This window comes from Phyllostomus discolor, chromosome 1 (genome assembly GCF_004126475.2).
Source record: "Phyllostomus discolor isolate MPI-MPIP mPhyDis1 chromosome 1, mPhyDis1.pri.v3, whole genome shotgun sequence".
Lineage (NCBI taxonomy): Eukaryota > Metazoa > Chordata > Mammalia > Chiroptera > Phyllostomidae > Phyllostomus > Phyllostomus discolor.
In genome coordinates this window covers 28,250,385-28,322,473 of record NC_040903.2, presented here as the reverse complement: position 1 = coordinate 28,322,473, position 72,089 = coordinate 28,250,385, and the positions used below count along the sequence as shown (strand labels likewise).

Sequence of the window (72,089 nt, the reverse complement as noted above, 5' to 3'; positions counted from 1 at the left end):
TTTTAATTGTTGTTGCAGTACAATTTTCTATCTTTTACTCCCATCCCAACCTACCCACCCAGCCCTTCCCTCCTCTGTCTCATTTCCACCCACCCCTAGGTTTTATCCATGTGTCCTTTACACTTCTTCCTGTAAACCCTTCCCTTTTTCCCCTGAAATTCCCCTGAAATTCCCTCTCCTCTCCCCTCTGGTTACTGTCAGATTGTTCTCTATTTCAGTGTCTTTGGTTACATTTTGATTGTTTCTTTGTTTTGTTCTTTAGGTTCCTGTTAAAGGTGAGATCATATGGTATTTGTTTTTTACAGCCTGGCTTATTTCGCTTAGCATAATGCTTTCCAGTTGCATCCACGCTGTCGCAAAGGGTTGGAGCTCCTTCTTTCTTTCTTTCTGCTGCATAGAATTCCATTGTGTAAATGTACCTTAGTTTTTTGATCGATTCATTTACTGATGGGCTTGTAGGTTGTTTCCAACATTTGACTATTGTAAATTGTGCTGCTATGAACATTGGGGTGCATAGGTTCTTTTGGATTGGTGTTTCAGGGTTCTTAGGATATCATCCTAGCAGTGGGATTGCTGGGTCAAAAGCCAGATTCATTTTTAGTTTTTTGAGGAACTCACTCTTTAATGAAGCAGTGCACTCTATGATCAAATATAGTTGTTACTCTTCCAAAAATGTTTTTTTTTCCCATGGCTTTTTGTTTTTCTGGATTTCATGAAAGAGGTTTTGTTAACAATTCTATGTATTTTATTGTTTAAAATAGTACTTGACACATATAAATGACAGAAAGAGCAACTAAACCTGATTGAGTTTTGACTTATTTCCATATTATAAGTTTTTCCAAAATAAAATTGGAAATACCCAAAGTCTGACAAACTCTGCCACATTTGTTACTACTCAAACAACCATGCTAGATGGGTTTGTGAGTATGGATTTCTCAAAGCTTAATATAAATCCTAAATAATAAGTGTAAATGTGCCTCTTTTTGCTTCTACCTTTTAATTTGAGAGCATATCTGTATACTTATAGGCTACTTGGTGAATTATCCCTATTAATTGCCGCATTAAGAAAATTATTTAACTCTTTATACATTCTACTACTAATGCATTTCATATATATCAAGATTTTCTTATAGTCTGTTATTTGTTTTTTACTTCGTTTGAAGTTTAACAGTTTTAGAAATACTTATATCCTTATTTTACAAAGATTTCCTATTTCAGAATATGAAATAGCCTAACCTATTCCAATTGTACTACACATTATTAGTGTCAACAATTGTCTTTATATGGACCCTACCTACACATTTATAAGTTTCATTCCTACATTTTTCATAAGTTTATGGCTTTATAAAATTACATTTACCTAGGTTAAATAGGAAAGCTATCAACATATATCATTGTTATTTGTCTGGCTAATTTTTAAAGTATATTTTATTGATTATGTTTACAGTTGTCCTATTTCCTTCTCCCCTTTTTCTCCCTCTACCCTGGACCCTCCCTCCCTTCAATGTCCCTCCCTCCTTAGTTCATATCTGAGGGTCGTACATGTAAGTTCTTTGGCTTCTCCATTTCCTGTACTATTCTTAATTCCCCCTGTCCATTTTATACCTACAATTATGCTTCTTATTCTCTGTACCTTTTCCCTTATTCTCCTCTATCCCCATCCTCACTCATAGCCCTCCACATGATCTCAATTTCTGAGATTCTGTTCTTATTCTAGTTGTTTGCTTAGTTTGTTTTTGTTTTTATTTTTTAGGTTCAGTTGTTGATAGTTGTGAGTTTGTTGTCATTTTCCCGTTCATAGTTTTGATCTTTTTCTTAGATAAGTCAATTTAACATTTTATATAAGGGTGTGGTGATGATGAACTCCTTTAACCTTAGGTTATCTAAGAAGCACTTTATCTGCCTTTCCTTTCTAAATGATAGCTTTGCTGGATAGAGGCAACTTAGATGTAGGTCCTTGCTATTCATCACTTTGAATACTTCTTGCCAGTTCCTTTTTGCCTATAAGGTTTCTTTTGAGATATCAGCTGATTAAGTATCTATTATGTGCAATACAATTTCAAGTCTCTGAAGACAAAACAATCCTTACTTTAAAGGAGTTTATATATTTGTTAATATGATGCATTTAGTGACAGTTATAATTCCTCTTTTGCAACAGATAGAATAATGTAAATATGGGTTTCTTATACTTTTGCTGTGAATTTTAAACTATTCTAAAAAAGCTAATAAAAATATTTCTAGTATAGTTTTGAATAATAAAATCATTCTTGTGTAGTCCTTGACCATAATTGAAAACAGTATGGAATTTCTTAAAAAAAAAAACTAGAAAAATTAGTTTTTGTTTGTTTTGGCTGCCAAAAAATTAGTGACATGGGCGTGAATCCAACATTCTGAAGAGGAATTACTAATTCCTGGATGTAACTGCAGCCCAACGTGCTTGTTGAGCTAGTAATTAGAAGTGGTGACTTTCTGATCCTTCAATCCTGACTATGGCAGAAGTTTAGGGAGTCAGCCCCAGAGAGCCTCGGTTTGAGCCTGTTCCTAAATTCTTTTTTATTTAACATCTTTCACAATCTTTAAAAATCTTCTTGTGGAACAGCACCTTCTACAAGTTAAGCACTCAAGAATCTTACAGTGTTATTAATTGGATTGCTGTCTTCTGCTTACTAAATAAATAGCCTCCATCAAAACCAAAAACATGTGTGGCTTAATCTTTTACAGCAATGTTCTCTTGGTGAATATGTAAACACAAAATATATAAAACATAGTCAAAATGAGTGTATGTATTATTTATTTATTTGTTTATTTATTGTTTCATTACAGTTGGCCCATGTCTTCTCCCATTGCTATCCCCTGCACTGTCCCCCCCAGCTCCCTCAGTCAGTCCCCACCCTGTTGTCCATTACCATGGGTCCTTTATACACGTTCCTTGATTAGACTCTTCCCCTTTGTTCCCCCTTTATCACCTTTCTCCCTTTCCTCTGGTCACTGTCAGTTTGTTCTTTATTTCCATGTCTCTGATTCTGTCTTGCTCAGTTTTTGGTTTTGTTCATTAGGTTCTACTTATAGGTGAGATCATATGGTATTTGTCTTTCACCACCTGGCTTATTTCACTCAGCATTGTACTCTCCAGTTCTACCCATGCTGTCATGAAGGGTAGGAGTTCCTTCTTCCTCTCTGCTGCATAGTATTCCATTGTGTAAATGTACCACAGTTTTTTGATCCATTCATTTACTCATGGGCACTTAGGCTGTTTCTAGGACTTCATGATTGTAAATAACGTTGCTATGAACATTGGAGTGCATAGGTTCTTTTGAATTGGTATTTCAGAAGTATTTTTAATTCACAGTATAAACTATAAAACTTATGTTAATTATACATTGTATATATGAAATATATAACAGATATGTTATTCTATTTCCTTGCCAGTGAATAACTTCAGAAGAATGTTTATCTTCTTTTCATAAAAGTTAAACTATGAAGCCTGTCTGGAAAAAGTCCAGCCATTGTTAATATAATGAGAAGAGTTTGTGTGACATCAATGTAACCTAGTAGTTAAAGAGAGCACTGGAATGTACATGAGTGAACAATGATGACTTCACTGTACTAGTCAGTAGGGGCAGAAGATGCCAAGTAGAGCAATGATTCTATGCATTAGGCTTGAACTTTCCTCCACAGAAACTATTCAGATGGTTCAGAAGGCCATAGCTGTGGGCAACTGGTGATTGGCAGCTTCATCACTATCACACCTGCTCATGCATCATGTCTCATGGAGTTTTTTGGCAAAAAATCAAATCACCCAGGTGATTCAGTGCCCTTACAGCCCACATTTGGCACCCTGAGAGCTCTGGCTTTTCCCAAAACTAAAATCACTTTTATAAGGGAAGAGATTTCAGACCTTCAGTGAGATTCAGGAAAATACACTGGGGCAACTGATGGTGATTGGAACTATGTGAAGGTCCCATTGTGCCTACTTTGAAGGCGATTGAGGTGTCATTGTCCTATGTACAATGTTTCTTGTGTCCTGTATCTTCTTTAATAAATGTCTCTGTTTTTCATAGTACATGGATGGATACTTTCTGGACAGACCTTGAATATTTTTAGAGAGAAACTAAATATGCATGGTCACATAGAAGCCAATATTACAAAGATATTATCAAATAAAACACAACCTATACTGTTTTACAATAATAATGAAGCTGATACAACAATTTAAAAATCATTTTTCATTAATATTTTAAAGATGATTTTAACAGAAAATGTTTACTATACAACTGCAAACTCATTAATGCATGAGTATAACAATAATTTAATTAGGTTAAGAAAATTTTCTTTACAAATCAGCTGAAGAGTGAAATACAGAATTCAAATAAACCACCCTTGGGAAATAATCCTAAATACAGAATTAACTTTCTTGTTTAACTTATTTCTTTAGTACTGCAACTAGGTTAAACATTAAAAAGAGGTATGGCCTCTGCTGCCTATTCCTGTAGTCACGCCCACCTCAACTCTGGTGGTTAAAGGCTGACACCTGGTCTCTGCCATCCTGGGATGTTTGCATGCCCACAGACATCCACCCAGAATCCCTAGAAGCTCCTTATCTTTCTTGAATTTGGGGAATCCATTTTGATGGCAGCATTTCCCACAGTCTTCCAGACTTACAGGTGCAAGCCTCCCTGGGGGTCTTCCAGGCTGCGGGGCTTCCTGATGAGTGCATTAAGGTTAAGAGAGTGCACTTGGGTCAATTTGGAGACATAGATTGGAGCTGTTGAATAGAACAGATCCATGCTAATATCCATTTCTTCCTAAAACTTCAGGTACCTACTTTTCAGTATCACAGGTATTTTTCGTTATTTGTTATGATGGGTAAACATTTAATTAACCATTAAAGCAAATACTCTTAGCTCCTTGATTAAACATATGGAATTCAGAATCTTTGTTTAGTATATATACTCATTTTAACACATTTTGATAATAAAGCATTATAATCCTTATATTGTAATCCAACATACTTAGAATTCATTCCAGTTTTAAAAATCCCCATATGTCTGTCAATAAAAACAACTCTTGGTGCACATGGCTCTTCCTCATTCAGTTAAGAGGAGACCAGAAGATTATAAATGGTTTTCCAGTATTTACAAATAGTTCTTGCATTCTTCTTTGGCCTAAGATCTACAGTAAGACAAATGGGGATGGAAAAATGCAAATAGGAGGGTCTCTCTCTTTCTCTGGACTTTAATGGCCACAGGAACTATATTATCCATCAGCTGTTAGTCAAACCCACATAAATAGACACACTGTAGGTTATAAACTGGATGAGTATGGAGTTACATCCTGGGTAGGAGCCATTCAAACATGTCCCAGGGGAGCTACTATTTCAACAACACTCCTGCTAGCAAGGCATTTTAAAATAAAATATATTAGACTATATATGAGGCAAACGAGTAATTGATGTAATAAAGCCTCATCAAGACCTTTAGTGTTTTTATGAAATGTCAGGCTTTGATAAATCTTCAAGTGCTATACCTCGTTCCTGTAAATGTCTCATATCCTAAGCAGGACTATATTCCTTTGAAACATGGCTGCTTAAGGGTCATTTTTTAAAAATTCTTTCCCACCTTTGACATTTTTATGGGATAGCCCTTTAAGATAAAATATGAAAGGTCTTCAGGACAATAATGGTCTAGTATGTAGTCACTGAAATATCAGTGTTGTTTAACCCGAGAGGAGAAAGTTGTCTTTGGCAGAAACATGAACAATTTCCTTTAAAGCAGAAATTATGACTCATCTGTTATCCAAAAGACAACATCATATAGCAACTCATAACATGGGCTTTGAAATGAAACCTGATTACCTAGACTGAAATCTCAGCTCTGCCACTTACTTGCTGTGTGACCAAGGAACGTTACTAAATCTTTGTTCTTTAGTTTCCTCATCTGTAAAGTAAAGGATTATAATAGTAACTGCCCCACGGGATTGTTATAGTTTTTTAATAAGTGAAGATATTTAAGTCAATTAAGATATTTAATGTTTAGAAAACTGTGTACTATATAATTGTCAGTTCTTGATATTTCATATCTCTTTGCCATGCCTTCTTTAATTATTATCATTTTGATCATCAAAGAATAATAACGTTAAAATCAATAATTAATATTTCTACATCATTTAATAGTTTACAAAGAGTTATACTAAGGCTATTTCATTTGCTATTCATGCCCATTTGGGTAGAAATAATTGTCATCTCCATTTTGTTATTGAGAAATTTGAGGTTCAGACAAATGTTTTGGTTTGCCAAAGACCACAAAAATAATTACTGTAGAAAGGATTTAAATTTATGTTGCTTGTGTCTACATTCTTCCTTTTCCAAGTTAATTACATGATTCATAAGCTTACAAGCATTTACCCACCTAATTTCAAATTCTTGCCAACTACTGAAGGCTATCATGTGGTAAGCATTTTTATATTATCTAATAATATTACTTCAACTCAGCAACTTTTATATTATATCCTGTAGTTTTATTGATAATAAATGTAAGCTTACAGAAATGAAGGATAATGCTTAAAGTTATAGAGATAGTAAATGTAGGAATATTTTAGTTCATTCCTTTATTCATTCAACACATGGTTATGATAGGACAGTATACCAGACATTGGGTATCATATAGAAAAAGAAAAAAGATAAATCTCCCCTTACCAAGGACTCACAGTCTAGATAAGAGACAAAAATTAAACAAATTTAAAAAAATGTGTTCAAGAATGAAAATATATATAATTTATATTATAGAAAGGTCAATAGAATACAAGTTTCTTTTTTATTATGATCTATCTTTAGCATATAGAAGAGTATTCCACTGACCCTGAAACCCCAGTGGTCAGTGACTATTTCTTGAATTAAACAAATGAGTGAAGTGCAAAATATAGTACTTGTCAGACAGGAAAAAACAATACTGAGTGCTATTAAGTGACGTAATCAAGTACTTAACTGGATCAGGGGAATTGGGGCTTCTTTGAGGATGTGCCGGCAAAGCTGAGACTAAAAGGGGACATGCAAGTAGCCAGATCAAAGGTGAAGGGTGAGCTCTGGCTGGTGTAGCTCAGTGGGTTGAGTGTGGGCTGCGAACCAAAGCATTGCAGGTTTGATTTCCAGTCAGGGCACATGCCTAGGTTGTGGGCCAGGTCCCCAATGGGGACCACATGAGAAGCAACTACACATTGACGTTTCTCTCTCTCTCTTTCTCCCTCCCATCCTGTCTCAAAATAAATAAATAAAATATTTTTTAAAATTTTTTTAAAAAGGTGAAGGGTGAGACAGAGTGATCCAGGCACAGGGAAACCATCTGAAAACCTGCACCAGTGAGTCACAGCCATGAAAGAACTGAACGAAGGTTGTTTTGGTTGAAATACATCTAGGGAAAGAAGGAGCTGAAAGGTGGAGCAGGGCTGAGGGTGGGATAGGGGTCAGAAGCTGGAGCATGTCAAAGGCCATGATAATGTTACATTTTTGTCCTAAATAAATAGAAAATCATGGAATAGCTTAAGAAAACATAATCAGATTTCCACTTTTAAAAAGACCATTGTGATATTCATATAAAGATTATATTAGAGGTAGGCAGCATTGGAATTGAAAGGTGTTATAGTACTCCAAGTAAGAATTGATGGCTGTTTTGATTAATTGGCAGTAGAGATAGAAAGTTGGATAATGATAATAACAATAGTATCGTTTAATAGTGTTAACTAATTAATTTACTATGAGTGAGGACTGTGCTAAGAGCTTTATATAAATCAACTAATTTAATTTCCAACAACCATATGGGAATTAAGGCATTGCAAAGTAAGCTTCTTATCCTCACACTGTTATTAGTAAAGCATCCTGATGTTGGACCCAGACTATCTTATTTATGAGTCTATGGTCACTGAAATCTATTTACACTGGATACACTGGAGATAAGATTTGAAAATATTGAAAAGAGTTCATGATAGATTAGGTAACACATACATTTAGTAAAATTCTAAGGTTCTGGTTTGACTAGCTGGCTGTATTTTATATATAAATATATGAAGCTCAAGAGAAAATCCTGAACTGTCACTATTATTTCAGGGACTATATTTAAGTTTTTAAGACAGTATATATAGCTTGGGAAATAGATGAAGTTGTACAATATGAAAGCATGATATAAAAAGAAAAGAAGTAGAATTGATATTTGAGGAACATCAAAATGTTGGAGCCAGGTAGAACAAGCTTGAAAAGAAGCCTAAAATGAGTTTGGTAAAGATGCATGAGAAAATCCAGGAAAGCATGGTATCATAACCTTCAGGAATGTTTTGAGAAAGAGGGGATGGTCTGCTGGGTGAAATGCAGATGAGAGATCATGAAAACTATGAGAAATTTCTACTGGATTTGGCAACGTGGAGACATTGGTATTATGGCAGCACAAGTCAGACCACAAAGTCTGATGGGTGATTGGATGGTAAACAAATAGGTAGGGATGGCTATTAATCTATTAATAGGAATGAATGATAGGCATGGAAAACAGAGGGGGTAAGATGGTTAATAAAGTATATATGTATATTTTACTGTTATACATGAGTACAATTGCATGTTGGTGGAAAAATCAGCTAGAAAGGAAAATATAGACGATATAAGAAAGAGTGGGAGTAACAAATGGCAAAAAGTCAGATTCATAAATTGTAATACAGAAACAAACAAACAAACAAAAAGAATGGACTTAAGGTTAGAAGCTAGAGATCAATCCACTGCTACCTGGTACCAAGGCCCAGCTTCTGTCTCCCTCTCTTGGCTACACTCTAGAGGCCAAGTACAAGGTTAACGAGGCTGAATTGATGAGAAAGAACGAGGGTGACCCAGCAGTCTTGAAATCTCTGTGTTCTGGACCTTTCTTCTGTTTAAAGTAAATAATAATTTGATGGCATAAACCAAAGTGCCTATGTTTGTTAATTTTGATTATGGCAACCTGAAAATAGGACAAATAATTAATTTTCCTGGTCTGATGGGAAGGAATAAGTCAAGCAACAAGATCTAGATTTTGTCTATTTAGAGATAGGCACTTGAGACCTATGTTGTTGAAAGAGATCCTTTAATAGCTACAGAAATATATAAAATGATTAAATCCATTCATGTGTTTATTTATTCAATTATACAGTGAATACTAATATATTCTACAGATATTTATGGAGTGACCATTAGTTGATAGAAACTGCTTTGGACAAAAGGGGTGATGGATACAAATGAAATCCCTGCTTTTATGATATGTTCTAGGAAGAGAAAGGTATTAGTCAAATATACACATAATATTAAATACGCACATACTATAATAATATTAAAGATATAATATACATATACTATAACATATCTACATACATATACACAAATGTATGTATATCTATATCTATATATATTAGGTCTAATAAGCACTATAAATCTTTAATATATAAAATTTAAAAACACAGAACTGAGAGTTTGAGTAGAAATACAGGTAGTTTCAAAAAATGAGGGTATGTTCTATAATGTAAATATGAAGTGGTAGTTTTAAGTGGATAGAGAACTATATGCATCTATAATTTGGAACCATTAAGAATAATGGCTGGTGACACATAATGAACACAATAAATTATTATTATAAGACAGACTATATCACAACCAGCATGCAGTGAGCAATCAATAAAAGTTTTTTGGGGAACAAAATAAAGTTACCTAAATTTAATCAGGAAGAGAGAAGAGAGTGAAGTAGATGAAGAAGCGGTAAGGGTCTGCTAAGCTGAGGGAGCAGCAGGGCAAGACAATGCAGCATTACAGTGAGTGCTGAGTTTAGGAACCTGCAGTTGTTGGTTTGACTGAAGTATAGAGTTTGCTGCCTTAGGAAGAGAAGAGCACTGGGAGAATGAGAACACGACTCAAACATCCTCTTGCTCTGAGGTCAACATGATCAGGATAATGTTGAGGGGGGCTGAGAACACCAGTGTCTCCTAATCCCCTCCATCCTCCTATGAGACTGTACATTCTAGAAGTATTATTCTGCTTCAGGTACTGTACTAAGGGTTAGAGTGAATACATTATATTTGAAACATCCTCTGAATGAGTTCATAACAATGACAAGTAACATTTTTTGAGTAATTTCTGTTACACACATCTGTTTTAAATGGTCTTCATGTATTAATCTGGTTAATTCTTAAGACAACTCTAGAAACTATAATTCTCATCCTTTTTATACATCAAGACACTGAGGAACAAAGTGGTAAATCTTTTCATTATTATGTTTCTAATGCCAGGCATATTGTCTGACACCACATGTTCTTAGTTAATATTCTGAATGCGTAAGTTAACAATGGACTGATGAATCATGTCAAAATCCACCTTCGCTGGGGCCAAGGCAGGGCATTCACAATCAGGTTGCTGTCTCACTGGTCATTGTATGAGATGAGTATTACACAATAGTTCTGAAACTTTCTGAGACATGATAATTGGCAGAAATTCTTGTTAAAAATTCTAATTTGTTAGATCTGGAGAGAAGTCCACGACTTTGAATTTTAAAAGGGTACCCCTAGCATTTTATTCTAAGGTGACACCTGGGCAAATTTTGAAGAGAAAAAAAGAATAGTGCAGTACACTATGAGTGGATAATCATTACAGCTAGATATAAAATTGGTGGATAATGGTTATGGCTCAGCCTGTCAAAGAATGGAGGAGGTTAACAGTGAGTTCAATGACAATATAAGGAAATCCTTAGCTACATTAAAATCTGGCTACCCATTTAATGCAAGGCTTTCCAACCTTGGTACTATTGACGGTTTGAACCCTATAATTCTTTCTTGTGGAACAGCTGTCACTTGCATTTGATAATCTGGACTGCCCCCACTAGATGCCAGTAGATTAGCCCACCCCCCAAAGTGTGACAACTAAAAGTATCTTTTGATATTGATACATGTTGTCAAATTGCCTGTAATTGGAATCCACTGCCACAATGAAACAGAAGGAGCTTTCTCCAGGTCCTTCTTGGTAAGCAACTTTTGGCCTTCTAAAGCTGGACAGTGTAAAACACCAGAATTCTTTTCCTATGAGCGTTCCTCTTTGAGACGTTATGGTTTGTTTGGTGTGCACAGACTACCTACTTAGCTTTTTTGCAGAACTCATATGGCATCCTTTTTCCCCAACCCCCACAGAGCTGGTTTATTAACTCAAATGAGACAGGCTGTCAAGGTCAAGACATGTATGATATACCAAATCATCATTCCTTCTTCAGGTTCCTGAGGGCTTAGATCCCTTTCGCACCATTTACAAGGAATTATAATTAACTATGATGGCAGAATAAGATCAGTTTCCCAGGAGACATATATTATAAAAAGGAAGAGAAATATCAAAGAGGGAGACATAAAAATAGTCTAATAAAAGGGCTTGGAAGGAAGGAATGAAATAAATTGGAAAATAGTCCACAAAATTGGCAAAAAAACCCTAGATTTTCAAAAAAGCAGGGATTTTTCCAGTCCAAAAATTACTCCAGCTCTTTATCATTTACAACAACAGTTTTTAACTGGTGTGCCATGAATGTTTTTTAAAACATGTAATACTTGACTATTTAGGCAGGAGCACTGACTTTTTTTCTCTTAGGCTGTCAAAATAAAAAATGACAATAGCCAACACAACAATAGCCACCTGGTGTGAACGACTCAAAACGTCTATCTATTTTTTGTCAGATCAGCAAAAATATATTTTTGATGTGCCACACAATTTAGTAATTAATTTATGTGTTGTGAGATGAAAAGATTCAATGTTACTGGTTTACAAAAATAAACAGGCAACATGGAACTATCCAAGGTGATATATCTTTCGCCTTTCCTTTCCATCAGTCCCCCTTAACCGTTTTCAGTATCTTTCAGTTACATATGAAAACAATAAGGGTAAAATCTTAGTATTTTTGGTGTGAGAACCATCAGCTACTATTGTATAACACTGTACAGAATCATATTCCCCATAATATATGAAAAAATCTTACCTAACTTTATCAAAATGCAAAGAGTAACTAGATAAGTATTTACTATTCGCTTCATACTTCTAGTGAATTAATTCCTAGTTCACTGGCTAATCAGATCAGTGAATTAATGTGTCCATCCAATGAAACAGTTAAATAGTTATCCAAAGCACATTCTCAATTGAAACAGAAAATATTAGAAAAGAAACTATCCAGATTTATATTGACATCAACTTTTAACTAAATTTATTCACCTCAAAATCAATTATAATGGACCTTTATTGTTATATAAATTATTTGGAATTAGCTACCTTGACTAATATGCTTTGTGGAAGAGAATAATGCTACCTAATTAACGTTTAGTAGAAGAATAACAAGGAGGTCAATACCTATTTTCAGAGGAGACTAAAAAAGATGGAGAATCAATCAAAGAGCGGGAAGAAAAGCCCAACATTGCACCATCTGTTATTCTGGGCAAGAAAATACCTGTAACCTTGTTACCACCGTCCAGTCCCTGTAAGCGATTTCAGAAGGTAGGAGAGCAACAGTTACCTTACCTTCTTGCACAAACACTATTACTTCTGCCTTGAACAGTCTGCAGGGAGACAAATGCTCTCAAGTTAACTATGTGGTAAATTGCAGTTCACCCTTGAATCTGGCCCATTGCACGTGGTTGCGGGAGATTAATGAGAACCCCGAAGACCCCAACCCTAGGCGTCATTGGTGGGAAGCAGGGATTTGGGAAGGCATAAAGGTAGAAGATGGCTCGGCAGAGCTAGCCTGTTTCCACCACCATCACTGTCTTCGCCTGCACAGTTGTTCAAGCTGCCAGAGGCTTTCTGGTTGCCATGGCAACTGTTGAGCTCTGCTGTAAACTCAAAGCAGAGCTTCCGAAGTTAGGTACCAAACACTGGAGCTCAACAAATGCACAGGCAACTGGGGAGGGAGAGCAGAACAGGAATTACCAGTGTGCTAAGTCTACAACTCCTATGGCTCATAAGGCATTTTTCAAATTGGATTTTTATTGTTTTGTGAAATGAGATAGTTCTTGCCTGGCATTATTCTTTAGTATCATCTTCTGGTACTCGGAGAGAGGAGACTGCAAATCATCTCACCCATAAAGACAGGGAAAGGGAGTTCGGAAACCCGATTATAGGAATGCACGGAGCACGCCCAATTCATTCATTCGGTTATATATTCACCATCTATCTTCTAAGAACCATTTTTCCCGGCGTTGTGCCAGGTTCCGGGGCTGCAAAGAGAAATGAGACACCTCCTCACACTCAAAACGAATGATAATTAACAAAAATTAACAGAACCTTCGTGAGCCTGGGGAAAACCAATTAGGTACTGCAATCTTCCCACGAGTCTCTGAAGACGAATTCAGAATCCAAACGCGGGAGAGGAAGGAGACAGTGGCCTCCAAATAAAGTCGGGCAGGAGGGGAGGCCAGGAGAAAGAGGGAGACCTCTTTTCCCTGGGGAAGGAATCTGTCAAGGCCACTCAAACGTTTCCCAGAGGCTGCAAGGGAGAAGACGTTTGTTTTTCTTTGGGAAAGACGGAGAGCCCTTTTCCCTACTGGGCTTGATTTCTAGTAGGGGGAGACCCGCCCCTTGGGGCCATTGATTGGCCCGTATGTTTTCTCCGAGAATTTATGCCAGCATCCTCCCGGTCCGATTGGCTCCCCTGATCAATTCCGCGGGGAGTCGCATCCCACCTGGGCGGGAGGTGTATCGCCTTCCCACACTCTCTGATACTCACACACCGGGCTGCGGCTGCGGCTGAGGTGGGAGGAAAAGTCCTGGCTTGGAGACTTGAGCAGTAAAAGCGATCCCGATGGGTCCTCGGAAAGCTTTTCTCTTCTCCCCTTTTCTCCTGTGGAGTCAAAGTAGAGGGGTGCGGCTGATGTTCTTGTTACTCACCCTGCACCTGGGAAACTGGTGAGTGAATGCACGGACTTGAAACTACTCTTTGGTATCTGCCCCCTCCCCTTTATTTCTCTTTCCTTCAAAACTCATTCTAAGTTAAGCAATTTACATTTTCCCAGGTTCACCTGTGATATTTTACCATCATCTTCTTTACTGATTAAGTTTACCCATTTTCAGATAGGAAGCAATGAACCTATGTGTGAAGCATGGAGGTTATTCCGGTTGTTTTTGACTTGAAACACAGTCAAAACTAGTCCAGGCTCAGTTACTGAGAAAGAAGAGTAGAAACGGTTTTGATACTAAATTTAGTAAATGAATGTCATTGATGAACTTCCTGATGATTCTTCATTTTAAAGAAAAAGTTATTTTAGAAACTAACAAGTTTCATAGCATGGTATGTATGATGCTTTTCTAATGCTAATGTTGTTGTTTTCCTTACCCCTCCCCCTTCTTCTTCTTTTTTTTTTTTTTTGCTATTCTGGAAAAAAAAGTTTCACATCAAAAAAATTATAAATATAGCTAAAATCCATCAGGATCATATGTTATATTTATGTTAAAAATAACAATGTGTATTTTATTAAGCCAAATTTCAGTGATTTTTATTTTCATTGGCTGTCTACAATAAAATAAAAATTGATAAAAATTGTATGGTGGTATAAATATTGTCCTGGCTCTGTGTGTGTGCATATTTGTGTGTGTAAGAAAGAGAGAGAGAGAGAGAGGTAACCAATCTCAAGCCTCTAACTCCAAACCCCCAATTTAACAGGAATAAGACTTGGCCTGCTTGGGTTGTAGTGCCTTTCAACAAAACTTTTAAATCACGTTAAAAAAATAAGTTGCTTAGGTATGCATCTGGCTATAGGAGTTGCTGAAGAACAAAGTTAAAATATGTTAATTAAGACATAGACACTGTAAAGGTCTTGGACATACTACTAATATTGTATAATGTGTTTTATTAAATATACATTTAAAATTATTTTATTGTATGATGTGTTTCTGCTTAGAATTCAAGAGTAAAAGGCAACTGCTATGCAGATGGAAGCATACCTTTATAACTACTTGCATCATTGTAAAAATGAGTTATTATTATGATTCATTTTAGTATATATCGAGTGAATATTTTTGTCAATACCAGCAGATAAAACAACTATATTTTCTCTTGGAAAATGGAGAGTGGAGTGAAGTTTGCTAAGTAATATTAGAAATGACAGAAAATGTTTGACACCTAATGCTTTTTTAAGTATTACAGTTTTAGTTTATTTACCTTTTTTCTATAGAAACTTAAATGTTCTATAGAAACAAACATACTACCTGGTTAATTATATATAAATTGTGTCATAATGACTTATATTATATATAAGTTGTGTCATAATGGCTTATTTCTTTGACTATATTATGGAAAAATTATAGGACAAATTTTGAAAAAAATATGTATCGGTGTTCTCATGCATTTTCATAATATTAGAAATGAATCAGTGCTCTCATAAATAAAAGCAGATTTACCCAGTGGTTTTCTGAAATAACCTGTATTCTCTTTTATTATTATAAATGTAAGTTTCCTCTGCAAGCTAATAGACAAGCTGCTTACTAAAGGGCACAGAGAGTTGTTTCGTTTTAAACAGTATCTTTTGTTTTTGACAATACTTACATTATGATTGTCACAACTGGTTCCAGAAAGCTCTTCAAGCTGCTCAGAAATTAAAAAGTTGTGTGTTGTGGTAGACAGAGGAGGGTTCTGGGAGTCTGAAGATGATTTTATGTGTCAAGAGTCCTAACCCCTGGAGAGTTTCTTTATCATGGAAATTAAAGACAGTAGTAGGTCATTAATGAGTGCTTCAACTTTTCACATGCAGTATGTCCAAGATCTGAACTGAAACAGCAAATAACTCAACAATTGTTTCAGTGACTTTTCTTAGTAGTTTTCAAGAGGGAAGTTCTAATTGGAAATTCCATGTACATTCTGTAGCATTTGTATGAAGAAGTGAGACAGAGGAGGTGTGCAGTTCAAATCGATAAGTATTCATTTTATCACAGTGCTGTAGATCATCTGCATTGTTCTAGACAGTGGATAAAGACCTAAACAATAAAGCTATATATTGTAATTACAATGAACTCTTAGGTCCTCAATTATGAGAATGCGTATCTTTACTTTTTAAAGGTAGTTACAGTATGTTGGTGAACTTTTCTTTTTTTAATATTTAGTGGAGATGATTGATGTAAACATATAAATCAGCTACATTTATACTTCTTTCTTCCCTCCTTCTTCTTTTGAGGAACCTTTCCAAAACTAACTGTAGATGGTTCTGTTTATAAGAATTGTGTTGTCTTATGCTGGTTTCTAAAGTAAATCATCAAAGTCATCTATTTTGAGATTTATCAAATTGGAAACTCTTATTTCTTACATCTCAGCAGAGGCAAGAGCTTGTTTCCTCATTAGTTTCCATCAAGAGCACAAAGGAGAGACAGAGTATTGATTTTTACGTTGCTGGACTATGAAGACTGATCTCATTGTTATAACTCAAGCTGTAGTCATGGCTTCTGTGTTTCACTCTCCTCAAGGCTCTATGGCATCTTGACAAGTTACTTCAAATCTCTTAAGCTTGATTTGACTTATTTGTAATGTTGGGGAAAAAATGAATTGTAATCAATTTTTTTTAAAGAGTTGAAAATTGTTTTGGTATTTTAGCTGTTCTAAAAAAGTGATTTATGATAAGTTTTGGCTAAGAAGATATATTTTGAAAGAGATCAAGAAAAATCATTTGTTTTGATTTTTAAAAACAATATTATGAATTGGTAATTACAACATTCAATTGTCCAAATAAAAATATCCAAATACACTTGTTTTATAAAGTATATAATTTAAAGTAATTTCAGTAATATATTTTGTTGAGGCAGTTGTGAATGAATGGTTTTTATTTTAGTCATCTAGACTTTTTCTTAATTTTCTAATATATACTGATGATTACCATGCAAACTTGAGGGCAAAATAGCTAAATGTGATGCTCCATGATAATTAAATATTGAAAAAAAACTGAGAGAAAATGATTTTAAAGGTAAAATTCAAATGCTATAATTCACAAATCCCTTGTGTATATAGTCTTTTAGGTATACCTGTATTAAAATTTTATAATTTACTTTGAGGAACATGCTTTTGACTAAGCAATGAAAGAAAATGTTTGACATTTAATTCAAACATTAAGTAGACTAATTTAATATTGTATATTTATATAAAGATGGTTGAAATGTGGCTAAGAAAATAGCAGTAAAGATATAGTCCCAAAGGAGAGGAGACATAACAGGGTACAAAACTGAACAAATTACTCAATATTATCAAAATATGATAAATCACTGCTGCAGGGTAATGGGGACAAGTGAGTACAAATTGAATATATTGACCTCAGGAGATAATTCACATATATGAATGGTACCAGTAGAGAATCCCAGACTTTATAATCAGTTGTAAATTCTGGTTTCAGCTCTACCATTTCCTACCAGGCTGATTTCAGGAAAGTTTTTGAGGCAGAGAGTTCTTATTTGTGAAAAATAAAAATAATATGTATCTTTCCATATTATTTCAAGATCAAGATAAAACATTTATGGAAAAAATATAGCACTGAAACTTATAGCTTAAAAGACATAATAACAGATAGTCTGTGGAATTACATTGACTCTAGCATTATTTATCCTCTTTACAGTGGTTTTAAGTGCAGTAAAGCAAAATCATTGGATTCTTGTGCATTAATATCTGTTGGATTTGAATAATCCAATTGATTATTCTTTTACAACAAACATTTATTCAGTGCCTTCAAATGCTAGGTTTGTGGTGTTGAATGGTCTAGGTGTGACTACTATATACATGGAGCTTCACTCACTGCAAAGACCTAAACTTATGGTAATCAAAATAAAGCATCTTATAGTTAAAATAAGGACATATATCTTTAGGACCTCAAAGATAAACAGGAGAATCTAAAGCTTTAAGGATAGGGGAGCTGATGGAATAGATCCCAGTCAAGGAAAGAGAAGTATAGAGTATTGAGATTTCTCACAGCACTACCAGAAGACTATGGGCAAAATGTTTCCCAAATTCTAAAATCAAATGTCCAGCCTAGAAGTTACACCTAGCAAATTTACCAAGCAACTATAATGGGAGAATAAAACTTAAATACTATTATTCTCCCCATGTTACAACTGGGAAGACTGGAGCATCATGATTTTTAGGAACTTACTAAAGATCATCTTGCTGAATCCAACACCCAAATCCATAGTTCTAGGCCCAGAGTGTGCATTCTAAACCTCCACACCTGTGAGGTTACAAGTATAAGCCAGACTAAATAACATGACTATGGGTGAAGGAAACAACAAGCAAGGGAGGAGAGACAGAAGAGACAGGGAGGGGAGGGGAGTGCAATTGATAGAAGGACAGTAAGTGTAAAAATCTATTGTGTATCTTTCACATAATTTGAAATATCATGTACAGTACAATAATTGTTTTGGTAAAAACTAACAAACTGGCATACTTGATCTCTAAAAATCACCATAAGATAAAGCGTTAAAAGGAAGAATTTTGGGATTTAAGTATGTTTTATTGAGGAATCAAATGGCTATTTATTTTTAAGGATACTATATAAAATCATAGTTGAATTTGTTATGTCCACATAAAAGAGATGAACCAGAACCAATTAGCAAAAACTATGTGAAGGGATTTTTCTTTTAATACAAATGCTCTGTAACAAAATGAAGGATGCCTTATCACCAGGCTTATTCAAGCAGAAGCTTGTTCTTGTACTCTGCAGGATGCAAATGACAATACATGGTATTTTCCTACTTTTAAATACCCCAGAATCTAATTCTGTTAGTACTCAACTAGTTTATCCAGCTGAAGCCCCATGTTTCAGGAAATACAGTTATTAATTCATTCAGTAAACATTTATTGAGCATCAGCATTCATTTGGTGGCTACTATGTGTTAAGTAGACATCTGAGACCTGGAGAAATAGTGGTAAGCAAGGTGAAATGCTTGCTGTGATAGTGTCTGTGCAGTGTGTATAAAACATACATGACAGTGTATCCACTAGATGCACAGGACAAAGGGTGCAGGGTCCCTGCTCCCACTGAACATAAACTCTAGAAGTTGTGTTTATTAGTATAAACAAGACAATAATATGACATAATTTCTACCCAGAATTCTCCATGAGTTATAGTAGAGATACCGAGGAGGCAACTCTGGGAAAAGTTTGAGTATTCTCAGCTTTCTTGGGGTAAGTTTGGGTCAATGTCAGTGAAGAATAAAGAGATGAAGAGGTACCACTGCTGTTACATGGCCCGAGGCATGGTCTCACAATTTGGTAGGCCTTTTGAAAACAATATACCTCTGTCTTCTCGGAGATCCTTTACTCTGGTCATCTAACATGTGACATTAAAACGGTAACATACTATTAAAGGCTAAAGAATTACATTTAATGGTGAGCTTCTAGACTTTAGGGATCCTTTCCTCCCAGATACAATGTATTTAAAGATTTAACACTTCTTATTTTTAGACAAATATATTAAGTAACAAATACATGAGTAACAGAGTAGTAGAGACTGGTCTAAGCAGTAGATACATAGAAGTAAGGTTAACGTGGACCATGCATTCCAATTTGTAGCTGGATGAGCAGATAAGAAAGCTTATGATTGGAATATAATGGGTATTCAAAACAATGGAGTAATTTTGAAGGTGTAATTGGCTCTATTAATCAATTTATCTGTTGGGCAGTATCCCATCTAGTAACTAGAAAGTTACTCTGAAGGGTTGTACAAAATGGAAGATTTTTGTAGAAAGAAGGGTGGGGCTAGGGAGCTATTAACACAAGAAAAGAGGGTATTTTTTTTTATTGTTGTTGAAGCACTGTTTTCTGCCTTTTCTCCCCACCCTAGCCCAGCACATATGATCTCACCTTTAACAGGAACCTAATCAACAAAACAAACAAACAAGCAAAATATAACCGAAGATACTGAAATTGAGAATAGGCTGACAGTGACCAGAGGGGAGAGGGGAAGGAATTTCAGGGGAAAAGGGTGAAGGGTTTGCAGGAACAATTATAAAGAAAAGAGTATTATTTGTAGACCAAGGCATTTTTTTGTGTGTGGTGCGGGGAACACAGGGGGTTTTATCCTGTAGATTGCCTCTACTTTCTGGCGGGGATGGTAAGGGGCCACTTGGCAGATTGCCTCATTGGTATTGACTAGAAAATGCAGACTGGTTGATTAAGATTAGATTTCAGGAAAAGGTTGAAATAGCATTAGTCTAGGGATTATACTAGGTTTGATAAAATGGGCTTTAACACAATGATGCCATTTCGAGCCTGTGGTTTTCTCTTTAATGTGGGTGAATATAAATATTTTAATATTGGTGTGATCAGGATATGATTTGGTTCTCCAAATAGCTTCAAGTCTTCCGGAATCAAGGGCTCTGGCCAAAGACTTAAATCTTTGGGCACATTTCTAGAGCCATTACTTATGTCTGCACAATTTGTAAATTGCTTGCATACAAGGGCATCATTCACATATCAGTCATCCTAGATGTACATAATTATCAGAATACCTTTCCAACATATATAATAGAATGTCTTGAGTAAGAATTACTTGTTCCATAAAATAGCCGTATTGACTGGCACAAAGTCGCTCTTTTGCTGGATTACATTTGTGTTACTCAGGCATGTGTTCTACAGACTAACTTGTTGCCCTGTGCAGGTGGTTAATGAATGTGTGTTTGTTTCTACCATATTCTTAATAACAATTCTTTTTATTGTTGTTCTTTTATAGTTGTCCCAATTTTGCCCCCTTCCTCTCCCCTGCCCCGCCCCCACAGTCAATCCCTGCCCTCTTGTCCATGTCTGTGGGTCATTTACACTGGTTCTTAACTAGTCCCTTCCTTTTCTTTCCTCTTTTACCCCCTCTACAACCCCTCCCCAGTCCCTGTCAGTCTGTTCCTTGTTTCTAAGCCTCTGATACTATTTTGCTCATTTGTTTGTTTTGTTCATTAGGTTCCTATTATAGGTGAGATCTTATGGTATTTGTATTTTGATTTTATTTTTTTATGCTGTTACAGTTGTTGTTGTATTTTCTTCCTTTCCTCACCTCTATCCAGCCCCACCCTTACCCCTCCCAAAGCCAATCCCCATATTATTGTCTGTGTCCATGACTTGTGCAAAATGTTCTTTGGTTAAACCTTTCACCATCTTTCATCATGCTCTCTGTATGCTCCTTGAAGCCATGCAATATTTTATCATTGGCACCTAGTCCAGAGCCTGACAAATAACGGGTGTACAAGAAAAAAAAAAACTAAACCCTGAATAAGTGAATACATGGAAATAATATGAAAGCTCATCTTGCTATTTACAGTTAAAATTACAGAAATGAAAAAAGTCTAAAGTAATCAGCTGAGGTGCAATGTGATCACCATCCTGGTACAGGCACACACTGAACAGATTGGAAACCCATTGTAGAGAACTGCCTCTTACTTTTTCTGGCTTGGCTGTCTTTTCCCTCCTCAATTTCCAGGTGTTTCTCTCTGTGTGTTCACTGATGGGTCCCCTTTTCACTTGTGTCAATGAATTATTCACCAAATTGAATGAACTAATACTTTACTCCTCTAAAACTCTAAAAGTTGAAATTGGTAACTCTGTTATGTGTCACTTTTTCCACTTATTTTACTCTCCTACCAAGCTTTACAAATAATAAAAAGATTCCAAGCTGAAACCCTAGAAAGAAGTTTTCATAAAAAGGAATTCAGCAACGATAATATAAAGGCAAAAAGAAAATAACAGGATTTGTGTTTTTTTCTTAAATTTCTTATTTTACTTTTATTTTCTCCTACTTCTGGGTCTAAAATCAGCTATTATACTTACTCTTTGAAGGCTAGTATTTATAGGGTTTGACATTAGGGTATATTCTACTGAGAAACAATGTAACAGGTATGTTCCTTTCCTGGAACTTGTCACTTATCTACTATGCTTATAGAAACTGATGTGCATTAATAAACACAATTTACCTCGTCGTGAACAACAGATTACTGATAAGAACCGGCTTTGGAGTTTCATCTGCTTTCTCCGAGCAGATTAATGGAGGAGTCTTCCCCAGCTGTCAGAACCAGGACATTCATTGTTACCTTTATATTAACTATAATCAGGGTATCTATATAATAATTTATCACCCAAATTAAGTCACTTGGCCAGTGAAGGAGGGTGCCATTAACATTTGCTCCAGGAAAACAGGTGTAAACCAGTCCATCCTTGGTAAAACTCGATGAATGTTTACCCTATGTATAAAAAATAGTTTATATGCATTGGTTGACTTACTATGTGTCTGGTGCAAACACAGGGCTCCTCCAGAGAGCTGGCGACTGGGCTGGCAGTCAGCTCTGTCCCCAGGCAGGCAGGAGAATCGAATTGCTAACTTCCAGGACTGCTGCTGTTGATTGCTTGGCAGGTTATAAAGCTCTGCTTCTCTCTATAAAGGCTTTATGTATTTATTTATTTATTTATATGATTAGAAATTTACTTCAGAGCACTGTCTCACAGTATAAAAGGAAAAATAGGTATTAATGTCAATAAGTCATTGTTGCGCACTTATATTACCAAATGACACAGAAAGATTATAGTATACTATGAATATACAGAAAAAAAGTTTGTATATCTCCACTATTGTAACATACTTAGCATATTTATTCTGCTTTCCCTTAAATCTTTAGTCATTTTATGCATCAGTCTTAGTAAAAGTAAACTGTTATATGTTATTTTATGTAACGTGAAATTATGAAGATAATTTTACATTTGACAATTCATCATCATCAACTGAATGCATATATCCATTGCATCATATGGATATATCATAATTTACTTAAACAAGCTATTAGTATAACTTTAAAATTTGGCTACCATAGGTAATATTGTGATAAGCATCTTTATGACAGTTTTCTGTATCATTTGATTAGTTTTCTTCTTTATTAGAAAAGATCATACAATTTTACGTATTGGTATTTTAGCACTTAGCACATATGTAGTACATATATTTTCTCCATAAAAGCATTAAAGCATTGGACTGAACATTGAACACACACATTAGAAAACCTTTCTCATCAGAAGGAGAGTGTGTGTGATTCCTTGAGCTTATTATTTTAACCACTCAGAACTCCAAGGCAGAGACGAAGCATCCTACCCATGCACAATGCCAATGCATTTCAAAGTACTTACCAGACTTTTTGCCTGTATTCATGAATTAGAAAACTCCAAATCCAACCACCCTGCCTTGTTTAATAAAGATAAAATGAGGTGTGGAAAATTCAAAGCAAAGAGCAAAACAAGTCCTCAAACTAAATCAATATTGTCCTAAATCCTGGTTATATAATTTAATAGTGTATGTCCTGGGAATTCTGTCATTATTTTTATCTATAAAATAGGAATTTTGCTATTTATTTGAAGGAATTACTCTGGATTAAATGATAGAGCCTGTGGGAGGAATTTAGCACAGAGGCCCTGAGACAGGGGAGGCACTTAATGGTGCATTATAGGCACTCAGCGGGAATAATGATAAAACATCAATCTTTAAAATAAACAGTAAGGGCACACATTCCAGAGCCTAATGTATTAACACTAATGATAAAAGTATGTGTATTCAAATTGTTGAAAACAAGTCCTTAAGCATGAGTCTAGACATTCTCAGAATGTTATGAAAAATCATCATTGTTTTCCCCCAAAGAGCACTCACTTACTCAACGTAAGTAAATGTTATAAAAATCTTTCAGCCTACGAAAGACATTGAGAATGTGGGATATGTTATATGAACTACTTTTAAAATTATGAGAAGTAATTTTTAATAATTAAAATAATACCAATATGATATTCAAGGTAATTAGTGAATAGTTTGAAGATAATATTAAAAGCTTGGAAGGAAGATACGGAAAAGTTTACCTTAATGCATTTTGTCTGTTATTGCCAACAATGAGGAAAGATAGCTTTGCAATATCACTGAGGTCAAGTTTCATTATTTCTGATCTAGCTAGGAAAGGGGAATATAAATCACTATGAACATGTGGTTTTTGGAATATGAGGATGTTACTATTATAGAAAAATACAAGTATGTAAAAAGAAATCATACAACTGTACCGGTAGTATATACTTTTTGAAGTTAAATATGGCATAACAATTAATATAAATGAGCTACTGTTTATTAAGTGCACCGTAGTATTTTACATAGAAATAAAAATTGTACACTGTGGTAATAAAATAGTCTTAAATCTCAGTGACTTATGACACCTTTTATTGCTTGCTCAGGCTGCATGTCATAACGTGTCTGTCCATGCTACATTCACTCTGGAAGTGAGCTAAGGGAGTAGCTCCTGTTTGAGTATGGCTGGTCTTCTGACAGAAGGACGAGGGATACACGGTGAACCATGCATCGACATTAAAACTTATGCTCGGTAGTGATACATATCCCATAATTTCCATTAGTCAAAGCAAATCTCAGGGCCACACAGAGTTCAATGGGACAGGGATGTATAATCCTCTCGCAGGAAGGAGCATTTCAAGTCACATGTCTCAGTTAGAAGTGAGTGGAATAAAAAGCATAATTTTCTGACAGGAAGGAGAGGAGAATGGAAAATAATAATGCACTCCATTACCTGTTGATAATAACTATCCATAGAATTATTGTGGAGATGAAATGATGTAGCAAATACTGAAAAGGTTAAGTTTTAATTTAAAATGTTGATTTATACTCATTAAGAATAAAGAAGGTGGATATTAGCATTCTGGTAATCATTTTTTTCAGTATATACATATATCAAATCATTGATATTTGGGGTGGGAGCTGAATTAGCTAAGATGTTTAGGTCCAAAGAAAATAGATCTGAGTGCATAGTGTAGAAAGATTAACTAAAGAATACATAACTTTTGTATTCATTGCTGGAGAGAAGCTGATCTTTAAAATACTGTATATGTAAATACTGGATTGGCCAGAAAGTCCATATGGTTTTTTCCATAAAGTAAAAGACACATTTTTCATTTTCACCAATAACTATTGATTTGGATATTTTGAGTATGTCGGCTATCTCCTGCGTGGTACAAAGTTGATTGGTGTCATTTAAGAGTAGCCTGTTACTTTTGATGAATTGCAGATGAATTTCTATATTACTGCATTTTTCATCACAATTCAGAAATAAGCTGAATTCTTATGTTTGTTAAACCCACAGGTGTAGCAGGAAATATTAACTGGAGAGCTAGAGCTTGATTCCCAGTTTTGCTAATAAACAGGGTTGTGCTTGGTTAGTTCCCTACTGTCTTCAGTTTTCTCCTTTGTATCATAAAGGCAGTGGCTTGTTTGATCCTTAAATTCTACTCTAGTCCCAAAATTTGGAAATCATGCCCACAAATACGTGTGGAGGGTGAGTCACACAGCCTTGATTTGATGATAAGACAGTCTTTGGTGATGCTTTAAAATAAGATGTCTGAGTTGTTGTGACTCAAAAGAAGAAAGTCATAGATGTGTTCAATAGTTATTTCGTTTTACTTCAACTCTGACCCCAAATATATATGAATGGTGAGGTACACAGCGTTGATTTGATCTAAGACAATCTTTGGTGATGTTTTGGAATAAGGTGCCTGGGTTCTTCTGACTTAAATGGAGAAAGGCATAACACATAAGTATTATGTCTTTAATACTTAATTCCTTTTACTTCAACTCTTTCTTCACTCATCTTTCCTTAAGTCTTCTTCCATTTACATGCATTTTATACATTTGACCATGCTAATCATTACAACTCTCCCTGTATTTATTTATATTTAAATTTTTATTTCTGGGTGTAGTAGATTTATTTTCGGGTGTGGTGGACCACCTGTGATTGTCCAGGTTGTGCGCCGTGCAAATCTAGGACCACCATTCATTTTCAGTCCATTGCCTTTAGCAACAGTCATGGGGGTGACCACTATTTATTTTATTAGTTTAATAGTATGTGTTATATTTTGGGAACAAATTCTTCACTCTTGAGTGATGTTATTAGTATGATGGTTCATACAATGAAGTCACTGGTGTTACTGAATATGAAATATTTCCAGTGAAAATATTTCAGATGTTTTCCCCTTCTTACTATTCCCTAACAAAATTATAAGAATCTTAAACTATGTTTATGAAATACACAATTTGGTTGAAATTTTTATCATTCTTTTTTATTTTTGGAATTATTTAGTGTTGATAAAGCAGATGACGAAGATGATGAGGATTTAACAGTCAACAAAACTTGGGTTTTGGCACCAAAGATTCATGAAGGAGATGTAACACAAATTCTCAATTCCTTGCTTCAAGGCTATGACAATAAACTTCGCCCAGATATAGGAGGTAAGTTTTACATGTTCTGAGATGTGGGGGACTATGAAAACCGTATTTACTGATGTTATTTTAATTATAGATCACATATTCCTTGAGTGGCTGATGTTTTGTCAGACTGCTGGGTTTAACAGGTATTAACTGGAATGGCATTAGTTTGTGGGGTTCACAGTCTGATGAACAAATAAAGACATATAAACATGTCTGATGTAACTATTTTACAACTGCCACAATGAAGGATGAGACAGCCAAGTTTTGATGAAACTATTGGAGAAGCTGAGAGATATTTCATGAGTAAATATTTGAAAAGTAAGTAGGCATTCTAATTTTGAGCCAATGATACATTGTTTTAATTAATGTAGGATTATAAACCTTGATAGTATATTTAGAGTAGGTAATACTACTTTGTTCTTCTTTGTTAAGATTGTTATCTTTGGTCTCTTGCATTTATATATGCATTTTGTAATATAATTAACTTCTAAGTCTTCTCCATGAATCTTTGAAACAAACAAAAAATATAAATCAGCAAAGATTTTATTGAGATTGTGTTATATCTATGGCCAATTATAGGGAAATTGAAATCTTTACCTATTGAATTTTTATCATACTGAATTCATGAGCATCATATATTGCTCAAAGTATATATTTATTTTTATTGATGTTTCCTTTGAAGAAGAGTTAATTATATTTTACTAGATTTAATTCTACATATTTAGAGCTTTGATTCAAATATCAATATATTTAAAATTATTTTCTAATTTTTTTTCTTTATTTTATGGTTGTTCAAGTACAGTTGTCTTCATTTTCGCCCACCACTCCTCCCTGCCCCATGAATCCCTACTCCTTACCCTCGTCCCTTCCTCCCTTTGACCTTGTCCATATGTCCTTTATATAAGTTCCTTGATAACCCTTCCCCTTTTCCCATTATCTCCTTCTCCCCTCCCCTCTGTTTACTGTCAAAATTTGTTTTTTATTTTAATGTCTCTGGTTATATTTTGCTTGCTTGCTTGTTTATTTTGTTGATTAGGTTCCACTTAGAGGGGAGATCATATGGTATTTATCTTTCACCACCTGGCTTATTTCACTTAGCATAATGCTTTCCATGTCCATTCATGCTGTCACAAAGGGTAGGAGCTCCTTCTTTCTTTCTGCTGTGTAGTATTCCATTATGTAAATGTACCAGTTTTTTGATCCACTCATTTATCAATGGGCACTTAGGTTGCCTCCAACACTTGGCTATTGTAAATTGTGCTGCTATGAACATTGGGGTGCATAGGTTCTTTTGAATTAGTGTTTCGGTATTCTAAGGGTATAATCCCAGTAGTGGAATTGCTGGGTCAAAAGGCAGTTCCATTCTTAGTTTTCTGGGGAAATTTCATACTGTTTTCCACAGTGGCTGCACCAGTCTGCATTACCACCAACAGTGCACTAGGGTTCCCTTTTCTCCACAGCCTCTCCAACACTTGTTTGTTGATTTGTTTATGATGGCCATTCTCTCACTGGTGTGAAGTGGTATCTCATCGTGGTTTTAATTTGCATGTCTCTGATGGGTAGCGATGCTGAGCATCCTTTTACATGTCTCTGGGCCCTCTGTATGTCCTCCTTGGAGAACTGTCTTGTTAAGATCCTTTGCTCTTTTCTTAATTGGGTTTTTTGTCTTCCTGGAGTGGAGTCCTGTGAGTTCTTTATATATTTTGGAGATCAAACCCTTGTCCAAGGTATAATTAGCAAATATATATTTCCCATATGGTCGGTTCCCTTTTCATTTTGCTGATGTTTTCTTTAGCTGTGCAGAAGCTTTTTATTTTGATGAAGTGCCGTTTGTTTATTCTTTCCTTGAAGTCTCTTGTGCTAGGGGACATATTGATGAAAATGTTGCCGCTCAGAACATCTCAAATCTCCCTGCCTGTGTTCTCCTCTAGGACTTGATGGTGTTGTGACTTATATTTAAGTCTTTTATCCATCTTGAGTTTATTTTTGTGTGTGGTGGAAATATGGAAACAAAACATTCTACTCTACTTTCTTTCACATATTCCCATCATATTGTTAGCATATCCTTTCTGTCTAGCACTTAAGATATTCCACGCTCATCTTAGTCTCACAATGGAATTAACCATTTCTCCAAAGAGGCCTGGTTACGTTTTTATAGAAAGCTATTTAGAAACTGTGATCTGGGCACTAGGTATATTCATTAATATAGGGTGCCACTGCCTCTTGACCCTCTCTGTGGGCAGAAGTAGAAAATATATGTTGTACACACACATTCACAGACATCTGTATTTCGATATCTACCCCTTCATATGTATGTTATAAACTATGAATTTATACTGAGATCTCTGATTCCAATCTAAACACTACAGGGGTCAGTCTAGCTTTCCCCCTTATTTTTAACTCCTTTTTCCAATAATAAGACACCTAAAGGGTCAACAAGGAACATGAATAAAGAACCCATGGACAAAGACAACTGGGGGGATTGAATATGGGAAGTAGGGGGTGGGTAGGACAGGAGAGAGTAATGGGAGAAAAATAAGGACAACTGTAACTGAATAATAATTAGAAAAAGATAAAAGGAAAAAATAAAAGGAGACACCTGACTGTAGAATATCTGTAGAATATTTTCTTACTTGTTCAATTACAATAAATACGTAGTTTTAGAATTTTAACATGTCTATGATAACAAATTAACTAGAATAAAACAAAGTATAATTATTTTTGATTTTAGCATTACAGTATCACAGCAATCAAAATACTGATCCTCAAAGTTACTTAGATTGTAAATTCTTTTCATCCCTGTTTATTTCAGTGTGGTTACATTATTTTTCAATACACTTTGGTCCAAGTGTTACTGGTTTAGAGTAGAATCAATCCATGTTTACATTTAGTACTTGTGTTGCTTTATTTTTTTATATTTAATTCCCTGATCCATTTGGAGTTTATGGTATGGTAAGAAGTATAAATCTAATTCTTATCTTTTCAAATGGCTTTTTGGTTGACCCAGCATCATTTATTAAAAAAAGAAAAATCAATCTTTGCCTCTATTACTTGAGATATCAACTTAATTATATTTTGCGTATCATTGTTATAGATTTACAAATGCTAATTTTATATCCTACTACCTTTCTACTACCTTACTGATTTTTTATTGTTAATTTAGGAATTGGATATTGGAGTTTTCAATATATGCTATTATGCCATATGCAAAGAAATGATTTTATTTTTTCTTTGCCGATTCATGTGCAACTCATTGCTGTTTCTCATCTAATAGCATTCACTAATATATATATATGAATGATAATGATGGTAATGGGTAACTTTGCATTGTTGCGGACCTTAGAAATGACTAATGTTTCGTTATATGTATATTCACATTAAGAAATTATCTTTCATTTTTCTTGACTTTATTTTTAAATCAGAAAATGGTATTGAAATTTGTCAAAGTCCTTTTCAGCATTTCTAAAAGTAATTATGTTTTTTGATCTTTAGAACTACTAATATAGTGAATAATATGAACTAAATCAATTTACATATCTGAATAAGCCCCCTTAGTCATCATGTATTATATATTTAATGAAGTGTTGGATTCTGTTTGCTGACATATTATTTAGTATTTTTCATTGGCATTCCTGAGTAATATTCATGTTGCATTTATTTTTGAGTACTGTCTTCATCATTTATAGGTATTATTTTTATGTTTGTTTCATGAAAGTGAGTTTTACTTTATTCTCAAAGGTACAGCAATTATTGGGCATTAGCAACATCTGGCTTTTGGAGGCCCTGTAGAATTCCAGTGTGAAACCACTCTTTTTAGGAATAATCATTTTATTTTTCTTATGGGGACTGGTTTGTTAATGTTTTCTATTCTGACAGGGTGAATTTGGTAACCTGTATTTCCCTAGGAAAATAAAATCTTTTAATCAAAGTGTTCAAGTTTTTCTGCAAAGAAGTCTTCAAAGGAGCCTCTTAGGATTTTTAAAAATGAGTTATCGTTTCAACATTTATTTCCCTTTCGTTTTTCCTATTTTATATATTCTTTATTACCCCCTGTTTTGATCAACAAAATTAAGAATACTGTTTTTTTCTGTGTTAAATCCCCTCAAAACCTAGGATTCCCAATTACTAGTTTTCTGTTAACTATTTCAAAATTTGTACTTTATTTTTACTATAACACTCGGTATTTTATTCTGTTTTAATTTTTTGTTCTTTTTTCTAGTTTTTGAGCCTGGGATTTAATGGTTTTCTTTTACTTTTTAATTTTTGCATGTTACTATTTATGTTTCTTTTCTTTTTCTGTAGATTTTGCCTCATAAAGATAGCTGTGTTGTTATTTGGCTTATAACTATTTTGTGTTGTATCTTCATCATGGCTTGTGACATTAGCATTAAGAAAGAAGCCTTATTTGTCACAATTAAAGTTTTTTGACCTAACAGTATACTTCACCTGATATCAAGATAGTTACCCACACTTTCTTGTTGTTTCCATTAGCCTGGTATTTTCTTGTACTTTCCATTAATTTTTGCCTTTGTGAATCACTTAGTTTTACCTGTTACCCTTGTATGCAGCATATCATTAGGTCCTGCTTTGTGAGCCAAAATAAATGCCCTTTTCTTTTAATAGATAAGTTAACTTTGTTCTCTTTATTGAAATGACTGATAGAGGTGTTTGTTCTCAGTTCTGTCACAATATTTTAATTACAATTGCTATATTTCTATATGAGATGTGGGTTCCTTGAGCACTAATTGATAACATTTTTATTTTAGTATTTTAGAAGTTTTATGTTTTTGACTAGTTTACTTTTGTATATTTAACTTTCTTAATAACCTGAGTCTTTTCTTAAAAGACTGTTTTGCTCTTTTGATTATCAGTTGTTAGTGGTTAACTCACATTTATTGTCCACACTAACAGTGATTTTTTTCTGTATTTTCTCATCTTTACTAGATTATTTTCACTTAGTGCATTTTCTGCTCTGCAAGAACAAATAACAGTTGTAAATTAGTTTCATAACCTTATCTCAATCTTTATTTTAGTGTCTACTATGCCCTCAATATGTGTTAAAATGTTTACCATTAGTCTTTGTTCCTGATATTTTCTTTGTCATTGTACACTGGAAGGCTTTTCAAAATGTTTTCATCTGCTGAGAGAATTTTTCAATTGACTTGCTGCTTGAAGGACAGATTGGCTGGATGTAAAATCCTTGGTTCTGGCTTCTTTCACTGTTTTCTTATTAGGCTATTTCAAAGTTGACTCACTTTTTGTCTTTTGAGAAATTTGACACCAGTCCAATTCTTTGGTCCTTGTAATTTATTTCATCTCCCCCTCCCCACCACCCCCGCCACCCCAAAGTCCTTAGAAATTTTCTTCGTGTTTGAACTGAATACTTTAACTAGGCTATGTCTATGTCTTAGAGTTGTTTATTTGGGGGAACTTTTCTTCCAGGTAACTAACATGCATTTTTAAAATAAAATTTCAAGTTTTCTTTCATCCTGGAAAGATTTATTTTTGTATTCCTTTCTTTATTTGCATAATAGTGTTGGATATTGTTTCTCTTCCATTGTGCTTTTCTTTTCCATGGGTTCCAATTACAGGAATGCTAAACATAATTTGCCCACCTTCTATTTGCCAAACTTTCTCTGCGGATTCTCTCTTCATCTCATTTATATCTCTTGATTTCCCCCTGCTTATTATTCATCTTTAGGGTATTTATTTTTGATCATTTTACAATTGTCTTTTTTTCCCATTTCTTTCCTAACTTCATTCATTTACTCTTTTTTTTTCCATGTGTATCTTTGAGAAAGGCACTTTTTTCAGACTGTAAGACGCACCGGATCATAATATGCACCTAGGTTTTAGAAGAGGAAAATAGGAATAAAAGTTTGAAGCAAAAAATGTGGTAAAATATTTAATAACATAAATAACATAGGCCACCCCCCCACAACAAGCCAGGCAAGCTACATTCGGACTATAAGACGCGCCCTCCTTTCCCTTCCAAATTTGGGGGGTGGGGGGAAATGTGCATCTTATAATCTGAAAAATATGGTAGTTTCTAAATTTCTCATTCAATGGTATTTTTCTTATTCCCAAATGGTTGTTTGACTACAGTTAAATGTTTAGAGTATTTTCTTACAGTTCTGTGTTCTGCTTCATGTTTTTTTCTTTCTTTTTTTTTTTTTGGAGAGGGTTTTCCACAGTTGGTTAGTATTGTATCTTCATTTCTTATTTCCCCAACATCATTGTATAGATTTCTTCCTTTCTTTTTTCCTATTTCTTTTGTGGTTTGGGGATATTTTGCAAGATTCCTACTTTATTGCTGTCTCTGTATGTCATTATAGCGCATCTCAGATAATTCAAATAAATTTATTGTGTGGGTGGCTTGCGTATGTGTTGTGTTATGGATTTTTTAATTTATTGGTTCTCATTTCTTGTAGGAGCAAAAAATTACCTTTTTTTAACCTCTTCATCACTCAATTTCTAAAGCCCATTTCTCCCTCCCTCTCTCCCTCTCTCTTTCTCTCTGCCTCTGACATATTTCTCTGCCCCAGACTGCTTGTGTTAAAGACTACTCTTTCCCATCATGCATAATGTAGATTGCCCATGACGTTTTAGAATGTTTTCAAACTTATGGTACACTTATTGTCTTTGTCCTTTTAGATCTACCTTAGGTAACTAATTCCAGTCTTCTCTCTTCCAGTTTGCCTTAGTCAGCTTTGCTCAGCACAAAGTCTTGCAGGACAGAGATGAGGAAGAGTCTGAGAGACTTATTGCTAGGATTTGCTGTTTGCTGTTGTTTTTACAATAATTTTGAAATTTGGGCCCTCTTTGTATCAAATTATGCTAAGGCTACAGTTTTTGTGCACTTCTGTTTTTCCCTTGTTGTTGTTCTATAGATTTCTTTTTAGGCAATGTTGAGAAATGAATAAAATAAATGGCCTCTAATCATTGCTTTAGCATTTCACAATTTATCTCTTTATAATATTTTGGACACATGAACTAGATAAATGAATAATTCTTCATTAAAAAAGGTTAGGCTTTGTTCTAGCTATGTTTTTGTTGTTGATACCTAGCTTAATTCCATTTAGCTCAGAGAATATACCTAAGTTTGTAATTCTTTAAAAAATTATATTGTTCAATTCTTATTGCTCAAAATATCTAATATATCTACTGAAAGAGGTATATTAAAAATATTAAATGCAACCATTGATTTATCTATTTTTTAAAAGTACGGTTTTTGCTTTATACATATTGAAACTGTTTTAGGTATGTACAGAGTTAGGATTGCTATAAACCTTCTGTTGGATAGAAGCTTTGTATTTTTCCCATTATTATTATCTACAATATTTTTATTTTAAATGAAGTGATTGCTGAAAATATACTTAAGATAATTATTTTATATATTATTTTAAGTCTACTGGTTTTACATTTGTTTTCTCTCATTCTGACTTGTGTAATCTGTTCTACACATATTTTACAATTTTCTTCTTTTCTTCTTTTGGCTTTGTATAATAATTATAGTTTTAACTTTGTATTATATCATTAAATATATAACTATTTCTGATTTTTAGTGGCTAAAGTATGCATTTTTACTTGTTTAGGTTTAATGATAAATCAGTAACTTGATCACAGTTCAAGGACATCACAAGGCACATACTACATAAAATCTAATCTACTTTTCTGCTATTATATCATGTATTTTTATTCTAGATTTTAAAATGCGAAAAGATAATATTATTATTATTTTAAAGTGTTTAAAAACAATTAGCTCTTACCAAGAAATCACATTATCTGGTATTATTTCCTTTAATACTGCTTTTTAAAAATTTATAAACATATTCCTTACAGTATTTCTTTTGGTTCAGGTTGCATAGCAACAAATTATTTCAGTTTTTATATGAAAATACTTTTGAATTGCATTCATTTTTTAATAATATGTTTAATGTATATGGAAACTCAGGATCACTGTTATTTTCATTCCAAAAGTTATAAGCATAGCTTGATTTTCTTCTTGCTTATATTATTTTTGTTGAAAATTCACTATTCACAAATGATAATGCTGTCTTAAAAGTAAAATACCATTTATCTCTGACTGTTTTTATATTTTCTTTGTCTTTAGTTTTCTTTGATTTTACATAATATCCCAAGATTTTTGTTTCATTCGTTATATGTATTTAGGGTGTTCACAAGTTTTCTTCAGTTTAGGTATCAGAAACTTTAATTGCTTTTGAAAAACTCTTGGCTAGTATTTACTCAGTCATTTTTTTCACTGTTAATTTCTCTGTGACTTCAATTGCAGATACAGTTGACATTTTCCCTGAGTTCAATATGTCTCATATACTCTCATTTAATTTTCATTATTTGTCTTTGTGTTTCAGTCTGTTCTTTATTATTGACCTCTTTTCTAGTTTAATAATTCTCTCTTGTAATATTTTCACCAGATATTTAATTGGCTTAAAGTGTTTTATCATTTACCATTTTTTTATCTATTTTCTTATATGTATTAACAATAGTTATTTTAGAGTCTTTGAGAACCACAAGATCGTTGTGTGACTTTCAAAAACATTTTTATTTTATCTCTTGATTTAAGGTGATTTGCCTATGTTTCATTTAACATGTGTTAATTTTTTATTGAATCCTAGTAGAGTATATTAAAAATCATGAAGATTTAGATGATTTATTTGTCACCAGAGATGATTTATTTTTCTTCTGGTAGTCAGGTTAAAAAAGGGAAATCACCTTCATTTGGCCTAAAGTGGTTTATTATTAATTTTTTTTGTAAAAATTTCCTTTCTCCTAGGGCATAGTCATTTGAAGTCTCTCAACTGAGAGCCTAAGGTCTGTACCTATTTATTTATGTGTACCTTTTCATCCATGTCTCCAACTGTCTGTCTTTACATAACCTGGCAAGGGAGATGGTGAGTGCTAGTTGACATTTTCTTTTTAGTAAGACCTGCAAATAAGTATAGGGATACACATATGACATCATTGGGTTGAGAACCTCTGCAATCTCTACTGAAAAATAAGAACACATTAGTCACAGTTCTCTCAAAGTCTATGGGTTCTAATTGCAATATCTGGATCAGTGGGGCTATTAATTTTCTTTTTTCTGTTTCTTCTGGGGCAATAAGAAAAGACTTAATCTTAGACATATTGTCTAAGATTAGAGTTTTTAATTGACTTGAAATAATTTAAATATTCAAAAGTGACCACAAATCTATATATTCTGCTAAAGATATCTTTGAGTCACTGCAATAGGGCATTCAAGAAAGCATGGTTAAAAACAATTATGGAGAAAATATTTCAAATATTTATTTTAGTTTATATTCTTTTAAATAATGGTTTGTCCATCTCTAGAGTTGTATCCTCTTCATTTTTGCCTTAGCTCTTTGGAAACTGAATGAGGAAATTTCAGTGGTCTCACTGTGTTCTTCTTTCTGTTTTTTCTTCTTCCTATTCTTTGCATTTTCTTTAAGTTACTTGAAAGAAATGTGTATTCCTTTGACATACTCCCACTGGGAATTTAACTACTTATACTCTGGGGAGATACTTTAAACAATGTACTTAGAATGGCAGCACAAAAAAAAAAAAACGCTTTGCCAAAATAATCCAGTGTCGCTTCTACCTGACTTCCGTTTATTAAAGGTGTTATTTGCTGAGGTAGAGCACTGTTTCTCAATCATTGTCTTACTGCCACAAAGAGATCATTGATTTCTGAGTGTATTGATGAATTAAACATAGTCTGTGCTCAAAAAATTGTCTAATGAGCTTGAAATAATAATTCCCTGAATTGAAATAATGATATTTTCTTTTTAAATATTACTAAAATCCTGCTATTGAACAAAATTTGGACTGAGAAAGCCATAGTGCTAAGAAACAGGCCTGACTCAGTTACCAAGAAGCCTGTATATGAAGTGATTTCATCCACAAGGGTTGTTCATGCTGTGAATCAATAAAAGGGTAATGAGTCATTGTTAAGTAACAATTACAGTTTTTTCCTGCTTTCCTGTTAGTTTTGAAACTAGATGTAGTTTCAAAATGAATCTGAAATGTTTTAGTTCACTTTCAGTTCTATTTTTCCTTGTGTTTTGGGGCTGGAGTTTAAGAACCTGATGAATATGAAAAGCCCAAAATTTAAAATGGGAAACAAAATAACTTTAAAAATATATAGTTTGCTCATAGATAGAGAACAGGATGACAGCTAAGGTGGTGAAAGAGGTTAGGGGTGGAGGGACTGAGCAAAATGGTAAAAGGACTCATGGACACGGACAACAGCATGATGATTGCGGGGGGTGGGGAGGTTAGGGGGTTATAAGCGGATAAATGGTAAAAAAGGAATATAGGGAGAGTCTGCTAAGTTACTGTTTGAAAAGGGGATGCTGTCACTTCAAATTCTGTTTGCTGTGAGTTGCACTGTTTTTAGGTGCACTCAGTACCCCATTGTGTGGGTACCATGGGAGAAACAACGGTAACATAAAATATTTTCCTCAATGTATTAGTTCCCAGACCTTTGCACATGTGTTAGGAAATAATGATAATAACACCAATTAACATTAAAAAATAAAATAAAATCATGTTTTATTGAAAAAATACTTATACTTTGCAAATATATATGTACATATATTTATTTTAATATATTCTTTCAATAGCAACATTCTACACTGGACTGGTTGATGTGATTCTCCATTGGTCCCATCCCAGATGAGTTAGGCTGATCATGAAGTCCCTCTGGGTGGCTCATACCCTAAATGTTGACATAGGAAAACCAGGATAAATCACTTACATCTAAAACTCTGTACTATAAATGTCAAAAGTATGTCCTACCTATAAAAATATCCTCAGGAATCATTAACTTCTTGGCATAGAAGTGTTCTGTCCTCAGGATCATGAACTAAAGAACAGATAGTGTTTGTTGATTTATTAAGTGAACTGAAAACATCCAATTAAGTATGACTGTTATGTTGCACTTAATTGTATGTAAGTGGTAATAAATATACTTAGACCCACTGCCCAGTTATAAATTGGCCTTCCTACGAACCATTCTGTAAATCTAGCTATAATTACCTTAATTATATTATATTTACTGGCTACAATTCATAGTTGGTCAAAATAAATGGCAAGTGGTTAAAGCAACGCAGAAGTTATCAGCCTAAATTAATTTACAAACTTTATATAAATCATACGACCCACTTTTATTTAAGAAATCTAATTGTTGGCCAGAAAATCAAATTACATTGTTATGGATAGGTCTAAAGCCTGAAATTTTTTGCATTAAAACTATTTCTAAGAAGCATTTATTTTTCTAGCTAAGAAATATATATGCCATGTAATAAATTCTTTGTTTGAAAAAAGCAAACTACTTAAATGTTATGTATGTATTTCTAAGTGTTGTTTTTTCTTCATTCCAAAGGAGAAGATGCAATAATACTATGAAATAATATAGGCATTGTTTCTCAAAATGCTTCAAATTTTCCACAGAAGCCCTAGCCTGGGAGCCCTGCCAGAATGGAAGGTACTGAGAGGGACTCAGACAGGCAGACTCAGCTAGATGTCAGAGCAGGAGGTGTGTCCTGCCAGGCGGAACGTAGTATCTGAGTTGTAAGAGTGATAAATATTAGGCCAGGAAGGGAAATCAGATAAAGCTTAAACAGGAGAACTAAGAAAATATTTCTGAAAACATACTACTTTAGAACTTTTTACCCTACAAGTTGTTTTTTTTTCCATTTATGTCATTTGCATTATCTCTTTATAAAACTCTGTGATATATAGAATAGATTTTTTTCTTGGAATGACTTTCTCCTTCTTGTCTACTTTGTGAAGCTTTTAGACACATTTCTCAGCCAGTATTTGCTTACTCAATAAATAAACCATTTATATCTTATTTGGTGGGGAAGAGGAATAAAAGAAACTATGTAAACATGTTTTTCATACAAACAAAAAATCTTACTAGTATAAATTATCATTATAATTATTATGGCAAATCTTATTATGGAAACTACAAATACCTGCAAAAGTTAGAAGCCTAATCACAAATATGGCATGACTGTAGACGTTTGTTAATCATAACATTTGATAAACATTTAAAATGCTGACCTGCACTACACATTTTGTCAGAATACAAAAATAATGCATATACCTTTCAAAGACTTACTGGGAAACACTAATGGTATGTACAAAACATAAAGTTTATAGTGACGTCCATACCTTATACTCCATGAGAATTAGGTAAAAATCCACCTTCCACTTCAGCCACCTATAAACGACCTACAGGAATATTGTTAACAAGGGAGAAACAAGGTGAGTAAAAATAATAGGCTCTAAAATCCATTTAAATTCTAGCATCCTATGACTATTGCACAGAAAATTATTTGCAATTTTTATTTAACTAAATTATTTACTTTTGATGAATGATTTAGGTACTTTTAAAGCATTTTTTTAAGGTTGTGCAATGAAATGTTTTCGGTCAGAAGTGTTATTTATAATTGTGTAATCAATTTATAAACTGAAAAAGTGTTTATATTTTGTAACCTTTCATTTCTTCATTTCCTAATGAGGATACAGGGGTGTCCAAACTTTTGGCATTTCACTGGAAGAAGAAGAGTTGTCTTGGGCCACACACTAAATTACACTGTGACATGTAACCACAGAACTCATAATATTTTAAGTAAATTTACAATTTAGTGTTGGGCTGCATTCACAGCTGTCCTGGGCCACATGTGGCCTCTAGGACACAGGTTGGAAACCCTGAAAGTAAATACTAATACTCATTTAGGTTATCTGGAAACGAAGTTCTGTTGAGTGCACCTCTGGTCATGCCTTTGACCATTATTTCTTTGGCATTTTGCAGTGAGGCCCACAGTAATTGAAACTGATGTTTATGTGAATAGCATTGGACCAGTTGATCCCATAAATATGGTGAGTAATCAACATTAAAAGACAAAACTCTGGCATGAATGTTTTGAGTATATACCTCAGTAATGGAATGAATATGTCACTTCTGATAGCTAATTCTGAATGAGTTGAGGGTAAAATATCCCGTTACTCTGTGTCAGGTATTAGGAACTGGAGCTACACATATCTAAGAATGTGTAGCGTTTTACTACAGTGTGCTGTAGTTGGTAGGAACTATGCTAGGGAATAAAACCTTATCATCTGATCCATCAAGAGTGGAACCCAGAAGATAACAAGAAGGACTGAAGAGCTGGTAGACAGTCAGAGGAAAAGGACTTACTGGCAAAGGAAGGGGCATGCTCAGAGTCATAGAGGAATAATTTCAGTTTGATAACACTGGAATGGAAATGCATGGTAAAGAATCAAGCTTAGACAATGTTTAAGGGACTTATTATGTAAGCCACTATGGGAAGTTTATGTATTATATGAGTTATATCCCCTAGAATAAGAGAAATGACTGGAAGCTTTTCATCAGGAACATGTCAGACAGACTTATATTTTTAATAGATCATTCTTCAAAGAGTATAGAAGCTGATGTAAGGGGCCAAGCCAGCATTAGGGAGACCAGTTAAGAAGTTGTTGCATTACCCTGAACATTAGATCTTAAAGGATTTACTTAATGCTGTAGCAACTGAGCTGGAGAAGACAGTAGTACATTTAAGAAATATTAGATTAGTGAATTCTTCAGAATTTAGAGTTTCACTGGTTGTGCATAAGCTGACACCAAAGTATAGAAATGAGAAGACTTTGCAGATGGTAGAGTTATTAATTGAAATATGAAATACAGCCATGTGCTCCAAAGGCTGATGGCACATCCAAGGAGAGCTGTCCAGCAATAATTTAGAGTTTAAGCCTCTGGTCAAGGGAGAAATTATGACTGGATACAGATGCAAATGAGGAGCAGAAGAAGGACAATCAAAAGGAGAATAAGTGAAATAAGTCAGTCAGAAAGAGACAAATACCATATGATTTCACTCACATGTGGAATCTATTGAACAAACTGAACTAACAAGGAAAATAGGGACAGATTCATAGGTGGATAACAAATAGTATAACAAATGTTGGGGGGAAGGTTAGGCAGTAGAGGGATTGAGCAAAAAGGAAAAAGGACTCATGGACATGGACAACAGTATGGTGATTGCTGGGGAGGGGGGGATATAAGGGAACTAACCGGTAATGGAAAAAATAAAATAAAAATTAAACCATCTATATATTAAAAAATCTCAATAATATATGAAATGATCCATGAGAAAATGGAGATGAAGCAGAACACAGATCTAAGGACCACGTGTTAAAATGAGGGCACATAGGATGCAGGTGGAAGAAAGAGAGGTGCAGGAAACAGACATACTGAGAAAAGTCAAAGGGTAAGAGAAAAACCAGGAGAAGATGATACTATGTAATCAGAGAAATTAGTAATCTCTCCTTCATGAATGAAGAAAATTAATTATTAATTAATTTTCAATGTACTTGAGAATCTAATGAAAAGTGAATTAAATCAGGCCCGCTGGTGTTGGCAGTTAGGTGGTACTGGTTATCTTTGCTAGATGAAATTCAGTGGAATAGTGAAGGCAGGAGAGAATTAACAACTGAATTTTATGTCTCTTTTCCATTCTCAAAATTGATCTCGTAGCCAACTGACTCAACTGTTCCTAACTAAATCTACCTTAAGTTTAGACTTTGAGAGAGTTCATTCACATCAAGTTTGGAGTTTAAAGAATGAAAAATAGACAAGAACTTACTGGTAAACCACTTACAACATATTCCATTTACTCAGTTGAGAAATATGGAGCAAACTTCACTAAGAGGTAGAATGAGTAAAAAGAGGACAAAGTGAAAAGATTATCTACTCACACAGAAAGCATGAACTAGGCATATATGTTACTTCAGACAGAAAATATTCATTTAAACTTGTCTAGCAATGAAACGCATGCATGTGTTTTGCAAAGTCTTTCTGAACCTATGAATGTTCATTCTGTTATATCTCTGCAATGGTTTATTTTATATTTAAACTTGGCTAATCTGTGGTACTCTGATATTTGTTAAACACAAATCTAGATGTTTGCTGTAAAGGCATTTTATACATATGATTAAAATTTAAATCAGTAGACTTGGGGTAAATCAGATTATCTTTCATGAGATAGGTGGACATCATCCAATCAGATAAAGGCTTTAAGAGAAAAGACTGAATACCTTGAGGGAGAAGAGAATTTTTTCTCCAGACGGTTTTTCACTCTACTGAAATGTCAACTTTTCCTTGGTTCTTCATCCTGCCCTGCAAACTACATTATACCTTTTCTCAACATGTCTGTAGCCTTTAGATTTGATTTGTAGCTAACTACCATTTGGCCCACTATAATATCTGGCCATGTGAATAGATACTTCAGGGAGAGATTAATGTCCAGGTGAAAAGACAAGACCATGATCAACCAAATTTCATGATGAAACTATGCTCCTACAATATAATTGCTTAGACAGGTCTGCATTTTATGTGAAGTTTTTTCTATTACTTGAGAGACAGTAATATTGAATTAACTAGTTCAATGTGAGACAGACACGCAGCACAATTAGAAAGCTGGCAGTCTAATGGGAAGACTACACTACATAAACTCTCATTATTATGGTTTGATTTAATAGAGTTAGAAATCAAGCCCTGGCTGGTGTGGCTGAGTGGATTGAGTGCCTGCCTAGGAGCTAAAGTATCACAAGTTCAACTCTCAGTCAGGGCACATGCCTGGGTTGCAGGCCAGGTCCCCAGTAGGGGGTGCACTAGAGGCAACTGCACATTGATGTTTCTCTTCCTCTCTTTCTCCCTCCCTTCCCCTCTAAAAAATAAACAAATAAAATCTTAAAAAAAAAAGAAATCAAGCTCACTCACTTCATCTTTATTTACTAATGATGTTTTCTTATCGAACTTTCAAGGAGACAAAGTAAGTCACAATATACATTGGATCTCGAATGTAAAAAGCACTATTCCTTATCTCCAAATGTTGATCCTAGAAGCTCTTACATTTGTTCTGGGTAAATGAAAGTTTCTTTTATGTTTGTCTTGTTTATTATGCACATTATTATAACCTCTACATAAGAACATGAAGTACAAGAACACAATTTGATCATTTTCTGGAAATTACACTAATTCAAGTGAGCAAACAAAATTTGATTTTTCAATTACATATAAAATGGCACAAACTTTCATGACCTTATCTCAGTGAGACACTTAGTAAGGATTGGCAATTTAAAAGAGTATTGAATTATTAACATCTGTTAAGGGTTTGGGAAGACAGATGATCAAGATGTTTTTCTCTTTTTGATCCTAATTTAAGGGAATAATTTTGAGTAGAAAATATTTCACATTTCCCCAAGGGAGAGTTTGATTCTTTGGAAGTCATAACTCCTTCAACAGGGATTAGCACTTACATAAACAGGCACTTTAAAGAGGAGCCTGTCCATTGTTGCTAAGCAGGTTTCACAGATGTTCGGTAAATCCCACCCCTAGACAAGTTAGTTCTCAAGTCCCACTTTCAATGCCCTATTGGTTTGGAATACTGCAGCTAAGTATTACCTACCAATAGTGTGAAATTCTCTCTACCAGCCAATGCTGGATCTTTGCCTAGCCCAAATCCTGGCACATAGTATGCCTCTTCCTTTAGTTTAAAGCAGTTTCTGCTGTTTTATTACATATCAAAGTACTGGCATAATATACCAAATTCTGGCATATTATGTTGATTAAATACTTTTCCTGAGATCTACCTTATCTACTAATGGTCTACTCATCAGAAGAGTGTGAGCCTTCATTCTATCTGCATTTACTAATAAAACCAGAAACCATGTTATTAACACAGGTTACACTGTTAGACTCTGACTGTTTAATCATTTGTCTTCGTTGAAGCTGGTGCTTAGATAAAGCATAATTTACCCTGAGGAAGAGACATTTGGCTTGAGAAGCAGGAGGTCAGGATAGGCATGAAAGATAACTATTGTGAAGCTGCCCAGGAACAGGGTATGTGCATGTGCGTTTGCTTTAAAACATTTGAAAACAGTAATCTAAATAATTGTACTAAGAAACTTGGCGAATATTTACATTTTAATTTTTTATTTGGTAATTTTTTTCTGTGATTTAAGCACCATATAAATATCAAAAAGTAATATAATTATTAACATTAAGATAATTTGCTTTTGTGCTTAATGACTGTATTCTACATATTATAAATTCTTGAATAAAATTTCCAAAAAATATAAAGTCACACTAAGAGTGGTAATTATTAAAAATCTTGGATTATTTTTACATGACTTATAGAAACAATTTTTAAAAAGTTTTATATTATAATAAATAAGTAAAATCTTAGAAAAAAAAAAAAAAAAGGGCCCTGGCTGGCGTAGCTCAGTGGATTGAGCGAGGGCTGTGAACCAAAGTGCCGCAGGTTCGATTCCCAGTCAGGGCACATGCCTGGGTTGCAGGCCACAGCCCACAGCAACTGCACATTGATGTTTCTCTCGCTCTCTCTCTCTCTTTTTTTCTCTCTCTCTCTCTCCCTTCCCTCTCTAAAAATAAATAAATAAAATCTTTTTAAAAAGTTTTAGATTATGGCATTTGTTTTTACTTACAAAAATTGATTTTAAGTGCTATCAACTTACAAAATTTTTAAATAAAATATTCAAGTGTCTAAAGAAAACATTTAAAAGAGTGGCTTTAGTATTCTAAGTCATTACTCTTCTTTTTATCTTTTAGGAATACACAATTGACATAATTTTTGCACAAACCTGGTTTGATAGTCGTTTAAAATTCAACAGTACCATGAAAGTGCTTATGCTTAATAGTAATATGGTTGGAAAAATTTGGATTCCTGACACTTTCTTCAGAAACTCAAGAAAATCGGATGCTCATTGGATAACAACTCCCAATCGTCTGCTTCGAATTTGGAATGATGGACGAGTTCTATACACTTTACGGTAATGTTCTTTAAAACGTGTAGGTGTCCTTAGTTATTTTCCATACCAATATCTGATCAATTCATGCATTTCCATTTCTTAAAGTTGCAAAGAAATACGGAGCTACTTTCATACACTGAAATCTTCTATGGTGCAATATTTTGGAAATACTTCTCAGTGTAACACTCATTTTCAGTGATGTTGTAAAACATCCTTAAGAAAGGATTAAATGAATATTGATATGTAAGATACAAATTTAATTATTGCCTTGAACATACTTGCTTATTATGAATAATCCATAATAGAAAGATAATCATAATAAATTAAAATAAAAATTACCATGCTTAACAGTTCATGCGCTGCTAATTGTGTGTGTGTATGTGTGTGTGCAAGCACACAGGAGCCCACATACATGTGTGTTCATCTCCTGAAGTACAAATTTTCAACTGTAAGAACAGATTATACTAAATGTATACAGAGGTGGTTTAGTTCACTAGAGGGGAAAGTGTTAGGACTGTCTGACTTATTTATGAATGTTATAACGTGATCCCTTAAAATTTTGAGATTTTAGAATTATTATTTTCTAATATATCAAAGTCCATTATTGTAGACCAAAACAATGTTTGAAAGGTAGAGAAATATCTTTAGTGCTTAAAATTATTTCCCATTTTTAATATTTATTTTTCCATCTAAATAGGTTGACAATTAATGCAGAATGTTATCTTCAGCTTCATAACTTCCCTATGGATGAACACTCCTGCCCACTGGAATTTTCAAGCTGTAAGTGATAAAATACATGATAATGTCAAGAGTTTTAGGCTTAGAACCTGTTTATTTAAAAATGTTAAAAAGTCAAATCACACAATTTTCAGAAGTGTGGATTATGTTCAGCTCCCCTAGATAAAATACTTACCATGACATTTGTTTCTTAAATTGAAAATAATAATACTTAGTGAATATATGTATTTTATTATATCATTCTCTGTATATTTTATCTGTATCCAAGTGTCCTTTTTATATTTTCTTTAAACAAAGAAGTACTTAAGATAGGTTTGTGTTAAAATGTTACTGCATTGCCATGAATAAAAAGTTAATTCAAATTTCATTCATCTTCCTCAGGCATGAATTAACTTTATTACATTGGGTTTTAAAAGATGTTACACAGATTGGTTTGCTGAAGAGTATTTACTACATGAATAGCAAACATTTTCAGTCTTTAAGGAGTTGGAAACACTAGGTAGAAATAAGTTTTCTTTTCAAAAGAAAAAAATGACAAATGCCATCTGATCTCGTATGTGGAATCTAATGACCACAATAAACTCATGAACAAAATAGAAACAGAGCCAAGGGCAAATGGAACAGACAGACAGCTGTTTGAAGGGAGGAGGAAAGAGAAAGAGAGATTAGCCGAAGAACATATACGTGTAAACCATAGACACACACAGCAGTGTGGTGATGAGGGGCTGGGTGCTGGGTGGAGGTGGGCAAAGGTGGGGGGGAACAGGAACCTCTGCAACAGTGTCAACAATAAAAAAATTTTAGAAAAAGAAAAAATGAAACAGAGAAATGATGATAGATTAGAGCTAAATAATTTGTATAAAAATAAAATATTTTATGCCAAGAAAATAATTAGAATCTTTCTACATTATCAATTTTATTTAATATGTACTAACATATTTATCCTCATATGTATTTTTAGGAAAAAACTTTTCTAGATAATATATAATTAAGCAAGTGTAAACATATAAAATGAGTTTTAAAATTATTATTGCCTGTATCTATGAATTGTATAATTCTACTTTCTTTCTTTTGAATTTTGATTTTAATAAAGCATATTCTAGAATATATTATAATAGATTATATGTATTTATAAACATTATAGTGTGCTTCTTAATTTATGAAATTCTTAATAACTGTTCTTGATTTTGTTAATCATTTTCTTTACTTTTCTTAATAATTTTTGTCTTATTAAAATGTCCTTTTTAATTCATCATCTTGTACCTCACTGCTTTCATTTTCTAACATTAACTTCTCAATTAATAATATAGTGAAATCACAGCAAAGACTTGGTCCATAAAAACACTCAAGGAATAGTTGATATGCACATCCATATTGGAAATTGCAACAATTATTGTGTTTGACTGTATTACCATGCTTTAATTACTTTTCTGATATTTTGATTTCCATTATTGGGAATTAATAATCTACCCCTAATGCAGTTGGGCACCATTGACATTAACATAATCATGTTTTTTTTTTCAGGGACTCTGTAATGGATATAGTAGAGAATTAAGCTTTCTACATTAATATTTCACAACAAATATATTTGGAAGATTTCACTACAGGTCCCAATTTAAAAGTCATTAGCATGAGATTTAGAGCATTTAAATAACTAGCTCACTGTTTTTATTTGTTCCCACACTTCTATGCACTATGACTGCACTGTATTATCTCTACATGATAAGAAACTGGAATAAAAATATGGAAAAGTAAGATAGAGCTCTAAGGTACATATGAGAGAAGATGAAAAAGGGGAAGAGAAAACATTATTAAACAGGTTTGCGGAGAGGTAACAGTTATTTCATTGCTTGGCTGCTGAGGGGTTCCTGGTACAAAATTATGAATTTGTTTCAGAAACTTGTAAAGTTAACAGTGAATTCTATTTCTCTAATATGGTAGATAAACCCTTTGGTTGGAAAAAAAACTTAAAGCCAAGTATTTTAAAATCTTTTGAAGAATATATCAGTAATTATTAGAAAGAAAATTTTGGCCACAAAAATCCACGTAAGAAATTAAAACCAGAAAGATAAAAAGTTTGGAACCATTTTGACCTGATGACATTTGCCAAACAAGGTAAATTCAAGCTTTGATTTTGACAGCCTTGTACATTGGAAATCTAATAAAATAAATCTCCATGTACATTTTGGTTACAAACGGCTGGGCACAGTGTAACATGAGGTTCCCTCCACCATCCCCCTCCACAACCACTAACATCTACAAGGAAAGTTGCTTCTGCAATCAGTGTACTGTGGTGAAATAACTCATTGAAAGATCTTAATAACAAGCTGACCTCACAAGAATTTGCAAGCCAATTTTTGTTCAATTTATTGGTCTAAAAATGTCCTTGTGAATTTTCCGGAAATGTTGCAGAAATAAAAACATATCCTTTGTGAAAGAATGAATTCTAGACAGATAAAAATAGGCAAAGGCATTTTCAACAGTAAAAACTAACAAAAGGTTATTATCCAAAATATGTAAAGTTCAGACAAAAAAATAAAAAAAGAGAAATCTCAAAAAAGCAATGGTAAATTGAACAAGCAATTCTACAAAGAAACTTATGAATCTAATAAAAATATTTAAAACTTGCTAGGTTTCATTAATAATAGGAAAATGTGGAGTAAAATACAGTCTACAAACCAGTAAAAATAAACACTTTCCACATCAATTTAATGAGAAGGTGGATATACTTGTACTTTCACACTCTGGCTAGTGAAAGAATAGAGTAGTATATTCTTAATGGAAAACAGATTGGCATTGTCTCATAAAATGGAAATTATATTTAACCCATGACCTGACTAGTCTCTATGTAGGTACTTGAGGTCTGACCAGAAAAAAATCCAGCCACTGTTAATATAATGAGAACAGTTTGTATGACATCAATGTAACCTGGCAACTCAGGAGAGTGGACTGGAATGCACATGCATGAACAATGATGACTTCACTGTACAAGTCAGTGGGGGCAGTAGATGCCATTGAGTGAACATGTGTACTGTGTGGCTATTGCATTCAAAATGCCTGAACCACTAGAGCAAGGATTCTACATCGAATTTTGCATTAAGCTTAAACATTCTTCTGTGGAAACTAGTTAAGTGATTCAGAAGGTTTTCAGGGACCATGCAATGAGTGAAGCACAAATAAAATTGTGGCACAAATGCTTCAAAGGTGGTTGATTGTCTGTTGGAAGTGATCCATGTCCTGGAAGGCCTGCAATAAGAAGAACACCTGAGAATGCTGAACGTGTATGGGCTGCAATTAACAAAGATGGGCAACAGACAGGGCTGGGAGACCTTTGTAAGGTCCCAAGGTGCCTACTTTGAAGAGGTACTGAGGCATCATTGTCTTATGTACAATGTTTCTTGTATCTTCTTCAATAAATATCTCTATTTTTTATATTACATGCTGGATACTGTCTGGACAGACCTTTATATCTCAGAGAAAGTGGTTTATATTTGCGTTTTTTTTATGGATGTACAATCATGTTACTAGCAGCAAGGTTATTAATAGAAAGCAGAAATCATTACAAGTATCTGCAGTAATAAAATAGAAAATTTTAATACAATTACAATGTAAATATTTGTTATAGCTACAGCATGGATGACAGAAATATATTAATTTTTCTTGTATATCTATTTTTATTTTTAAAATTTTATTTTTCTAAAGTTTTGGGGGTAACATTGGTTAATAAGATTATATAGGTTTCAAGAGAAGATTTCTATGATACTTGATCTTATTATTTCATTGTCTGCCCATCAGCAGAAATCAGATCATCTTCTGTCACCACATATTTGTCTCCCTTTACCCCTTACTATCTCCCACACCACCACACTTTAACATTTACTATTCTCCCTGGTTACCACCATACTGCTGTCTGTGTCTCCGAGTTTCAGTTTTATGTCCCACATATGAGTGAAATCATATGGCTTTATGCTTTTATTGATTGATTTATTTCACTTAGCATAATATTCTCAAGGTCCATCCATGTTGCAAATGACAGTATTTCATTTTTACTTATTGCCTAGTAATATTCCATAGTGTGTGTGTGTGTGTGTGTGTGTGTGTGTGTGTGTGTATGCCACATCTTCTTTATCTAGTTATTTATCTAAGGACACTTTGGTTGTTTCTATGTCTTGGCCATTGTGAATTATGCTGTAATGAACATAAGGGTGCATATATCTTTACAAACAAATGTTTTCAAATTTCTAGGGTAGACACCCAGGATGGATTGCTGTCATATGGTAACTCTATTCTTAAATTTTTGAGTAACCACCATACTGTTTTCCATAGTGGCTGCACCAGTTTACTTTCCCACCAACAGTGAATGAGAGTTCCTTTTACTCCATAACCTCTCTAATACTTGTCTTTTTGATAATAGCCATTCTAACCAGTGGTATCTTATTGCAGTTTGGTTTGTATTTCCCTAATAACTAGTGACATTGACCATCTTTTTTATATGTTGGCCACTTTTGTCTTCTTTGGAGAAATGTCCATTCAGGTCTTCTGCACATTTTTAATTGGATTTGTTTGTTTGTTTGTTATTGAGTTCTTTGAGTTTTTTATATATTTTGAATATTAACCCTGTGTCAGAGCTGTTGGTTGCAAATATCATCTCCAATTCAATTGGTTGCCACTTTGTTTTGTTGAAATTTCTTTTGCTGTGCAGAAGCATTTTAGTTTGATGCACTCCTGTTCATTTATTTTTGCTTTTACTTCTCTAGCTTTTGGGGTCAAATTTATAAAATCTTCTCTAAGACCAAGGTCCATGAGTTTAGTACCTATGTTTTCTTTGATGTAATTTATTGTTTCAGCTCTTACATTTAGGTCTTTGAACAATTTTGAATTAATTTTTGTACATGGGAACAAATGGTAGCCTAGTTTAATTCTTATGCATGTGGCTTTCCAATTTTCCCAGCACCCAGCATTTATTGAAGAGGTTTTCATTTCTCCATTGCTTGTTTTTGATGCTTTGGTCAAAAGTTATTTGCCCATATATACATGGTTTCATTTCTGGGCTCTCAATCCTGTTCCATTTGTCTGTATAACTGTTTTTTCTGACAATTCCATGCTGTTTTTTTATTGTTGCTCTGTAGTATACTTCAAAGTCAGTTAATGTGAAACTTCCAGCTTTGTTTTTTTTAACTCAGTATTGCTTTGGCTATTTAAGATCTTTTATAGTTTTATACAAATATGATTTTTTTGTTATTTTTCTTTAAATGTCTTTGGGATTTGAATCCTTCACATCCTTCATTAACCAAAGCATAAAAAAGGAGGGGATGCATTTCTGAATTTGCAAAGAAGGATGGAGATCAGTTTCATTCAAAAGAAAAATGACTACTGTATACATGAACATTTCTTTTTCATAAAGCTAAAGGTAACCACACACACCACACACACACACACACACACAACTAAGACAAATAACTTAAAAAAGTAAACAGGAAAAAAGTATGCAATACCACCAAACAAAAGCACCAGCAGAAATACAAAAGAGAAGAACCAATGGAGGCTCAGAACTATCAAATAACAAAAGATACAATGGTTACAGAAAATCCTCATCCATCAATAATCAACTTAAATGTAAATGGAATTCACCAATGAAGATGCACAGAGCAGCAGATTGGATAATAAAAAAAACAAAAGCCAACCATATGCTGCCTTCAGGAGACACATTAAAGTGGCAAAGACAAAGACTCAAAGAGAAAGGGTAGAAAATAATTCTCCAAGCAAATAACATCCATAGAAACAAAAGGGTTGCCATGCTTATATTTTACAAAATAGATTTTAAGATACCAAAGGTAACAAGAGATAAAGATGTATATTTTATAATGAGAAAAGTGATACTATATCAAGAAGACATAACACTTTTCAATATATATGCACCCAATCCAGGAGCACCAAAATATATAAGGCAACTACTAACAGTGCCAGAGGGAAAATGGGCAAAAACACAATCATAGCTGGGGCCCTAAATGCTCCATTGACAGCTCTAGCATCCAAACAGAAAATCAATACAGAAATATCAACCTCAAATGACACATTAGTCCAAATGGCTCTGTAATTGACATTTGCAGAGCCTTTCATCTCAGAACAGCAAATTATACACTCACATCAAACATTCTCAAGGATAGGCCATATGTTGTTGGGTCACATGACTAGCCTCAACAAACTTAAGAGGACTGAAATAATACTAAGCATAACCTCTCACCACAGTGTTTTGAAATTGGAAGTCAACAGCAAAAAGGAAGTAAAGAAACCCACAAATACTTGGAGATTACATAGCACACTAGTAAAAAATGACTGGGACAAAGAAAGAATAAAACATGAGATCCAAAGACATACAGAGACAATCCCCCACTCTCTAACTGCTATCAGTTCATTCTCTATCTATGAGTCTGTTTATATTTTGTTACTTTATTCTGTTCATTAGGTTCTAATAAATCCAATGAAAAGATATACAGAGACAAATGAGAATGGCAATATAACATCTCAAAGCTTCAGGGACGCAGCAAAAGCTGTGATGAGAAGGGTTGTTATATCACTGCGGGCCTTTCTCAAGATACAAGAAAAATCTCAAGTAAACAACCTAACATTACTTCTTAAAAAGTAGAGAAAGAAGATCAAAAGCAGCCTGAAGTCAACAGAAGAAAGAAAATAATAAAAATTGGAGCATATTTGAATAGAATAGAGACCAGAAAGATTGTACAAAATTTTAATACAAAAAAAGAGTTGGTTCTTTGAAAAGACTAACCCCTGGCTAGACTCAGTGAGGAAAAAACAGACTCAACATAAAATCAGAAATGAAAGAGAAGAAGTTGAGACAGACATCACAGATATAATACAAAGGATCATACTAGGATAATATGAGAAAACTATATGCCACCAAATTCAATAATCTAGAAAAATGAATAAGTTTCTAAAAATACATCACTTTCCTAGACTGAATCATGAAGAATAGGAAAATCTAAATACAGCAAACAACAGTGAGGAAATTGAAACAACCATAAAAAACCTTTTGCACAGGAAATGTCCAACCAGATAGCTTCACTAATGAATTCTACCAAACATTTGAAAAAGATTTTATAACTATCCTCAAACGCTTCTAAAAATTAAGTAAGAGGCAATTCTTTCTAACACATTTTATGAGGCCAACATTTACCCTGATAGCAAAACATGGCAAGGATAACACAGCCCCCCCCAAAAAAAACTACAGTCCAGTACCTTTGCTGAATATAAATGCAAAAATCCTAGCAAATTGAATACAATATATTAAACAAATAATTCATCGCAATCAAGTGGAGTTCATTCCAGGGGCACAAGGATGGGTCAACATAGGCAAGTCAATCAATGTAGTGTACTATATTAATAACAAAAGGATAAACATAATCTTATCAAATAAATAAAACAGTCAATAAAATGGATATAGAAAAGTTATCTCAACATAAGAAAGCCGTATATGACAAACCCTCAGCTAATATTATACCTAATGGTGAAAAACTGAAATCTTTTGCTTTAAAATCAGGAACAAGACAAGGATGTCCACTTTACCACTCTATTGAGCATGGATCTGGAAGCTTTAGCCAGAGCAATCAGGCAAGAGAAAGCAATAAAAAGCATCCAAATTGGGAATGAAGAATTAAAAGTGTCACTTTTTGCAGATGACATGATTCTATATATAGATAACCCTAGAGAATCCACCAAAAGAACTATTAGAAACAATAAACAAATATAGTACAGTTGCATGACTCAAATTAATGTATACAAATTCACTGCATAAATATATTAAAAGAAGGAAATATAAAATAATGTATTCATTAGAATATCCATCAAGGAGAGTTCAATGAAACTAAATTAAGTTGCATTTTTAACAAATACATATCAAAAATATCTATTACGAAAGTCAAGTGAAGAATTATCACAGAAATCAGATTAGTGGTTTCCTCTAGTTGGGAGAGGAAATATTATAATGAAGTATGCATGAGAGTTCTAGGATGCTAGCAAGGTTCTATTTCTTGATTATATGATTATTCTTTAAAATGTACACAGAAATTTTATGCAGTGTTTTCTACTTTCGATATATACTATAATACAAATATGAAGAAGAATTAAAAAATTGTATTTGGATAGTGTTGATATTACAAGAGTAACAGATTTTGTTCTTGCTAATCTATATATTTTATTTTGATTTATTATCTAGATGGATACCCTAAAAATGAAATTGAGTATAAGTGGAAAAAGCCTTCTGTAGAAGTGGCTGATCCTAAATATTGGAGATTATATCAGTTTGCATTTGTAGGTTTGCGGAACTCAACTGAAATTTGCCACACAATCTCTGGTAAGAAGGAAACAAAAAGTAGTGATATAGCATTTGCATTTAAATCTATGGGTTGGAATTGGAAATGTTTTATACTTTTACATATTTTTAAAGCCAAAATAAACCTTTTTTTTCCTTTCAGGGGATTATGTTATCATGACAATTTTCTTTGATCTGAGCAGACGAATGGGATATTTCACTATTCAGACCTACATTCCATGTATTCTGACAGTTGTCCTTTCCTGGGTGTCTTTTTGGATCAATAAAGATGCAGTGCCTGCAAGAACCTCACTGGGTATGACATATAATATCATGCTACAGTATCATGGGACTTATACTTTTTTTAATGTGATAGAAGTTTAAAGTTTAATATATTAAAATATTTCTCTACACTAAAAATTCAAGCAAAATTAACAGACACTCTATTGCAATATGGTGTTGAAATAATATATGAAAAATAAGAAGGAAAAAGATTGCAAAGAACATGAAATTTTAGAAAAGTTTTTATTTTTTCCACTAATAAAGGTCAAGGAAAGCATAAACACAGTAAAAATTGACACATGACAATCATACATAATTGCTGAATTTCAACATTTTCAGTCACTTTTCATCAAAACTTATTTTTCTTTTTAGCTAAACCCCTAATAGCCCACAGTTGTTGACTGGTGTGTAGTTAGAAGGTTTTGAAGTGCCTTGCTCTCACAATAGTGCTAATGAATAATCAATCAACTGTTCTAAAGGAACAAGGAGCTTCTAGTCTTCAGTAATCTATAAAATGTGTACTTAGTCTGTGAATATTTTGAGAGTTTCTTGTAGAATAACACTGATTTAGAAGGTCATTTGTAATTCATAGTTGATAAAGTAGACTTTGGTTCTCTTTCTTTAATAATCTATTTCAATAATCCACATCATATAATAAATGTTTCTAATTACTATATGTTTGTTTTAAAAATGATAACTTACATTCATGTATTGACATACAAAGACAACTCATTGATCAATTGATTCATTACCAAGAATAATGCAGGAAGTGAATCACATTACTGAAAATTGAAATGCAAATCACATAAAAGTGGCAAGATAAAACCTGAGGCACCTCACTATGTACTTGAAATGCAGCTCCTCTGGGAGTCCAAACAAAAGTGTAGACATAGCTGGTGGATAAGATGCACTCATACCTGCATTTTGCTTCCTATTTAAAGAACTATTATTTCAAATTACTTTTTCTGTTATTTATATGCTACTTTGAATATGACTTTAGTATTATATATTTGTCTTTAAATGTTATTCTAGTATTTTTTCCAAAGAGAATTTGAGTGAACAATTTCTTCCAATAAGTTTGTATGAAGGCAAAAATCATATGCCATAGTGTTTATAAAAAAGAATAGCCAATTGTAGGTTTAGATTTTGCATGAATTTGTACTTTTTAGTATTAGGAAATCAATTGTAAAGATAAGTGATAGATTCTACTTGAAGAATATATCTTGTTAATTGTGGGTTCTATGTAGTTGGGATATAAAGTTTTTTTAAGTATATATACATATGTATAAAATTCCCTGAACTCATTTAATTAAAACTGCATTTTAATAAAGTTTTATCACATGCTTTTTATGAGAGGAACAATGTTCTAGGTGCTTTAGTATTAACAGTGAACAATATTTATAAAACCTTCATGTTTATGGCAATATTTTAATGGTGCAACATAAGTGATGAACAAATACAAAAAGCAGAATAAAATGTTGATGAGTCATAAAGGTATAGAGAGAAAGCAAAAAATGGCTACAGAATGGCAGGGGTGTTGATAGCCATCATGTTTGCTATTTGACCTCCTGGAGTCAGGCCAGATGTCTCCGAGGAGGCAGCAGACACAGAGAAGTGTGGGAGCTGGCCTGGTGGGTGTCTGGTAGAAAGACTGCTGAAGCAGGAGAACCACAAGGTTCTGAAATGGGATCTTCCTTATCAGGCTGTGCTTCAAGTGCAGGAAGAGAACTGTGGCTAGAGTTGATTGACAGGTGGTAGAAAACGAGATTGGAGAGATGAGCAGTACTTAAATTATGTAAGTTGAGTAGGTCTTTTTGAGGACTTGGGGTTTTATTCCAAATGTGATAGGGAATTATTACTGAAGTTTGAGCAGGGAAAGCCATGAAAGAAATATCAGTGAATCTGATTAATATCTCAATAAAATTTAAAAGACTAAAATTTCCTAGGGCATATTTTTCCAACAAAAATAAAAGTAAATTACAAGTTACTAAAATAATAAAGGTTATAATGTCTTCATGTATTTAGAAATTGAAACATGACCTTTTAGATAACCCTTGGGTCAAAAGAGAAATTAGAAAAATATTTCAAACTAAATTTTAATAGGTATTTAATATATAAATGTTTGGAAGATATAGGTAAAGCATTGCTTAAAAGAGAAATTATAGCTTTATGATGCTAATATTATAAAGGAAGAAAGACTTAAAGGCAGTATTTCTAAGTGTCCCTCTTAAGAACAAATAAATAAAATAAATACCTTTGTGCAGGGTGGAACAAAGGTAGGTTGGCATGTAGCCTTGTGACAGCTAAACAATGAATAGTCTACCACTACAGAGGAGAGGAGGGATGGGGCCAGGCATTCCATTCTTTGCAGCCCTCAGAGTTTGGCTGATTAAAACACACAGGCACAGAGAACACACTGAACACAATGTAGCTATGGTTACCAGCATTTTTTTCTGTGAATTACAGTAATCATACCCTTTTATGTCCTTTGTTTATTTCTGCTTACGATATTGCCAAATCCGATGAAGGAATAAAAATGGTCCCTTAGGTTATTTCTCATCTTCTGTTGTTTCCCTCCCTCCCCAGGCATCACTACAGTTCTGACGATGACTACTCTGAGTACAATAGCCAGGAAGTCGCTCCCTAAGGTTTCCTATGTGACTGCCATGGACCTCTTCGTTTCTGTTTGTTTCATTTTTGTCTTCGCAGCCTTGATGGAATATGGCACCTTGCATTATTTTACCAGCAACAAGAAAGTAAAGACAGCTAGAGACAGAAAGATAAAAAGCAAAGCCTCGGTATGTGAAAAATCTCTGTCTTATAAATAGCAATTTTTCTATTCGAGGTACTGTTTTGAATACTCGTGTTATACTTACTTCCACTAACATGGGTGCTTGAGGTGCCCTGACAAAAAATAAATAAAATGAAAATAAAACTGGAATACCCAACATTGCCTGCCAAGGAAAGTGTATTTATATTTCACCTTAGAAAAGTTTCTTGGATTGCCTTTGTAAAGACTGATTTTGGATGCTGTGAATTTTCCCCAAGTCATGGGTTCTTATAACTAAAACATTATTTAAGATCATTCTATAAAGATATTCTATGTTTGTGTAACTAGAATTTGATCAACTGGTGGTCCACACATTAATTCGTTTTTTAGAGACAAAGATTCCTCCTTAATGTTAGTATTCAGCTGTGTTTGAAAGTCAGAGCTACGCAGTTCTCTCCTGGTATCTGTATATTTATATTCTTTTTCTTCCTCTTCCCAATCATGTATCAGTCTTACATCACATCAAGTTGATATATTAGAACTGATTATAAGATATTCAAGGGTTGGATCACTGACTATCATTTCTTGTTATAATGGTAATTACACAACCTTAAAGTAATATCTAACGGTGATAATACCAGGCGCGCCTCCAAGTATTTTGCATGTGTGGTTTTGTCTGTGCTCATATGAGTACAAGTTCAGTGATTTGCACAAGGACAGCCTCAGGAAGTGAAGGACCTAGGGCCAGATCTTCTTTAGTGCCAGGGCTCAAGTTTGCAATCCTTCTTCTATATTACCTTTCCTCAGAGAACTCAGAAAATAAACATCCAGTTTTCTAACATTAACTTAAAAAAGTATTTCATGCTGACTCCAGAAAATGTTTTCAAAGTGGATTTGTTCCAAAGTACCCAAATAAATGAAAACTGTATAAAACAGCTGTGCAAAGGAGGCAAGCTTGTGAGACTACTATAGAGATCATATAATGAGGCATAAAGTTTCCCATATTATCTCCTAACCTTGTAAATTCTAGAGTTCAAAGCTTTTCCCCCTCCCCTGTTTTCATTAGTTTTGTTATAAAATTCACCATACTTATAAATTATATTCTGCTTCTCATATTATACTCCAAAAAACAAGTCTTTGTGAATTTGCTTTCAGATGTCTACAGTATCCCAAGAAAGCAGAGCACACTACTGACACTGAGAACTGTCTTTGAGAACTTCACCTTGTAGAATTAACCTGGGAGTTTCTCAAGTTCACATTGCTTTAACTTATGCATAGGTCGTATTATGACCCCTGAAAGGACAAACCACCAAAGGGCAATGGCAACTTTAATATTGACTTACTAAGTTTTAGGTAAAGAGAAATGCAGATTTTCTTCCATTTTCCTTTAATCTAAGCCAAGCGTATCTTTGGATTTTCCACTTCATCCTTTTCTCCTTCACAGCTATGTTCAGTTTCCACCTTGGAAATTTTACTTATGGAAATTGTGAACGAAAGCCAGGCAGTGTACAACTGCACATGGATTCTGCAATTTCATTTTAAGAATATAAAATGTAGGTAGTAATATTATAACATCTAAGGATACTCAACCCGTGAGCAGCTGCAGCTAAATCACTTTGACTCCAGATCACTCATTCTCAATTGCGCTGCATGTGACATTTTCTTAAAAAGCTAAAAAGTGGAGTACGAACTTTAAAATTATGATGTTTATTTAATCATTCATTTATCAAGTATTTATTAAGGATACATGTTCTAGGCACTGCATTAGAATAGTTATTTAAGACAAAATCTTAATGTCAAGCATTTAAAATTTAGCATAAGCCCAGGAAACAAAATACTAAAGGTGAAAAAATAAGGAATGAAAATAAAATGAAAGTTCAAAGTGCTAAATTTCAAATTCAAAAGTTAAACTCAACATATTACTGAACAAAAAACTATTTTCTTTAAAACCATTCCCCAAAATTAAAGTTCTATAATCTTTTCTTTCCATTCAGTTATGTAATTCATGATCTCTTTCAATAATAAATGACACTTTGAGTGAAAAACTGGGATCAAATCTGACTTCCTGCTCTGGTCATTCATATATTATTGCTAATCAGGTAAATCAATATGAGTGTACTTTTATAAAGTATAGAGACATCCACTTGCTATTATTTTTTGTTTTTATTTCTGCTCATTAAGGATATGATTTGGGTATGTTTATGTTAATATCTATTAAAAAACTAAAAAGATAACTATGTTGGACTTGTAATTAAAAACATTTTTGAAACAACTGAAGGTCACAGAAGTGCAATAGTAGTAAACTTACCAACTGAAGAGAAGTTCATGTGAAACTAGAATATTCAGCCTATAGATAATTAGAAACCTCAAGAAACTGTATTACCTACACCAGTCTCCTGATATTCACATTTAAGGATAAGATTTATTAGTAATCTCTCAATTTGATTAAAATGTAAAATGATAGAGATTTATTTCACCAACAAGGAACAAGACACTTTGGAGAGAAAAACAATAGAATGTCTTCTCTGTTTTAGGGATCTTGAAATCTAGTTATAGCAAAATGCATTAGGCATGTAAATGCAAGATAATAAAGTGCAATACAAGTAACAGTCCAATGTAAAAATACAAAGTAAACACAGAAACTACAAGGGAATTAGCCACTAGATGACTAATTTCAAATACCTTTTCAGGAGCAACATATTTTCTATTCTGTATGTAAGTGAAAGATACTTTTAAAGAAGATGTTCTCATTGGAATATCTTGAGTTCATGCTCCAACCCAGTGACGCACTGACCAAACGAGTGTGTGGTGCTGAGAAGAGCCACAGTGGAGTGGAGTGGTAATTCCCTCAAAAAGTTGTAAACATTCTCCCAATGGAAATTTGACAGAGAAGATTATGAAGAAAGTATGATATTGTTGAAGTAGTTCTTTGAAGAGTAAATTGAGGTTTACAGGGAAGCAAATTAAAAAGAACATTTAGGACAAAGGGAACCATGCAAACCAAGTTGAGCCTCACATATGAAAATAAAAGGTAGACTGATATATGCCCCCAGTTGTGTTGCCCAAGAGAATATAGCCACCAGCCATATATGGCTAGGTTGATTTAAATGAATCCAAATTAATCAAAATTTAAAATTCAATAGCTTAACAGTATTTGTCACACTTCAGGTGAGTAGAGGCTACCATTTTGGACGATGCAGGTAGAGAACATTCCTACTATGACCGGCGGTTGTGTTGGTCAGCGCTGGTCTAGCAAATAGGAATCTCAGGGAAGAAAATGAGCCAGGCTGATGGTAGAAAAGTGGCTTATGCCAAGTTGTGGAAAGTCTCCTGGACCATAATAAGAAAACTAGATATTTTTCTGTCAGCTCTGGTAAGCCATGAATGCTTTTAAGTAAAATAGCATATTTGTATCTGTGTTTCTGAAAAATAATTAGAAATAGCATAGAACGTACACTTAAATGGAAAAAGAGGCAGGGAGATAAATTTGGAGGCCCCAATATTTCAAGATATAATATATTATGGAGAGCTGGACCTAGATTATTAGAGTGGAGAAAAATGCGGGACAGTTGTTTTGTTTTGTGTGTGTTTTTACCCACAATTCCTGCCCCACGGGGGGGGGGGGCGGTGGGGACTTAGTTTTGGTCAGTGCATATCCAGATGAATAAACATTCTTCTCTTATCCAGAGTTTTGGAATAATGAAAAACTATATATATACAGAATTTCACAAACTATGAACCTTCTTTCCTAAATGGTATTTGGCAAAGCTCATAGGACGGGTCTTTTCATATTGGTGATATGTGAAATACAGCAAGAAGGTTATTTAAATAATTGTAAAGCGTCAGTGGAAGTGAGATGTTTCCAACATATAAGGTAACGTTTAATATCAGTTTTGATAATGTCATATAAAGCTCTGCAGGTATATGGATATTACCTCTAATAGCTCTTTTCTATCTTGATTTCCAAGTAACACTCCTTCCTATTTCTCTTCTTACTGAAACCACCATAGATTACCACAGAAGAAAAGGACCAGAATAATCAGGGGCAAAAATCTTCTTTAAAAAGATCTAATATTAAAAGTAATACATGTGCATGTTTCAAATTCATGAACAAATTAAACAATGTAAAATGTGCAAATTAAGAATAAAATTCTCTGCCCTGTACCCCTGTTCCCAACTCTCAGAAGTAACCACATTTTAAACATTTCTTTATTTAGTTTCCTCTGATTATTTCCATTATATTCCTAATTCTTAGAGTAGTATATTTCAAAGCAGTTATAACTCTTTTGACAGAAAACTATAAATTTCTCACGTCTTTTTCCTATTCTCTCCTTCAGTGTTTTACCTTACCATTCATAATTATTACATTGGTTAATTTAAAATTTTTAAATAACACACTTAAATCTCTACTTGTTAATTCATCATCATGACTAATTCTGCCCTGACCCAGAAGCTCAGTTTATTAGAGAGTCCTTCAGATGTGCCTAGATTGTAAGTTAGATCCCTGATCAGGGCACATACAAAAATCAACTAATAAGTGCATAAATAATAGACCAACAAATAATTGTTTCTCTTTTCTCTTTTCTGCCTTCACCTCTCTTTAAGTCATCAATAAAATTTACTATTATGAATTCTAATGCCAATATAATTATTTCTTTGTCTCATATATAGTCTTTTATTTCCTTACTTGAAATTTTCATTATCGTCTGTTTCTCAACAGTGTAAAAATTAATTGACCTCACTCATTTCCTTGTTGCTTAATATTCTTATTTTTTATAGCTGGGAATTTTTTGATTCTTTATTACAACTCATTTATATTTGCCCCTCTAAAACTATTTTAAATGGATTTTAGGTTAATTACGTATTCCAGATTGTCTTTTTATCATATTTTTTATGAGGTATTTTATTTTTGTATGGCCAACTTCCTCAAGATTGTGTTCTATAAAGCTCGAGATTTTTTAATTACGGTAACTTGAATTTTTGAGAGCTTTCATTTTCTTTGTTTGCCCTCCTTTTTGACTTAAATGGACAAAATATTTCTTCAAGTCTTTCTGAATAATCTAATTATAAATTTCTCTTATGTTTCCTGAACTATTAGAATTAGTCAGTCTAGTGGTTCATCATTCTTTTTTTTCTTTGATATCATTGCTTTACCTTGAAATTTCTTAGCAGTTTCTCTCCACTAGACCTTGTGTGTTTGGAACATAACTGTTAAGTTTGCAGCTGTCAGGTTTCACTTTCATGTGTGTCTGTGGGAAACATGGCATCTGATTGCTTCCAAACATACACACATGCACCCTCCAGTATGATGAGAGTATTACTAGGACATTACCGTACCAAATGCAGGAGCCCTAATCCTTGCTAAGGTAGCGTGAAATTATTTATTTATTATTTTCAGATGTTACAGAAACAAACACCAAAGTGTCAGCACCACTACTTGTTTGCATGTACAGCAGATGAGCAGTAGTGCAAACAGGTGCAGCTGCTCTGGAGATGGATATTTAAAACATTTAATGTCCTGTTTCCCCTCCTGTTTATCATTTCCATCCATTCCTACCTTAGAGTGGGAAGCTTTGATGGGAAGAACGACTCCCACACTCGTGTTCCTACTTGCTGAGGCTCCTCTGAAGTGTTTCCTGTGGTCTCTTTTATGCATTGGCCTACTTCCACCTGTTCTTTGTCTTTCAAAAACTCACCTGAAATTCTGACATGCTGATGGGTAGCTCATCATTACAAAGACTCACCTTTATGTGTTTTTAACAATGATGTGTGCTTTCTAATCTTTGAATTTCTGACTGACTTTGCAAAAGTGGAGTGGAGAAAACCTATGCTTAGGTTGGCATTTTCATGTGCAACTTTTGAAATGGGAAATTTAATAATAGTAATATTAGTATTGCCTAATATCAGTAACATGACCTAATAATGTTTTCTATCATATTACTAATATTTAATAGCATATCATTAGTGATGATAATAATCATATTTTATAAATACATATATAAATATAATTTATACATAAATGTTTTATTTACTACTTAATATTAATTGATATTAATATGTCAATACCTAAAATATGTCTTCTATAGTTAAATATAATATAAATAAGTGTAATTTAGAATTTAATATAAAACCAGATATATATGCATATATAATTATGAGCATATAATCAATTTTTTAAAATATTAAATTTAGTTATATTCTTAGTGATTTTTTGAAGTATTCAAAAATAGTATATTTTAAAAACTTTATCACTTGAAGAAAAAGAAAATCCTACTCAATTTTTTGTATATCACATAAACTGATTTAGTTTTTCAATGCTTGTTATTTGCGCGGGGTGGGTGCAAAGATCTTCACTTGAAAAGTCACAAGGTGGGTAATATAGTTTCAGTTCAGATAAATAAGGTTTAGTATATTTATACTCTTGGATTAATCTTCTGGTGGTTTCTGGGTAAATCTTGTCAGTCAAAATATTTTCTTTTATTGATACTGTCAGCTCTTTGACTATTTTTCTCAGCACTTTTAAAGTATATATATTTTTCACATTCATCACTCACTACAGAATAATTTCTGAATTTTTGGTGTTTGGGGAGGGGCACCCGGAGAGGGGGGAGTGGTCGGTGGCCATCGGCACTCTACCCAATTTTGACCACTGAAGGTGAGTCTGGTTTTTCAAACGACCCGCTTGCAATTTTTCTCCATTTCCGTGCCCTTTAGTTTTTCATCGTCCTACTACACACAACTGGTATCTCCTGAGAGACACGCTGTATTTCCACCCTGGCAGTTCTGAATGATATGTGGAATGTGTTGTACACCATATAGCTTTAACATTGCCAAATGCCAAACTCATATTTTAATCACTTTCACTCTGACTAGCATTCGAACTATGCTAGTGGAGTATCAAGTGACGAGGAAATGAAAACCAATTTGTCTCACTTTTGCACATAATTTTAGTGTTCCAGTAAAATTTAGGAGTCTGGTCAAGTATCTCCTAGTGTCAACCTGAAAAGATCTGTCATTAACATTGAATAATCTACTGCTTCTGCTTTTCATAACACATCTAAGTGAGTAGAGTCATGAATTTATTTAGGTTTAGGGCATTTCTCCTTATCTTTGGGCTGCACATTTTCTTTCTAATAAGGATATTATGACATGTGTGATGCATTTACTTTATAAAATATCACAAAATGTGATTGCTTCTTTCTGCATATATCACATTTTTAGTATTTTGTGTTTTGGATTCTATGTTTCTCTTTTGAAATAAAATAGAGTTAAATATATCTAAATATTAAGAATCCCTGATTTTTAATTTTTAATTATCCATACCATAATTAATTCTCATGGCTTTGTGATATATTTATTTTAAATTTAAGATTTAAAAAATAATAAACATGGTTATTAGAAAGAATTTAGATCAGGTTAAAACAATTTTTATAATGTTAGCATTGTGTTTGCTGTTTAGATAATATAATCAATAATTACAATAAGCTGTAAAGTCACATCCTAAGATATCCATGAAATATGCAGAAGTACTGAAGAATAAGAGTTAATATACTGCCATCTTCATGCATATTGTACTAGCCATTTTATTCAAGGGCTCATTAATTATTTTTCTGATAACATTTTTTATGATGTCTGGGTTTTTATTGTTTTTTTTGTTACTTGTTTTAACACATAGCTTATAGCCACTTTTGATATATCCTCTTTAGGAATCAAAATGAGCAATGACAACAGCAATAAGTATTAGCTGTTGGCAGCTGAATACTTCTTATGTTTCAAATATTTTGCTCAGTGCTTTATGCACATTGTCTCACTTAAGTACCCAATAGATCTGTGTATTGTTATTGTGACTTGTACAGCACGGGGCAGATTTCCTGTTCAAGGTCATACAGCTCTATTGTGCAGAACTAGAATTTCTGCTCAAACTGTTCTGACTCCAAAGCGATTGCTTTAATGCTCCATAGAATTCTGAAATTGCTTAATTAAATGCATGCATGCATGTGTGTGTACACACATGGACACATATATGTGTGCATGTATACACACATGCACACACATTTGTGTTATTTATACATGTATATATTATATGCATGTTATTTGTATATTAATATATGTATAAATATATACATATTTATATATGTATATATTATATATGCACACAGAGACTATATATGTGTGTATACACACACACACATATATGTATATATGTATATAGACTATATATATATATAGTCTAGAAAAAAGTCCAGCCATTGTGACTATAATGAGAATGGTTTGCAAGGCATTGATGTAGCCTGGCAACCAAGGAGAGCAGACTGGAATGCAAATCCATGAACAATGATGACTTCCCTGTACTAGTTAGTGGGGGTGATAGACACCATTGAGTGAACACGTGTACTGTGTGACTGTTGCATTAAAAATGACTGAATTGAATAATGAACTAACAATGAATCTGCATCAAATTTTGTGTTAATCTTAAACATTCCTCCATGTAAACTATTTGAATGATTCAGAAGACCACAGCTATGGGTAACTGATGATTGGCAGCTTTATCGTGACAATATACCCACTCATGCATCATGTCTTGTGCAGAGTTCTTTGGCAAAACATCAAATCACCTTGATACAGCCCAGATTTGGCATCCTGCAACTTGTGATTTTTCCCTAAACTAAGATCACTTCTGAAAGGAAAGAGATTTCAGACCATCAATGAGATTAAAGGAAATACAAGGGGGCAGCTGATGGCAATGGAAGAACTGTGTGAGGCCCCAAGGTGCCAACTTTGAAGGGGTCTGAGGCATCATTGTCCTATGTACAAGGTTTCTTGCATTTTGTATCTTCTTCAATCAAGGTCTCTCTTTTTCAAATTACATAGCTGGATACCTTCTGGATGCATATATATCCAATTGAATAATTAAATTTATTGATATAACATCAGTTAATAAGATTATATTGGTTTCAGGTGTAGATTTCTATGAAACATGATTTGTGTATTACATTCTGTGTCCACCACTTGAAGTCCAATTATCAGCTGTCACCATGGATTTAGCTCCCTTTAACCTTTACTCTCCCCTACCTCCTTCCTATATTAAAGAATATTAGTATTATTAAGAACCTATGATCACAAAAAGTTAAATTGATATGCGTCCCAAATAATCTTAATAATAATAGCAGCCATTTTACTGGGCAAGATAAAGCACTGACCATTTTATATAAATTATGAAATGTACTCATTACAACCATCTCAAAAATTAGGTGCTAATATCACTTTAGCTTTGAGGGTGGCTACATTGGGAGAATGAGACAGATTTTGAACTCTAATTGTTCTGAAACCTGGGTTTTGAACTCATGCCCAATCTTTCTCCCAAATGCGGTGCTTTGATCTTATCCACTACAACTTCCATGATGCCATTTTTTAAATTCATTCTCAGCTTTTCAAGACTTGTTTGCATGGTCAATGTCATCTTTGGTATTTTTATCATTATTAGTTAAATGAAAAATTTACATAATGTGATGTAATAAACAAACATTTATGGTAAATATCATAGAAATATACATTTCATTTTGTTTTAGAATTAGAGTTGTGGTTAATATTTTGATGGGTCATATTCTAAAATATAGCATATATTTTATTTTTGAGGGGTGTTTTTTTCTGCATGATCTTTGAAATGTAAAATAATATTGTTAATATACAAAGTAAGTTATAAAGTAAAATCACACTAGGTTTGAATGCACTTTGATTTTGGGAAACTAAAATTGTTCTTACTGATTATTTTAGAGCTAGTCTTGAGGCAACAGACTGATCTTTTTTTGTTCTAATGCTGTTTTATCTTTCTCACTTATTGTTTCACTCAGATATCCCCTGGGCTCCACCCTGGGTCCACTCTGATCCCAATGAATAGCATCTCTCTGCCACAAGGAGAAGATGACTACGGGTACCAGTGTTTGGAGGGCAAAGACTGTGCCAGCTTCTTCTGCTGCTTTGAGGACTGCAAAACAGGGTCATGGAGGGAAGGGAGGATCCACATACGCATTGCCAAAATTGATTCCTACTCACGAATATTCTTCCCAACCGCTTTTGCTCTGTTCAATCTGGTTTATTGGGTTGGGTATCTCTACTTATAAGTTCTACTTACTAAGAAAAATCACAAGAAGTTTGACTAAATCTGATATAATCTACTGTACTTCAGTAATGTGAAGTTTAAATTTAAAATTCACAGAAACCAATGACTAAAATGTGAATAATATAAGCATTTTAAGGCTTTCATGGGAAAGTAAAGTAGAAGTTTGCATATTAACTTAAATTTATGAGATTACTTGTAAAATTCAGCCAATTAGTAAGTATCATTATATATTTCTACTTGAATTTTATTTATTTTACTTATATCACATTAGGATTTTGAAATAAATTTCTTGACTTTTATTTTAAAGGTGGAGTAATTTTAATACATATTTTATTTAAATATAATTTCTCTCTCTATATATAGATAGATAGATACCCCTAATCCAATGCCTAATACTTATGTAGAAATTTTTACCTAGGAAATATTGATAATTGGATTTTTCTTGCTTTTTATTTACATGCCTTGTTTAGAATACAGGTAGTTAAAAGCCTAAAGCCATGATTTCCTGGGATTCATTTTGAAGATCTTTTACTCCCAGAAATTAGTGATTTTAAATTCCTTATTAATTAAAGAAGATAACACCAATTTTTACATTATTAAGAGGCCAATTTGATCTGTGTTTTAATCAAGTCTGTTTCCTGACACAATATTAAATAGAACTGACTACATTTAGTTTTCTAAAAATTACATTTATTGGGGTGACATGGGTTAATGAGATTATATAGTTTTTTGATAATTTATGAACTAGGATGGAAACCACTAATGCCATCTTTTTAAAATACAAGTTTAAAGAATAATAAGAATGTTCCATTTAGCCACTTTATTCTCTGTTTCACTGCATTTATGTCATATGAAGAAGTTAACCCTGAAATATTTAGCTCTGCCAATACTGATGTTAAATGAATAGAGAATTGAATTCTCTTGGATGTTCTACGAAAGTGTTTCATTCCTTACATTAACGAAAACACTGAGGAACAATAGTGCTTCGCGGTTAAAGAATTATTTCCTAGGAAACGGAGTGACAGTTCATACTGAGACTGTGGTAGTTAAATATGAACTATCAACATTGTTCAGACTAGAAATGTTCTAGAGACAGTTTTAGGCATTTGCCATATGTTGCCTTTTCTATCTCCTAAGTTTGGACCCTATCAGTTTTACGACTTCATCATAAATCATTGTGATGTCCTGTTCTCTAGGAAGTGCTGGCAGGCCCCGAAGTCACGCTAACGGTGACGTACTGCTGGGGGCACCTCGGATGGGCATGAGTGTGGGGACTCTCCACATTGTTAAAGACAGGAGCAAAGGCAGCTTCACTGCAATGTAAAGCCTGTTGTCAAATAGTTTCCAAGATGTATCTTTTGTTAAGAGGGAGTTAAATTTAGGCTTAAATCATTATATTCTTGTAACCACTTTGGTGTATCAATTGTTTCTAAGAAACCCATATTCATTCATTGTCGCCTAATTTTCTAGAAAATCTCCAGAGTGATATTGGAGATAAAATGTAAAATTGTTTCCATTGCCAAGAACAACTATCAGGATGATGTTTTTTGATAAAGGCCTATTTTATGTTACGGAGATGAAGCTATTGCCTGTGCGTTCAACACTCTAGTTTTAATACAATAATCTGTTCACACGGGTAGTGAATACGTGAGTGAGGGTCTGGCATGCTTGTATGTATATTTATGCAACATAGTTTTTTAAAAATCTAAGTGTATTTCTTTGTGTGCTCCCCGCCTATGTCTGAATTTTTACTATGCTTATAAGCCTCTGAAAAAATTAAGCATACATTGAACAATAATGCCCTAATATCCACCGACACTGCTTTCTTTGAATGGAGAGCCAAAGTAAACTTTGGCCATGTAATATATTCATTTGCAAGTCATTCATGCACTCGTTTTATAATATTGAGTATTAATAGATATTCTTAATGTGAACATTAATTTTGGGATAAATGAAACATGAAGCACCCATGAAGAATAAAACACTTCACTAAAATGTATTATATCTATTTCCATAACACATTTCAAAGGGAATGCAATTTTAAGCTATCGGCAGCTGATTATCATGGGGACAAAGCTAATTCTGGGATGCTTTCAAGTCTGTCTAAGCATGACTACATTTGAAAAGTACTTAAAAGGGCTTAGTGTAAATATTTTTTATTTTCTCACTGGTGTTCCATTGACCTGGCTTTAAATGTCGGCAATATTTACAAGTGGAAATAAAAGTGATACAAAAATAAAAGATGTTTTTCTATATACATTCATTGTATATACCATCAAAACAACAGCTTCGCCTCAAAGTCAGTGGTATTTTGAGCAGCTTTGTTTAAATACGTAGATAAGAAATAAAATATATAAATATTATTTCTAAAAATTAGAATAAAAAGGCAAAAGTGCAGTCTGACTCTTTTTGTAAGAAATAAGGTAAAGCTTATTTTCTAAGGGAATACAGTAGAATCACTGGTCTTCTCTTCTTTAACAAAGGTTGCTGTCTTGAGAAATAATTTTTAAAAACCCTTCTCTTTCTCCAGTGAGTTATGCCTTAATTTGTTGGATTCTGGAACTTGTGTTTCTTAGTTGCTTTAAATGTTTTGAACACTAATCTAAACAAGTGGACACAGGGAATGTGTGAAGGACAATTGTTGCTGAAAGATGTAGAATCATTTAGAAAAATGTTAATTCATATAGACCATTCTCTAACTAAGTGACCAAGACACAGAAGTTCTGAGAAAGGATGTTATGATTTGTATAACTTTGATCTCTTGGACTTACAGTTGCATGATAAAACTTTATTTATCTTCAATTGCATAGATAAACTTAGGCTCATTTGAAACTAATTTCTAAAATACCAAATAGTTTCTGAAAAACAACCTTAAGATTATCTGAGAATTTATTAGGGAAAGGGAACAATTCCTCACTACAATTCCATAGTAAATTTATTTAACTATGAAGCTTTAATTTAAGAATCAGACAATTCATTAGATTGATTTTAAGTTAAAGACAGATATCTTGAGGTATTTTAAAAACCGATTATTACTAGGTTAAAGCACAGTAAATTTGTGTAAATAAATGGACAATCACCAGGTTTTCTTTTGCTTCTCTAATGTGTTCCCATATTCTGAAGTCCACATATAGTCATAAAATATGCTATGTTTTTGCTTAAGAGCGAGGCCAAAGCTGAGGGCAGCATGCTTGCCAATGATTTATCATCACAAAAAAAAATGGATGATAATACTTTCACATTGAGGGACCCGTAATTATAAAATTATATTCCAAGTCATATGTTGTAACAAGATGCATAATGTACTGTGATTATACAAGAGGAGGTTTACTAATAAATACCAAAGTCCTATACCAATGACTATTTTCACTTGCAAAATTTCCTGTAGCAAGATACCAAATTTGCAACTATTTCATCAATCATGGTGCTAGAGTTGAAATCTATTAGAAGTTTAATGATTTAGCACTTGTCCCACCCAAAACATTTTGATAATAATTTCTGATCAAGATATTTCTCCTTACATCATCAGGTTCCTCTCACTCCTCAATGCTGCGCCATGTGAGGCCCAGACATGTTTGCTATTATGAGTCTGTTGGACCTCATCATTTTTTACTGCGAGGAAGCCCCTGACAGGCCACTCTAAAGTCACAGAAACCTTTGCCATTTCTCTATAAAAGCAAATTAAATGAAACTGAAACAGACAAACAAACAAATCTTTTCAACTGGAGTTGCCTAACACTATTGACCACAGTGCTCTAGTAGATACAAGGTCAGTCCTGCCTCTTTTGTGTTTGCATTTTAACAGTCACATAACTTAATTCAAATATTATGTACTTATTATGCATAAGATACATGGATACAATAGGGAATGCACAAAGATGAACTCTCAAGGAAAATACAGTCAGATGACTCGTTATACAATTTAAGGGAGAGAGGTAACACTGGGAAAGTCTTTTGGAAGGTATGTGTTCAGAGATGGGAGCCTGAGATTCCACATGTCAACAGGTGAGCCTAACATATCGCACTTTGCTGTGAAGTGAAAACCTTGAATAAAGAAGCAGAAACATGGGCTCAATTACAAATTTATTTTTAATTGAAGTTTGAGATTCATATAGAGATGATCCAATATGATACTAAAAAGATAGTTTGAGCCTTATGGTACAGAGGCAAGAATATGAACTTTAGGGGGCTGGGTAAGACTATAACTTTGAAGAGTTCATGAAGATGCTTAAGTACAATAGAGCCATTTTTAAGGCTACAGAAGTTTCATCTTCTTAGTGTGTGACGTTTGGAGTAAGAAAAGCCAGTTAAGAAGCTATTATGATATAGGAGGTGAGAGAGGATGAAGGTCAGTACTCTGGTGATAGAAGGTCAACAGAGAAGAAGAAGAGAGAGCCCCTGAACAAGAAAGTACAGGTGACATACACAAAACTGTGATGAATAGAAAACATTTACTGAGTGACATGGAGTATGTGACGGGGGACATGGTCCTGTATCGACAGTAGATATTTATGTGTACACAGACACTAGAACATGACAAAGAAATTCTGAGTGTATTACAAACTTTTCTGCTATTACTTTGAACATTTTCAAACAAATGCTTATTTTTTTCTATGGATCTTTGCCTTCCCCACATTAGAAGTGAAGAAAATGAATAATATCCCTTATTATTTGTAAGTACAAATAACAAGGTAGTTCTGTCCAGGTTATTATTTTTGAATGAATATGTTACTTACTAAAGAGGACTTTCTTATCAAATAACTAACTTTTTATTCTTTCTAACTGACGGGGAATGTACTTGGACAAAGAGAGGAAAGGAAGGGAACTGCGAATAGAAATAGGAGGCTACAGAACCAGACAAATTCTGGAAGTTGATTTCTGATTCTCAAACACTTTCTACAATATTTGTTGCAAAATAAATATGTTATTTTTTTTTATTACTGGACAGTGAAATGTACCTTGAACCTTAGTGTCTGTAAATAAGTGAGAAGAGCCTGTGTTAACTGCAGTGCAGCTAAGCAGAAATGGCTAATGAACACACTTTTATGACATGGTTCACCTAAATGGAAATAGGTTGGGTCTTCATAAATCACTGTAATCAGTTGTTTGCATCTATTAAGTGTATGTAGTTGGTCCATACAATAAAGTTTAATGCCTTGTGATTATAATGGCTTCTGTGGTTTGCTTCTGCCTTGTCAATTTGGAAGAATTTTGTGAGTTGCTCAAATTTTGAAAGTATTCTGTACTTTCATGATTCTAAATGCAAAATAAACTCAGTAACTTGTTATGAAATAAAGGGTTATATTCTCTTAAAATGGTTTTTTAATCATTTCATACAGATATGTTCCTTTATTCTTTGAGTATGTAATCATAACCTTAGCATTAAATTTTTGATCAATGTTATTTCACATTTTTAAATATGAAAATAAATTTGCAGTTTATTAGAGAGTTCTGAAACATAAGTTGAATTCTGTAAGATTAGGTAATGATAGTTAATGCTTATGCATGATTTTCACTGCAAACACGATGCATTCATAGATTATTCTAAAGAACTATGATTTTATCCTAAACTGGACTGCCAGCTACTCTCCTCCAGGTGAGCTGACAAAGGCAAAATTATTAGCTAGTATGAACACTCAGGTAATTCCAAAATACCCTGGATTATAAAAACATCTTATTTCATTTGAACAAAGTTACTGAAAATAAATTAAAAT

General features: G+C 33.6%; 1 protein-coding gene across 1 annotated transcript; it reads left to right on the top strand.

Annotated features, from left to right (window-relative positions):
* Positions 1-13,667: 13,667 nt before the first annotated feature.
* Positions 13,668-70,422, top strand: GABRG1 (gamma-aminobutyric acid type A receptor subunit gamma1). Its single transcript, XM_028506977.2, has 9 exons — positions 13,668-13,924; positions 26,135-26,283; positions 39,104-39,171; positions 43,937-44,157; positions 44,834-44,916; positions 53,108-53,245; positions 53,367-53,519; positions 56,072-56,283; positions 66,107-70,422. The coding sequence occupies exons 1-9, from the start codon at positions 13,821-13,823 to the stop codon at positions 66,374-66,376; spliced, it is 1,398 nt and encodes a 465-aa protein (XP_028362778.1). The 5' UTR covers positions 13,668-13,820; the 3' UTR covers positions 66,377-70,422.
* Positions 70,423-72,089: the final 1,667 nt, after the last annotated feature.

Coding starts and splice junctions, on each gene's coding strand:
- GABRG1 (XM_028506977.2), top strand. CDS start 13,821: ATGGGTCCTCGGAAAGCTTTTCTCTTCTCCCCTTTTCTCCTGTGGAGT. Junction 26,284..39,103: donor ACTTCGCCCAGATATAGGAG/GTAAGTTTTACA, acceptor GGCATTTTGCAG/TGAGGCCCACAGTAATTGAA. Junction 56,284..66,106: donor AGATAAAAAGCAAAGCCTCG/GTATGTGAAAAA, acceptor TGTTTCACTCAG/ATATCCCCTGGGCTCCACCC.